This window comes from Palaemon carinicauda, chromosome 20, assembly GCF_036898095.1.
Source record: "Palaemon carinicauda isolate YSFRI2023 chromosome 20, ASM3689809v2, whole genome shotgun sequence".
Taxonomy (NCBI): Eukaryota; Metazoa; Arthropoda; class Malacostraca; order Decapoda; family Palaemonidae; genus Palaemon; species Palaemon carinicauda.
The window spans coordinates 14,085,155-14,152,654 of record NC_090744.1 but is presented as its reverse complement, the minus strand read 5'-3'; the positions used below and the strand labels follow the sequence as shown (position 1 = coordinate 14,152,654).

Here is a 67,500-nt window from a genome sequence, read left to right as displayed (position 1 = left end):
CCATTATTATTATTATTATTATTATTATTATTATTATTATTATTACTTGCTAAACTACAACCCTAGGTGGAAAACCATGATGCTATAAGCCCGAGGGCTCCAACGAGAAAAATAGCTCAGTGAGGAAAGGAAATAAGGAAACTAAAAGAGAAGTAATTATCAATTACAATGAAATATTTCAAGAATAGTGTCAACATTGAGATAAGTCTTTCATAGATAAAATAAAAAAAAAGGGAGAGAAAAAAGATAGAATAGTGTGCGCGAGTGTACCCTCAAGCAAAATAACTCTTCCCCCGAGAAAGTGAAAGACCATGGTACAGAGGCATACCACTATTCAAGGCCAGAGAACAATAGTTTGATTTGGTGTTTCCTTCTCCTAAAAGAGCTGCTTACCATAGCTAAAGAGCCTCTTCTACCCTTACCAAGAGGAAAGTATCCACCGAACAATTACATTGCAATAATTAATCCCTTGAGCGCAGAAAAATTGTTTAGTAATCTCATTGGTGTCAGGATTATGAGGCCAGATGAAAATATGTAAAGAATAGGCCAGGCTATTCGGTGTATATGTAAGCAGAAGGAAAATAACCGTAACCAGAGAGAAGGGTCCAATTTAGTATTGTGTGGCCAGTCAAAAGACCCAATAACTCTCTATTGTTACATCTGCCCTTCCTGTAGCCTTATATATTATTCCTTTCATTATATGAGCAATGTCGACTTCACTCTCTCTGATCATTGGTATCATTTCTTCTACTGGAGGAATATTTTCCAGTTCCTCATATTCATTCTCATTGTTTAATATTTGTGAAAAATAGTCTTTCTATCTTTTCTTGGCTTCCTCTTCCCCAATTAATTTTTTTTTTCATTATTAATAATTCCCACCTCTCCTACACCTTGCTTGTTCCCCTGATTTCATACCTCTCTCTTCTGGTTTATCCCTTTTCAATCGATACATTTTTCCTTATTTCCTTCTGTATCCGTCTATATTCTTCACTTGTCTGATAGTTGTTAACTTCTTCCCACCATATTCTGGCTATACACTTTTCTTCACAGTTTGAATCCACCACAAGTTTTTTTTCATGTTGCTGTTTACCACTTTATATTCCACACATCTGTGCTGCTGGTGATTAAATCCCATATACTCTTAGTTGGGTATATATACCCAAAATAAATTGCTAGAATATACTTTCTGGGTATAATCAATGAGATGAATAACATATTAATGATCTCCCAAAATGCAAGTGCAATATAGTTGTCAAATCCAACATGACGTCCACAACGGCAATCAATACATCATAATGCCATTAATTTCTTTATTACTTGCCATAGAATGATAGATATGATGTCTATACTAGATTTGGAAGGCTAAGGGATGCATGGAAACATTGAAATTGTCATTTAATCATCACACCATCATGGAGTCCCAGATCGCGTCCAAGATCACCTACAAAGCATTAAAATGCTTTTCACTTCTTTATTGTTCGCCCTAGAATGGTAAATTTGATGTCTATACCTTGAGTTTTGGTTGTCAAGGAATTTTGAGGATATGATGAAATAAGTGACTGTGTATGATATCAGATCCCCCCCCCAAAAAAATGTATATTAATTCTGCATCCCTTCCTCTCAGGTTTGAACCTGGGTACCACTGATGTCAACCATCAAAAATACCTAATCTGAATGAAAGAAATCGATGGCCAGGATGAAGAAGTTTGAATTTGTGAGAAGGGTGCCGATGTAATTAATGCAGCAAGTGTTAAGAGGTGATAGCATTGTTGTGATAGATGCTTGTGAAGTTCATACACATTATAAATTCATTTAACAAGAACAAAGAAGAACCATCGCTGATTAGAAGTGGATCATTTGATAACAAATCTGATTGGTTTTTCTGTGGAAGGCACCTCACATTTGGTACTTCAGATTTCAGTTGTGTGAAGACAGATATGCTTATTCAAACAATATTGCAATGTTGTAGTGCTTTTGCAGTGAAAGGTTAGATTAAGTTCCATGATTGTAATTTACACGCAGCAGACTGCTTTTATCATCACTTCTAAGATCTGGGTGGGATATTTCATAGAGGTTTAGGGAGGAGCCAAATGAAAGTTGAAGAAAATCGGGAAGACCAAAAGAAAAACACCAGGAGCAGTAATTTTTAAAAAATAAGTTCTTATATAGAAGCTAGTGACGATGAACAGTTGACAATATCTGCTCTTGGGGATGAAAAATAAAACAATTTATCTGTGGTAAAGATTCAAATCAATATGGAAAACAGTACCTTAAACGATGATTGAGGGAATATTGTTGAAATTCTATATACATAGCTGAAGGAGAGGGGAAAAAATAATCATATTATTCCATAATATTTCATATGTGATAAGAATATTGATATGGAATCTCAGAAGAGGGCAATTATTGAAACTGCTGCAAGACTTATCAAAAGTAACAAAGAAGACTAGTTTTCTCTGTTACTGACTAGATATGATTAAACTTGATGTTGCCTTTGGATATCTTCTGGATAATCTTTGCTTATTGCTGGATTTTCTATTTCTAGGGAAGGATAAAAGTCAAAAGATTGCAGGAGTTGGTCAGGCCATCATTCAGGCAGTATGCCCTTCTTGTAGACAATCTGCATGAGATTGGATTTTCCGCATCCTATGGAGAAGTTCTGAATTAAAAAAAAAAAAAAAATGCATCTGATGCTAGTGCTATAGATATTTTGGGTGAGAATATTCTATTCATTAGTGACAACGTAGACCACAGTATTCTTAATGGAAAAGGCTCCTTACATGCGACAAGGATAATTGCTGCCCTCGACTCCAGGTCTAAAAACAGAGCAAGCCAGATCATTCCAAGATGGAGTATCCCAGAACTGAAGTATGTTGATAAAACAAGGATTTATGTAGTTGAGCATTGCTTTGTCAACCATGTCTTCCATAATGTAGTGTTTAAAAAAACTCAGGAAACCACCATATGTGGTCAAACTGTAGATCTCTTGAGGAAACCCTCTTTAAGCATTAAACAGGAAACACCAAACTGATCCGGTATAATACTCATTATCCATCAGGTGTATGAAAACCCAGGTCAGTCTTTTATCAAATATCCTTCCATGATTGACTTGTACTCAGGTATCAAGAGTTTCATTTTGTCCTCACTGTAATTTATTCATATGCAAGCTGTAACATATGGCATTACACCAACAACAAGTAATAGTGATAGCATATGAAAAAGAAAAGTACTCTGAGAGTGCAGACCTCCTCCACAGCAGCTTATTTCTCGAAACCAGCTTGCCTTTCCCGGAATCAATTTAGATCGTAGACGTATTTGAAGTCTGTTTGACAACCTTGTACGAACTTGGGGTTATCATTAGTGTTAATTCGGTCGAACTTGACCTTTGACTTATGACTTTCAAAATTGAATCACTTCCACGTCTCAACATAACATTTGACCACTGAAAGTTTCACTACTCTATGAGTTAGATTGTGATAAGGAAGTGGTCTATAAACATAGAGACAAAAAAAAAATAAATAAAATAAAAAAAAAGGAGAAACAGGGGCGAAACCATAACCTCTTTCAAATTTTGTTTGCAGAGGTAATAAAGTTTGAGCAACTGCAGTACTGAAAAGTAAGAGAGATCATTCATGATGTACCTCAGACCAGACACATGAAAGAGATAATTATATTTTTGGGTTCCTTTCACATGTTTATTTATGAACTGGCTGGTACCCATAGGATCTCAAGTGAATGGTACAGGTATTCAAGGGTGAAAATCTAGTAGAACATATGATGACATGGAAATCAGTTCAAAGAGCTATCCATGGCCACCTTCTTATAGACACATATCTAAGACAAATGAATAATTTTGATTTAATTGGTGTCCATTCAAAATTCAGATCAATGGTGGCTCAGTGTGAGGATAAGTACGTGTCATTGCTGTTAAGTTAGACATCATTCAAAATTGTTGTCCCATCATATATAATGGAAAAAAATCAAGCTAGAATCGGATAAACGTAAAGCAAAACTTAGTGATTGGTCAAAAGACAAATAATCTATGGCCTAATTCTTAGATGTTTGCAGTTGCAAGAACATTGATCATGATAGATCTTATTTGGCCTTAGTTACAGCAGTTAAAAGTTGTTTCTGCTGTCCCTCAATATTTGCTGCAGCTGGCAGCCACAATTACCTCAGGTCTGTCATTTATATGTTCAGGAGATGAAAAAACTAGAAAACACTCACCCAGATGTGTTTAACAGATTCTCTAATGGCCTTTATGCAATCTGTTATAGTGTTTGGTACTGGGGAGACCTTAATTCTGATATTGTTATTGTATGAGACCATTAAATTCCTCAGGTGAACTGACATGGGAAAGTGGAATGACAGAAAAGCAGAGATTATTGTGGATAATATCAGCTCTCATTACTGGTGATTATAACAGGTAAATGCAGAAAGTTAACTGCCTTTACAACACTACCAGCATACCACATGAAAATTTTACCAAAGATAGGATAAGACTATTTTAGACAAAAAAGATGAAGACCAAACTAGCATCTTGCTCACCCTTCTCTGAAGACTTTATGGATTGTAATCAGTGGCATATTGGTGAATCAAAACAGAAATGTTCTTGAATCAATGCCCATTGGAAGGATAATCAGTGAAAATATGACTGGAAAGCCTGTTTTCACATACTCGTTTGAGCAGAAAGATAAAGTCACAACTCATGGCGATGTTGCAGCCATCAAGGTTTCTCCAGATCATATTGAGATCATGAACTCTTATTTCAGAGGTATTTGGTAGTGACAAGAACAGGTGATCTATCAATGGAGGAGTTTTAGGATATGAGCTTAGACCATTCACTCTGGCTCTTTTTGGGACATGAAATGTGTTTCAAAAGCCAGATAAACCACAGTTATCTCACATCCTCTATGACCCTTTAAAAATACAGGTGAAGTTCCGATTGAATCAATTCCTCAAAATGAGCATTATGTTCTTCGTGGAGGGCCTTTATTGCATTCAGTACCATGGAAGAAGGGAAACCGTTATGGTGTAATAGCTAAATTGTATGCTAATTTCACTGTTCAACATTATGGGATGGCCAGAGTAGTTTTTAATGGATAATTGATATGGTTGAAGTCCATCCATCAAAGACAGCAGTCACTAAATGCATTTGCGGCATAAAGTTCACCCTATGGTCAGCTTCACTTCTTTGACAAAGTTTGTTAGCAAGAGGGAGGACTTTTTATCAAAGGATGGCAACAGGTCATTAACTTATCTGATGATGCTTAGGTAGACATTGTTAAGGCAGCAGTTGAAACATCTAGTTACCATGCTTCTACTTTGATAGGGAAGGACACAGGCATCGTAATTCTTCTTCCTTATTATCCGTAGCCTGAGGGGAATAACTTTTATTTCTGATCGGATAAGTCGACTGCTACAAAAGTGTATCACATCATCCTTAGGTCAGCCCTTGAAAGTAAACTCTGCTCCTAGTTGTTTTTCATTAACGCATTTTCTGGGTGTGATAGTACAACTTGCGACTGGCAGTTGGGAAAAAAGGCTGCCTTCAAAAGTTTGTGAAAGGCAATTCTGTAATGCAATCTTGTGCTGATCAGTTCCTCTCCCCAAATAGAGTAAAAGAACTGATTAGAGACACTGAAATCAAGGTAATCGTTGTTCTGTTCACCAGGTAGGATGTTGAGTCTGTGGCATTTTTATACCTTAGTACCTTGTTCAAGAGCATTGTATCGTGCATAGCTAACAGGAATTTCCTTGTTTCATATTCAATTATATTTTCATATATCAGGGACCATTTTTCACGCCATCCTTGCTTTTATGAAGTGTTAATAAAATTAAAATTTGTCTGTTTCCATCGCATTTCTTGACCCTCTAAACCTAGGCATAGACATCTTATATACTATTCTATTTAGCTGGCTGTCACATCGGAGCTATAATTAATTCAAAGAAAAAGGAATTCAACACTTTTATGTTTATGTATCAGCAAAATAAATCGGTCATTACTTTATTTGCATCTCCTGGATGCTATCTGTTTATCTCTCAATTTTCAATCAAAAGTTTTTGGAATTAAGAGGACGAAGGTAAATACAACTTCCTCAATTCCTGTAAGTGAAATTCTTCTCAAATTCCCATTATTTTTCAAATCTTTCATTGAAAGTTTCATATTCAATTGCAGTATCCAATCACTTGGCAATCCGTTATGTCTCGTCATAGCTTCGTTAATGCTTAAGTTGTTATTGATGGGTTTACCTTTAACATATTAGCTGTTATGCGATTATCTGTAATTGTTTTCTCGTTCGTGGAGCTCTTAATAAAGTTTTAGATTTCAAACAAATTCAGCACACCCATATCTGCAACTGTCTCTTTTTTTTCTTTCTTTTTCTTTTTTGTTGTGATGCAAAATATTTAGGGCCCATCTTGAAAACACTTCGCTCATAAGTATTTCACAATGCTCTTCCATCATCTTAGAAGTAATGAGGTTACAATCATCATCCCATAATGACAAAGTTTCTTGTCTCTCTTCAATAGGATTGAAAGGCCTTACTTGTTCCAGCGCTCTTCCCTAAAGAAATTGCTTTGAATATTATTCCCTATGTCTCCTCTATACGGTCTCTTGTCAAGAACTAGACAGCGTTTGGTCTCAGTCTTTGAACTTTGATAAACTATCTAAATTGACAAGTAATCTATGGCTTAATTGTCAGATTTTTCAGTTGCAAGAACATTGATCATGATAAATCTAACTACGGTAGTATCCTACATTTGATGCGCAAATACAATTATGAATTTTCTTAGGGATAACAGGCAATTCGACCAACGAAAACTGAATAGGTAGATTCCCCCAATCCATATGTTCTAATAACCCAATTCCTTCCCGTCACCATTGCGCCTAGGGTTCTGTGAAAAAAAAAAAAATTCAAATGCTCAATTTCAATTGTGCGTATTTATTCTTATTCTTCCAGCATTCACTGCTTCCAGTCCATCAAAACTCCTTAAATTTTTTTTCTTATTTAATGGAAAAACAACTTTATCTTTTCTTTTGTAAGAGTTTCTCAGCATACTGCTGATGTATTTTTGTTTGCAGTGATGATAATACAATCCCTTTCTCCATATTTTTTTCGCACAATAAGACCAAAATTGAGAAACACTGAAAAAAGGAACAAGCATAAAGTTAATGAAAAGAAAACTTGGAGCACTGTGCCAGCAGATATTTGTTTAAAAGGATAGAAATGGAAATATTAGCAACAAACGAGATTGATTGATAAAAATTTCAGAGGATTGCTATACAATTCTATACAATAATGATAGAAGAAATAACTTTGCCAACGGAAATAATTAAACACCCGAGACTTTACAAAACGTAACTGTAGGAGATTTAAGGAAACTCTCTGAAAGACATTAAGAGAGTCAAAGCAGATGGAAAAAAATGGGCTAACAATTGATGTCCTTTATAGATGGAGATTTCCTTGTAGTACAACTCACTGAACTTACGCAAAATGTTTGGAAGATTGTTATATACCTAAATATTTCACAAAAACGAAAACTCAAAAGACCTAAAAAACTACCTCCCAACAAGTATATTGTCCGTAACATATAAACTATTTACAAAGATTATATTAGTCTAATAGCAAGACAGCAGGATTTTAATCAACCAATAGAGGAAACAGACTTTAGAAGTGGGTATTCAAAAGTAACCATAATGAAAAAATCAACAAAGAATAACAAACCAATATGTATGACATTTATAGACTATGAGGAAGCTTTTGATTTTATCAAAACTTCAGCAGTAATGAAAGCCCTTAAAAAGCAAGGAATATATGAATCTTATGTTAGAACATTTGAAGATATCTATACAGTGAACCCTCGATACTTCGCGGTTCGACCATCACGGATTCACCACTTCGCAGATTTTTTTCATAACCCATATATATATACATATCGCGGATTTTCCGGAAATTTCGAAAATACCGCGATATCTGAAGACCCCAAATACGATATTTCGTTACCTGTAATTCCATTAATACTGTAATTAGTAATATCTGCTCTTACTGATTGTTCATTGCATTACATATGACATGTAATTAAGCACAGAAAGAAATACAACACGAAAAGAGAATGTGATCATACGATAATTCGAAAAATTAAATCAAACATGAAATGCAAATCAGATGCAGTCATACCATATTAGAATAGTGTAAGGCTGCTGATGGCTACTAGTGTACTACAAATGTAATGGATGTGCTTCTTTTCCATGAATCTTTTGTATGTATACGTACGTAGTACTGCATCCAATAATATTCTTTGTTGCAAAAAATCACATTTCGAATAAGCGTACGAGAGAGAGAGAGAGAGAGAGAGAGAGAGAGAGAGAGAGAGAGAGAGAGAGAGAGAGAGACACACATCCTACAACAAAAGCGTAAAATAGTTTACGTTTATCTGTATTATTATTATTGTTATTATTATTATTATTGTTGTTGTTGTTAATGAAATTATTATTGTTATTATTATTATCATTATTATTATTACTATTATTATTATTATTATTATTATTATTATTATTATCATTATTATTATTATTATTACTGTACAGTATACGCGGGGTATCTTGTACTTTGAATTGGTAACCTACGTATTATATAAGACGGGTTGTGATTGGTTCAAGCGCTGATAGATGACGAATCAGAACTCAAGTTTTGTTATCTAGCCTGTGATTGGTGTTTTGCCCACATCTCCAACTTCCAGCCTCTGTTCGCGGCCACTTTCTCTTACGCCGTATCGCTGAGTAGACGTTGTTAAGTTTGTGAACTTTAATCTGTGCTGTGCGGGACTGTTTTAAGTTGAACTTTTTGTTGAACTTTCTGTTAAATCCTACTGTACAATGGCTCCCAAGCGTTCTGCTTCTACTAAGGCTGGTAGTGAGCCTAAACGCCACTGAAGGATGATGACGCTTCTCGATATGTTAAAAGATGGTAGAAGTTTTGCGTCCGCAGCTCGCCATTTTGGAATCAATGAATCCACCGTTCGCTATATCAAGAAGGACAAGGCGAACATTAGAAAGACGGCTGCAATCACCTTTAGCAGATCAGCGAAGGGAGTCGTTACCACTCGTAATAAAACGATCGTACGCATGGAAGGTGCTTTAGCTGTGTGGATTGCCGACTGCCAGAAGAAGAACATAGTCTTGGATACGAACACCATCCGAACAAAGGCTTTGAGCTTGTATGAGAATTTTGCGGCAAAAGAACCTCAAGACGACGATGGCAACCATGCTGAAGAAGATGATGATGCAGTTGAACCTCAACCAGGCACATCCACTGATTCCCAGCGTCAGAAACAACGTTTTTCCGTCAGCAAAGGATGGTTCGTGAAGTTTCAGAAACGCTTCCCCCTGAAAAGCGTTTCCCTGCATGGCGAGGCTGCTTCGGCTGACACTGCCGCTGCTGAAACTTATGTGAACCAGACGTTCAAGAATATTATCGCCGAAGGTGGATACAAGCCGGAACAAGTCTTTAATATGGATGAGACCGGCTTGTTTTGGAAGAGAATGCCGTCGCGAACTTTCCTGTTCAAAGAAGAAGCCAAAGCCTCTGGCTTTAAAGCATTCAAGGATCACGTTACCCTCGTGATGTGTGGCAATGCTGCTGGATTTTTGCTAAGGCCGGGGCTTATTTATAAGTCGAAAAATCCTCGCGCTTTGAAAAATAAAAACAAGAATCTCTTTCCCGTGTACTGGATGCATAATCCAAAAGCATGGATTACGAAGATGCTGACCTCCAACTGGTTCCACCAGTGTTTCATCCCGCAAGTCAGTGAATATCTCTTAGAGAAGGGCATGCCATTCAAGATCCTTCTCCTTATGGATAACGCTGGTGGACACGCAACTGACCTGTCGCGTGAGGGTGTTCAGGTTGAGTTCCTGCCACCCAACACCACGTCATTAATTCAACCGATGGACCAGGGGGTTATCAGGGCGTTCAAGGCCCTCTACACGAAGAATACCTTGGCGGACCTCGTTGCGTGTGTGGATGCTGCCCAAAATGATGAGGATGAAGATTTTAACTTGAAGGCGTACTGGCGGCAGTACACCATAGCCACGTGCCTGAAGAATATTCAGAAGGCACTGCAAGAGATGAAACCTGCAACCGTGAATGCATGCTGGAAGAAGTTGTGGCCCCAGATTGTTTACGACGACGAGGGATTTACTCCGTCGGAAATCCAACACTCTGCAAAACGCAAATCTGTGCAGTTGGCTGCCATAATTGGAGGTGACGGGTTTGGCGACATGACGACTGAAGACGTCGACGAGTTATTGGACTGCCATTCCCAGCCGCTAACTGACGCAGACCTAGAAGACCTGACGAAATCGGCAAGCGAAGAAGAGAGTGAAACCCAGGAAGAGACCCAAGAAAATGTCGAAGAAACGGGCTTAACATTAGAACGGCTTGCCAAGTTCTGCAACCATATGAAGGAGGCGAAAGAAATGTTGCAAGAGTGGGACGAGGATATGGTTCGGTCTATGCAATTCTCCAACAAGGTCGATGACATCATGACTCCCTACAGGATGCTCTTAGAGCGAAAAAAGAAGCAGCGGCAGCAACTTCCGATCACAATGTTCTTCCAGCCTCGCAAAAAAGAGGCAGTTCCTCCTGCTAGTACGCCTTCGGAAGAAATTGAAGAAGTTGAAGAGGTGTCCCAGGAAAAGACACCTCCGTCTGAAGAGACGTAAAATACTATTATTGGCTGCACAGTAGAAGACATCATCAGCTTCATCATCATCATTTCTACTGTGCAGCAAATTCATCACCATCATCATTCAAGTTTTTCTTGAACTTCTTTCGTGGTGAGTACAGTAACAATCTTGATTTTTTACTTTAATATTCTAACATTTTAATATTTGTGCCCGTTTTATAGTTTAGTACTGTATGCATTAAGTTAAAGGGAAGGTTTTAAAAGTCCGAAGAGTATACATGTTGTAACCTGTCATATTTTTTTTTGTTTAAAATTTACATTTACGTACGTAAAACAATCTCTCTCTCTCTCTCTCTCTCTCTCTCTCTCTCTCTCTCTCTCTCTCTCTCTCTCTCTCTCTCTCTCTCTCTCTCTCTCTCTCGTAAATTGTTTTCCTGCTTTGCTACGTACAGTATGTACTGTATGATTTTATATAGATACGGTAAATAATATTTGTAATAAAATATTTTGTAAATGCTTTATCTGTAAATATCATTATTTATCACTTTCATCATGCGCGTTGAATGCCTTCTTTGTTCTGAGCGTGGTTGTTTACTGAGCGTACTTTATGATGACGTCGTTTCAGGCGGCGTCATAAAGAAAAACATTTCATTTGGAAGTCCTAAGAAAAATTAAGTAAAACATTGGTAATAACAAAATCAACATACTGTATAATCAATATAATCGATGCAAAAACTAACCTATACATATATGTGTACACTAAATGAGTTTGTTTCTTCATTATGATCAGAGATAAACGTAAACAAAACATCGGTTGCCATTTTTTATCGTGCTTTTTAGCGTGTTTAGGAAACGCATGATATAAAATCGCCTTTAATATTTGTGCCTGTTTTAGTTTAGGGTACTGTAGTACATGCATTAAGTGTTCTGTACATTAAAGGGTAGTTTGTTAACAGTACTACGTACAAGGGAAGGTTTTAAAAGTCTGAATATACATGTTAAATAAATAGGTATATATGGTGTCACTACTTCGCAGATTTTCACCTATCGCGGCCGGGTATGGAACCTATCTACCGCGATAAACGAGGGTTCACTGTACAGCTAGTATAGATAGTAAGAAAATCTTGATTGAGTAAATTTTCAAGAATCCAGATTGATAAAATGTAGGAATTAAAACTAATGGGAACACCTTAGCAACTTGAAATTGTCAGATGACATAGTTCTATTGATTGAATCATGGGAGGACTGGCAAAAGATTATAGAAAAATTTATAAGAGAAAGTAGAAATGCATGACTGAAAGTAGATATGAGTAAAATTTAAGATAATCTTCAATGAAGATGCCGAATCAGCAAATAAGGGTTTTGAGCAAACCTCTAGAGATTATTAATGAATATACACAATAGACAGTATTCCTCCAGTATATGAAACCGAACTTAAAGGAAGGATAAGCATAGGATGGAAAGCTTTTGGAAAACAAAATATTATGAAATGTAAAATGACACTTTCTTTAAAAAGAATGGTATTCATTCAGACGGTTGTACCAGTATCATCTTATGCATCAGAATCTCGGAGCCTTACTAATGCCTTAGAACCATGAAGTAGTTGCAACCCAAAGAGCCGTGGAAAGAATAATGATACTACCTCTAGAGAGTTATTGGGTCCTTTGACAATTGTTAACTCATTCACTGAAGAGTCTGGGCTATTCTTTAAAGATTCTCCTTGTTCTTAATACGCATAACAATATTAAGATAATATACTAAATCTTCTACACTCAAGGAGTTAACTATTGCAATGTAATTGTTCAGTGGGTACTTTACTCTTGTTAAGGGTAAAAAAGACTCTTTAGGTATGGCCAGCAACTCTTCTGGGAGAAGGACACTCCCAAATCCAACCCATTGTTCTCTATTCTTTGACAGAGCCATAGCCTCTGTACCACGGTATTCCACTGTTTAAGGTTAGAGTTCTCTTGCATGAGTGTACACAAGCTGTTTCCTTGTTTCCTTTCCTCACTGGGCTATATTCCTTGTTGGAGTCATTGGGTTTATACGATATATATTGAGAATGACAGATACTAGGTGGTCAATATAGCTAACAGAATTAGTCCCCTAAAAATACCAATGAATCAGGAGAAGGAAAATAGGACGACGGATTGGCACAGACTGGCATAAAAACACCATCAACAGATGGGAACGGAAGGACATGTCTGAGGGCATTGTCCTGCTATAGGCTATGTACAGCTGATAATGATGATGATGATTATATACATATATACAAATATATATATAGGACATCCTGCACGTTCCTCCGTTGGGAAGACTTCCCCCTTGAAGACTCCAACACCACCCTCCTCTGTGACGTCAGTAGTGGTAGACCGCCTTTCTACTGCACAACTGCTGAAAACAAAGTTCATTTGGCACAGCATTTCTAAGGATGCTAAGGATTGGGTCCGCACCTGTACTTCTTGCCAAACTTCCAAAGTACATCAACACACGGATTCAGGAGTGGGCCCCTTTCCTCAACCTCAGCGTCGTTTTGCACACATTCACGTCGACTTTGTAGGCCCCCTACCCATATCACAAGGACATAGTTACCTGTTTTACCGTTATCGACAGCTCCACTCGTTGGCCTAAAGCCATTCCCATGGAAACTGCAATGTCCGCCTCATGTACATCTGCCTTACTCTCAGGATGGATTGCAAGATTTGGTATCCCTGAGCATATTACTTCTGAGAGGGGTACCACTTTCACCTCTCAATTGTGGACATCCTTAGCGAATCTCTTAGGCATCACCCTACATTAGACAACGGCCTACAACCCCGCTGCCAATAGAATGGTTGAACGTTTTCATCGCACCGACAAAGCAGCTTTGATATCCCGCTGCAAGGATTGCAACTGGTTTACTCAGCTTCCCTGGGTCCTCCTGGGACTAAGGACCACTCCTAAAGACGCCCTCGACGTCTCGGCAGTGGAATGGTGTATGATGACCTGTTGGTTGTCCCTGCCAAATTTTTTCCTTCTACAACCTCCTCCGACAATCTCCAGTGCATATGTCACGTCGTGGGAAATTTACTCCTTGCCGCGAGACTTACAAGCTCCAGCGAAGCATCACATACCAACAGACTTGCACTCTGCAATGCACGTCTTCCTGCGCAACGACACTAGCAAGCCACCGCTAACGCCCCCTTACACAGCCCTCTCCTTGTGATCCAACGCAGTCCGAAAGCATTCCTACTAAATATTCGTGGCAAAGAAGACTGGGTCTCCATTGATCGTCTAAAACCTGCTTAACTCCTGCCAGATGACCCGCCTGCAGTTCGCCTCTCTAAATCAGGGCGCCCTATTTAACCTGTACAATAGGTCATTTTTAGGGGGTGGAGCCATGTACCAACCGTGTGTCACACGATCGTACATAGTTCCTTTTGTGTATATATTATGCTTGTATCTTCGCTCTTCCCTCGCACTAAAAAGAACCTGAATAAACATGTCTGTTTTTCTCACCGATAACGGTGTCGATTTTGAACAGGAAATTTCTTGTTGCCTTGAGCTTTTGTATATAAAGGAGAGTGTTCTAGAATAAACTCACTCAGTTGCTTTCATCCACTCTTTGAGTCACAACCTTCTCTCGGCCCGTCACACCCCTTTACGACTCCCTCAAGGGTAAATCAAAATAACTGAAGTGGGATCAATACAGGAGGAGGCCTTCATCAGTGCAAATAAAGTCTGATGAACTGCTACTGCTCTAGCCTTTTCTGTACCAACTGCACCCTTCCTGCTCTCCACTGATGCCAGTGACGTCGCTGTAGGGGCGGTACTTGAAAAAAAATTTAATTGATCGTCATGCCCAATTTGAATCTAGCTACTCTAGCTTTAACTGCAAACTATAGGTGGTGTATGTGTCTATTCGTTACTTACCCCACTTCTTAGAGGGCATGTCTTTTGTCACACCTTCAAGTGAAAGTCTAGAGCTTGGTCTCTCCGTGAATGTCGACATATCTATGCAATTCTGAATACAATTGTTCCATTCAACACATCCTTGGTGAACTGAATTGTGTTGCCAACGATTTTTTCGGAAACATGCTTACCGCCATTTGCCTTGGAATGAATTACTATGCCGTAGCACAAGCCTGAACACCAAACCTACAGGACATCCTGCATGTCTGTCTGTTGGGAGTATGTCATCCTCGATGACTGCTACACCTCCCTTTTCTGTGATGTCATTGATTTTAGGCATGAGCCTATTTGACTTGCATATGAGGATTATTAAATAAAATATATTGTTATTCAACCAAATCATAAAGGATAAAATTAATAATTTACTTTAATAATGATCTAGTTATCCGGCTCTCGAAGAATGCAGCGGAATCGTCCTTTTCTAGTCCGATTCTTGTGGTTCTCGCCTTCCTTGAAACGTTTGATCCCCCTGAATACTGTTGTCAGACTTATATTTGATTTACGGCTAATTTCAATGGAGAGGATATTATTTCTATACATTTCTGTTATGACTCTCCATATGGCTACTGAAGTTTCCTGTCTTTCAGCTCTAGAATTTATTTAATGTTGCACATGATGCTCCATCATCCCAACATTAGCTAAGCGAGAAGTAGGCTAAACACTGAATGCTACCATATGTCAACCGACGAGTTTCAGTATTGCTTCACAGCTTCTCGGTTATGCCAACATTTCAGAGTTAGGGAAGCAAATTTTCTTGTGTTGTTATTTCTCAGGAAAATTGCGTGTGACTGGCAGTCCTGATTTATCGTTCACCTTTCAGAATACTTTGTTTTTATATTATGGCATAATTTAGAAAATGGTGAGGTGTATACCCGTGCAGATATTTTTTTCCTTGTCATTTTATAGTATGCATATTCATGATATATGTACTGATTTGGTCATAATTCAAAATGTTTGTAAAAATTCGAAATAATGATTTTCACTTGTGAACGATAATTAAAGTACACAGTATCGTCACATATGAACGTACTCCGAAAACTTTCCTCCTCTCTGCTCATGCTAGAAGGATTGGATTACTAATGACCGCCTAAGACCCAAGTATCTCGTGCAAGACTCCCGCTAACAGTACAACTCTCTGGCGCAGGTCGTCCTCTTTCACATGCCTGTCTGCTTCAGGGGATGGGAAACCATGTAATGCAACTGCAGCAAACAAAGCAGATAGGAATAAAGAAGTATGCACTATCTAAATTTTCTTTTACACTGCAGTCATTATCGGATTCCACGTCAAAGAGTCGTTAAATGTAACCAGATAATTAAAACTCTATTATCATTCTGGTATTCGATTATCTATTTTCATGCCAATGTCATCCAAATCGTCAAAAACCGTTGAATATAAACATGCAATTGTCACTCTTATGTGACACCTTGTGGGGCTATCAATAGCTATTGCCTTCAAATACCGTTAGTTGCTTGGCAACAGTCGACTCTCGTCACAGCATTTCAAAATCCTTCGTCGAAATGAGTTAGATGTAAAATGCTTTGTCAAAACTAGATTTCATTATTCTAATCGGGTAAAAAAAATTGCTTCATTAAAAGAACTGAAAATAGTTAGTGATTTCGAATCTTCTTTATAAATACGATTGATATATAACTAGGATTACATCCTTGCTTTTACTTCTTTATCCTAATTTAGAAATGAAAAGGATTAGCATTTCATTTCAGGTGCAAAGTGTTATTTTTAATTTGAAATAATTAGTGGTTTTCAGGCTTATCTCTAATATCTAGAGAATAAAATAATATATATATATATATATATATATATATATATATATATATATATATATATATATATATATATATATATATATATATATATATATATATATATATATATATATATATATATATATATATATATATATATATGTTTATTTGTTTGCGTTTGTTTCTCTCTATGTTTACTCTTTAGTCTTAGTTTCACTGTACGTTGGTTGGTGTAGCCAAAGGCAGCATAAAACTGCAGTAAAGTCACTTTAATAATAAACAACGATGAGAATTGGATTTCTACCGAACGATCTTGATAAGTTACTAGGGGTAAGATGGCTGTCGTCTACGCGGTTCATGGGACATCTATCGTGAGATATCTATGGGCAAAGCACGTGTGATAGCTTTCATACTCCCACTGAATGCATTAATGCCTAGTAGAACAAATGTTTTCATGGCCACAAGAGCCTAAATTCATAGCATTGAAGTCATGCAATAACCTCGATGTCTGTTCGTGTGTGGTGGCAAGCTCTCACTCTAATGGTCATTTGATTACCTGAACCCACAATCTACAGATACTGTACATTCTAGAAGAGTTTGACGTGGTAAGAGTTAAGTTTCAATATGGTAAGATTAAGAAATAAAAATTACAAGATTTCCTTTTAACGATAAAAACTCTCACAACTATATTTCAGGAAAAAATCTATTGAAACAAAGTGATGAAATATTTTGATCATAAAAAGTAACTAAAGAATTGAAGATCACGTAACTTGAGGCAAAGATAATGATATGCTGTAGTATGCAAGGTAATTTAGTGCAGTTATGAATAACTTTTAGATAGACATTGAGCAACATCAGTTTGGAAAAAAAGGTAAACAAGAATGAAGGAAATGAAAAAGAAAAACGAAAAGAAAAGAGACAAAAGACAATGTTTTGAGATCCACAACTGATATACAGTATATTGTATGTTAATGAGACACAAATATTTGTCTTAAAACGCAAACACACACACACATAAATATATATATATATATATATATATATATATATATATATATATATATATATATATATATATATATATATATATATATATATATATATAGGTAGGTAGTAAGTTGGCCAGGGCACCAGCCGCCCGTTGAGATACTACCGCCAGAGAGTTATGGGGTCCTTTGACTGGCCAGACAGTACTCCATTGGATCCTTCTCTCTGGTTACGGTTCTTTCCCTTTGCCTACACATACACCGAATAGCTTGGCCTATTCTTTACAGATTCTCCTCTGTCCTCATACACCTGACAACACTGCCAACAATTCTTCTTCACCCAAGGGGTTCACCACTGCACTGCAATTGTTCAGTGGTTACTTTCCTCTTTGTAATGGTAGAAGAGACACTTTAGCTATGGTAAGCAGCTCTTCTAGGAGAATGAAACTCCAAAATCAAACCATTGTTCTCTAGTCTTCGATAGTGCCATAGCCTCTGTACCATGGTCTTCCACTGTCTTGGGTTAGAGTTCTCTTGCTTGAGGGTACACTCGGGCACACTATTCTATCTAATTTCTCTTCCTTTGGTTTTGTTAAAGTTTTTATAGTTTATAATATTTGTTTTGGTGTTGTTGCTGTTCTTAATATTTTATTTTTCCTTGTTTCCTTTCCTCACTGGGCTATTTTCCCTGTTGGAGACACTGGGCTTATAGCAACTTGCTTTTCCAACTAGGGTTGTAGCTTAGCATATATATATATATATATATATATATATATATATATATATATATATATATATATATATATATATATATATATATATATATATATATATATATATATATATATATATATATATATATATATATATATATATATATATATATATAATTTGTATAACACGAATATTGAAGCTTTAGAGAACGTTGTTTATTATCATGATTGATAAGTAAATCATCAGCTGGAAAATTACATCAGTAAAATTACAATAATGTCAATAGCCTTTTTTTGAAATTAAAATAGGCTTAAAAGACAAAATGAAAAATAAGGAGGTTTGAGAAAAAGTAAAAAAATCTTGGGATCAAAATTAAATTATTATTTTATTACTATTACGAAGAATCTGCGACCCTTTGAATGGGGAACTCCACAATTACCAACTGAAGACAACAAGATGTCATACATTTCTTTTAAAAGCGATAAATCAAAAGTTTGGAACCCCGGCCAGTCTGAAGAAAAGACATCGTTGTACAATCAAATGATCCTGGTTAAACTGGCTTCTCTTTCAGGCTTGGATGGTGAAATCAAACTTCATTTGAAGGAGAACACCGTGGTCCTAAATTTGACCTTCAAACCAACTGATCTCACCCACAAACTTATTGCATTTTAAGTAATTGTATAAATATTTCCCGGATTAAGGTTTAAAAGTACTCCACGCCTGTGACTCCGAGAGAGAATAAACTAGAGATTGAAGTAATATTTTTGTGTGAACATTTTTCTACGTTTTCTTTCTTTCATGAATATCCGAGTATAATGTTAGATCACTTTACATATATACATCTTTTTTAATATAATTGAAGCAAGTAAATTGCTTATGTACGGATTTTTTTTTCGTGAATTTTAGTATTTTTGTCACATTTTCATCCTGATAATGATAGTATCGACCCAAAACCCTCGCATGTAAAAAAAAAAAAAAGATTAAGCTCTCTAACAATAAATGGGTCGCTCACTGCTTCTTATTTACCTAAGTTACCCGGGTTCATTTTATATATTTTCTCTAATTCCCAGTGCTGATTATAATTTTTTTTTCTTTTTTTATTTGTATAGCTGCTAATCAGTTATTCTGTGGCTCTCTTGTTATCAATAACATTAATAGTGACGTAAGGAGATACCAACTCATATTTAGATGCACATCGAAGTCCCCGTAGTGCCAAATCTGGTAAATAGGAATGGTGTAGCATCTGTCTGAAACAGAGTTTTAATGATGAACTGTAAGTACTAAGATGAATAAAATTTTGAACGTTCAATACAAGGCATATGACAGTTTGCTTTAATGATACTGATAATATCATAAATTTGATTCTGTTGGAAAGACTGGAAATAGTACTATGCTATAAAATAAAGCTAAATTAAAATAGATTCAGTTAATGGATAAACAGTATTTCTAAAAGACTCACAAGGAATTCTGGTAACAAGAAACAAGCAACTGATTGAAAAGAAACATATATAAAGAGGTCGGGCTAAACAGACACTGACATGAATCCAGATTTACTTCACCGTACATTAGATGCTAAATCACAAGTAATGTAAAATTGCAATAAAAATTTGGGCTTCGTTATAAACTGTCCTCTATCTGTTAACAGTATCTTTTTGTATTGACTATGAATATCTTAGACAAGTAGAATACTACGTTTGAAGATTAATGATGTCATTGACTTTATACAACGTAAACATTATATATATATATATATATATATATATATATATATATATATATGTATGTATATATATATATATATATATATATATATATATATATATATATATATATATATATATGTATATATATGCATATATATATATATATATATATATATATATATATATATATATATATGTGTGTGTGTGTGTGTGTGTATGTATATATATATATATATATATATATATATATATATATATGTGTGTGTGTGTGTGTGTGTGTGTTTGTGTATGTATATATATAAATATATATATATATATATATATATATATATATATATATATATATATATAAATATATATATATATATATATATATATATATATATATATATATATGTGTGTATATATATGTATATATATGTGTGTATATATATATGTATATACATATATATATATATATATATATATATATATATATATATATATATATATATATATATATATATATATATATAACCAATGATTCATATCTTTAAATTATCAAACATATTCAGTGAATAGAATGCCCATATTGACATAATTATTATTGACTAGCGTGAGCATTCGTAGTATGGATTTGACCGTAATCTTGCAATATTCTTTACAAATGCTTCTGGAATATGTGTAAATAAGACTTTTGGAACACTCAACATTCCCCAGGATGTCCTATTTAGTTCTATACGTGACTTAACGTTACTTTAGTGTTATTTTCTATACAAACATACTCTTTACTGTATAATAAAAAATTAATAAAAACATAATCGTGAAATAATAAGCTTGATAGAATTGTATCGGTTAGGAATATTCTCTCGGTGCAGGATTAATAAGAATGTCTTAAGATCTTAAAATAATCACGGTGATATGAGTAGTATATTCATTATTAATATAATTAAAATTAATGTTATGTAATTGCTCATTTCACGTATATATTTACTACGTAACTGGATTGTGATTCCTAATGTGGTGAACTTTTAATACAGAGCGAGAAAAATCTAATACGATGTAAGAAATCTAGAAAGATCTAGAATGAACAGAATCATGCATACGTGGAAGTTGGGAAGGAAGTGACATCATTCAATAAGAGTCTCGATTCAGAAATTATGCTATACCCTATCCCAGTAAATAAGGATTTTTTATGAAAGTGTTTCTATCAAGTGAATAAGAGAAATTTTAGGAACATCCAATAAAATCATGTAAAAAAAAAGATATTTTATTACAAAGATCCTTGCGAGTATTTTGGCAGCCATAAAAATCACACCCAAGGTGGGGTCTAATATACAGGTGAGTTCCGGTTACGTGGAACACACTTCTTTGTCTTTGGGATCCTGCGACATCCAACATCTTCGGAAAACAAATGAAAGTTAAATTCCTCGGCTACTGATCCCTTTTTCCTTCAACATCTCTGATCTTTATAATAAAAACGTTATTGTGTTGAACTTTTCTTAGGGAACTGGTAAAGTGGTAATATAATTGTCTAAACCTTTTATTATTTTGTATTACATGATTTTTAGAACGCAGCCTAATATAATTGTCTAAGCCTAGTGCTATATTGTTTTTGAATTGCTTATGAAACTAGTTTTAGTATAGCTGTCTGAGCCTAGCACCATTTTGTGTTTGAATTACTTATGGAACGCATGTTAATATAACTGTTTAAGCCTAGTGCCGTTTTGTGTTTGAATAGCTTAAGGAACTAAAGTGTTAATATAATTGTCTAAGCCTAGTGTCGTTTTAGGTTTGAATTGCTTAAGGAACACGTGTTAATATAACTGTCTAAGCCTAGTGTCGTTTTGTGTTTGAATTGTTTAAGGAACTCATGTGTTGATATAACTGTCTAACCCTAGTGTCGTTTTGTGTTTAAATTGCTTAATGAACTCATGTGTTGATATAACTGTCTAAGCCTAGTGTCGCTTTGTGTTTGCATTGCTTAAGGAACTCATGTGTTGATATAACTGTCAAAGCCTAGTGTCATTTTGTGTTTGAATTGCTTAAGGAACTCAAGTTGTAGCTGCCGTTTTCTTCAAAGCCACATGGATGAGAAGTAGAAAAGACACAGATACTGTTACTCACGTCACACTTTATTAAGAATTTGATATAAAGTTCAAGTTGATATCGCAAGACACTTTAAATCAACTTAAAGCTTTAAATCACTTAACACTAAGCACTACAACTTAAGTTGACCATAACTGTAAAAGCTTATAGTCGGTCAGTACTTCAAGACCAGAGAACCAATGATGAGTACTTTGCTAGTAGTGCAGGGCGACGAGGTTCAAGAAAATCTGTGTTACTCTAAGCTACATCCAATACAAGCGAAACGAAATTCCAAAGAAATGTGTTCTTTACACTTTGAAGACTTACTTCTTCTACTCTGCCAGTAATAAAAAAAACCTTGATCCTCTTTCTAGAACATATAATTGTTACAGTGTAATTCCAACACTGATAACTACCAGGATAAACAATCTTTTCAAGAACTACTCAACAATTAACAAACAAATTTTAGCAGTAACAATCCGAAACAGACTGAACAATGTTTACATGTAAAATGGACAAAATATCTACAATACAATTTAACCCTAATCACCAAGTTGAAAAACAGCTTATTAAATGATTATATACACAAATGGTTTCTATAAAATGCTGCATTTACATTCTCGGCCCTATAAACAAATTATTTGTTTATCAAAATCAATCATATCTATAAATGTAGGTGATATAAATAACATCTATAATAAATGTAATATACTCTCAAATCCTTTGATCCTAATAAAAATAACTATTATAATCATTGTTCCTCTACTGCAAGGAGAAGACCAAGCTTTTGAATGGGTCGATGGAACTCTGATGTTTGTGTCTTTAAAACTACACTTCGTATAAAACCGGTTCTGTCCTTTCCAGTGCAGATAACACGACCCATCATCCAGTTACTCAACTGATTATCATCTTTTACAAGGACAATATCACCAACTTGAAGGTGCCACTTTTCCTTGTTCCACTTCTGTTTCTCTTGTAATGTTGATAAATATTCTCTTCGCCATCTAGTCCAGAATAAGTTAGACAAGAATTGAACATATCGCCACCTCTGTTTCAGATACATATCTCCTTTCTGAAAAACACCAGTTGGAGGCATCACAACACTTGATTTCTGTGTGAGAAGCTGTGCTGGACTGAGTGGTTGTAAGTCATATGGGCTGTCACTGACTGTGGTCAAAGGACGGTCATTCACTATAGCCTCAACTTCTGTGAGAAGAGTGCGGTAACTCTCATCATCCAGTCGTCCAGCATGTTCCTTGAAGAGAGGAGTCAAGACCTTTCTCACAGTTCTAATCTGACGTTCCCACACACCTCCCATATGACTAGCTGTAGGGGGATTGAAGGTCCAGCTGATGCTTTCTTTTGAGAGGAAAGCTCTGACCTGATCATTATTCATCTCTTGCAGTGACTTCCTCAACTCCTTCTCAGCTCCATGAAACTTTGTCCCATTGTCACACCAAATCTTCTTCACATTTCCTCTTCTAGCAACAAACCTTCTTAAAGCATTTATGAAGGACGATGTGTCTAAGGAATTGGCTGTCTCTATATGAATTGCTCTTGTAGACAAGCAAATAAATAATACACCATACCTCTTCCTGATTCGCCTTCCTTCTTTGACTTCCTGTGGCCCAAAGAAGTCAACACCTGTGTGTGTGAATGGAGCAGCTGGAATTACTCTTCCCAATGGTAAATCAGCCATCTTCTGGTTTAGAACAGGGTTTCTCATTTTTCTGCAAATGACACATCTTTGTAGAACCTGGCGGACACTTGCATTGGTACGGATAATTCAGTAAAGTTCTCTAAGTTTTGCCATCACATGGTTTCGTCCAGCATAAGCTAATTTTTCATGTGTGTAACGAATAATCAAAGTGGTAATATGACTCTTTCTAGGTAATATCATTGGATGTTTCTCGCCAGCTGAAATTTCTGCTTTGGAGAGCCGTCCATTAACGCGAAGATGCCTGTCTTTAGGATCAATGAAGGGATCTAGTTTATAAATGCTACTGCTATTACAAAGTCCTCGGCCCCTTGATCCTTCGGTCTTTTGTAAGAGTGTCACTTCCTTACAAAAAGTTTTCTTCTAGATATATCTGATGACTGCTTTTCCAGCAGAGCAGCATCTAATTCTTCTGCTGTAATTGAACCATTAAGTCTAGCTTGGCTCTTAGATTTCAGTATGGAAAAAAGACGGTGATACACAGCAACAGCCGTCCTCAACCGATGCCATGAAGAATAATACTTAAGAAACTTATCAACGGCATTTCCCTCCTCATCTTCTGGATGCACTGCAAAACTTGTAGATCCTTCCAATTCAACTACACCTTCGGGCATATCATTTTTCCACAGCTCCTCTGGTCCTCTAAGAAAATATGGGCCATCAAACCAAATGTTACTGTTCAGCATTTGCTGACTTGTGAAACCTCTTGATGCAATATCAGCAGGATTCTCTTTACTCTGAATATATCTCCACTGTGTATTTTCAGAGAAATCCTTAATTACTTTCACCCTATTTGCAACAAATATAGGAAATCTCTTTCTATCATTAAAAATATAGTGAAGAACTGTTGTAGAATCTGTGTGATAGAATGTCTGGTCCACTGTAATCTGAAGCTCTTTCAAAATGTGTTGTGCAAGATTTATGGACACCACTGCAGCAATCAATTCCAGTCGGGGTATGGTTGTTGCCTGTACAGGACACACTCTAGACTTTCCCATCAGCAGAGCAGTAGAAATCCTCCCACTGTTATCGGAAAGTCTTATGTATGCTGCAGCACCATAGCCTTCATTACTAGCACCTGAAAACATGTGCAGCTGTGTGGAAGTCACTGTACCAAATTCCTTTGGTTTGACACATCTTGGAATCTTTAAGTTACCCAGGATTGGTAAATCATCAAGCCAACTTCTCCAGGGCTTCAGGTATTATTCGGGAATAACATCATCCCATCCCAAGCTGCTATCCTGACAAACTTCGCAAAGAATTCTCTTACCTGGCAAAAGAAAAGGAGCCACAAAACCAAGAGGATCATAGAGGGAACATACTGTTGACAAAATACCTCTCCTTGTAAGTGGTTTTGGGTCCAAGCTTGCGGAGAAAGTAAAGTAATAATTTTCAATATTCCACTGAAGACCAAGAGCTCTCTCTACATGAAGTTCATCATAGTCAAGATCACATGTTTGAAGATCTTTTGAACGGTCCTCTTGTGGGATTGATTTCAACACCAGCTTGCTGTTACTCATAAACTTTGTCAGCCAAAAACCTCTTTCCTACAATGCTGCTGTAATGTCTTTCACAAGTCTTAATGCCTGCTCTTCTCATGGTACAGACTTTAAATAGTCATCCACATAAAAATTAGTCTTAATGGTGTGTTCTACATCTGGACCATACTTATCTCTTGCATGGTCAGCTGCTGCCCTCAAAGCATAATTGGCGATGCTAGGTGATCATACTGCTCCAAAGATGTGAACACCCATCCGATACTCTGCAAGTTCGCTTTCAAGTTCACCACCAGGCCACCATAAGAATCTTAGGTATTTATGTTGATCATTTGGTACCTGAACTTGGTAAAATATAGATTCTATGTCACCCATCAAGGCCACCCTTTCTAGACGAAATCTGAGGAGCACTCCAATCAGGGAATTAGTCATATCAGGACCTTGCATCAACTTGTCATTAAGGGAACAACCCTGGTATTTAGCACTACAGTCAAAGACTACTCTAATCTTATTTGGCTTTTTTGGATGATAGACACCACGATGAGGTAGATACCATGCAGGTTGTTCATCATACGACTGATCCTCTGGAACCTTATAAGCATATCCTTCAGACACCAATTTCTCAACAAATTCCACATAATCTTCATGGTAATTTGGATTTAGTTTCATTTTTCTTCTTTGCCATTGTGCTCGTTTCACTGCCTGTTCTCTATTGTTTACCAAGTTAACTTTATTGGTTCTAAATGGTAGGGGAAGCTGGTAGTGTCATTTGGAAAACTGAATGTTTTCTGCCACTTCTTTGAGACACTGTTGATCTTCTTGTGACAGACCCTTCTCATCAGGAACTATACCAACATCTTTCTCACTAAAGGCTCTTTCAAACATATGGACCACAGCTGCAGGATGAAAACATTCCTTTACTCTTTCAACTTCCTGAAGAAAGACATGGTGACATGAAATACTGTTCTTCTCTGAAGAGTATTTAAAATGTAGAGGGCCACTAATAGTCCATCCATGGTGGTGAAGAACTGCATTTGAATCTTGACCCTTGGCTGGAAGCACCTCTAATGGTTGCAGTGCTTTAGGGCAATTACTGCAAATCAACAAACCAGTCTCCAGATCTGCTCTATAATCAGGAATTATATCAGCAATATTCCTCAGACCGGCTACCTTTTTGAGCAATTTTAGTTTTGGTATCTGTTGATGACTCACTGGGATATCTTGACGAGTAAAGGTTTTTGGCAGATCAGTAGTGTTGTTTCCTTCCTTATCTGTAACACACAAATTATTAACCGCCAAAGTATTCACAATGTTTACGCCATGCATGGTTTGAAGCTTTAATTATGTCTCTGTTCCAGATGCACCTATCTGTTCTCGTAAACTCTCTGTGATGAAACATCCAGTGCTGCCATTATCAAAAAAGGCATGTGTCCAAAACTACTTTGTTTCCTTTCTGATATACTTTTACTGGGAGAATAGCCTGTACTATTGTATTTACTTCACTAACATGATTTGTAGTACATGTGCTAACAATAATTTCAGTTGCACCTTTGCTAGATGAGCTATCATTCTCTTTATGTAGTTTGAATCCATCGATATGCAGTGATGTGGGATGCCTCTTAGAGCATGTCTTACATTGCTTCCTTTTCATACATCCTTTAGAGGTATGGTTGAGACCAAAGCATCCAAAACAAAACCTTCTCTCCTTAAGGAAATCTATTTTTTCTTCAGAGGTCTTCTTAGCAAAATTCCAGCAATCGTCAAGATCATGGTTTTTCTTGCACATTGGACATGATTTCTCTTTCTCAGACACTATTGATGTCTTTCTATTTTCTGGATTCAGTTCTGCTTGGGTAGCAAAGCTTGAACTTTTGCTCTTTTGTTGACAAGATCTGTATTTGAAGCTACCAGAGTTGTTTTCAGGCTTTGAATAATTATTTTGAAGAGCAAACTTGCTGAATGCTGGGTCGTTTGCTGCCTTTGCCTTTTTATAAACAAATTCAACCAAATCTGCAAAATCAACTCCTCCCTTTTCTTCCCTCAAATGTCCAGCCAGGATACACCACTTGTTCTGAAGAAATGTCAGAAGTTTTTTAACAACTCCTTGAAGGTTTGGAAGATGATTTAGTACTTCCATGTGTGACAAGTTGGTCATGGCATGTCTGCACTTAATAAGGAATGAAGCAAATGTATACAAGCTATGAGGATCTTCGTGTTTCAGTGCAGACCAAGAAATAAGTTTCTTAATATATGCCATCGACATCTTGTAGGGATCGCCATACTCTTGACTGAGCAAATTCCTAGCTGTAGTATATCCTTCTGAAGAACTCATATACAAGCATCCACCTATCAAGTCTTTGGCTTCCCCTACAAGTTGCTGATCCAAGTAGTACAGTTTGTCAGCATCACCCGAAGCATTTGGGGCAATTCTGGCATCAAATGCCATCATGAAACTGGCAAACTCAATAGGATCACCTTTAAATTTGGGTACTTCTTTGCTTGGAAGCAACATTGCTGCAGTCATGTGCTGCTGTGTCTTCAGGAGCATCTCTTGTTGGGACTGTAGTTGCATATCAAGATTTGGCTCTGAGAACCGACACTGGCTAGAACTACGGGGAACGTTCGCTTTCATCTGAGGAGTATCTGCTATTATATCCGAAGGTTGTGGTTGGAACGGGTCTACATTTGGATTCAACTGGGAAGGAGTATCTTTCGGCACGATATCCGAGATATTGTCAGCTTCAGCATAAACTCTTTCTCTTGCTTGAGACATTGCAATTTTTTTTTCTTATTCCAATTGCTCTTTCTTTTTTCTAAGTATAAATGCTTGCTCTTCCATTACTTTTGCTTTTTCTTTCATAGCATGTTGAGCCATCAATTCGGCCAGTCTAGCTTTCTCTTTGAGGCGAGCAGATCTTACACTAGTTCTGCTGGACTTGGTCCTGCTAGTGGATGAGGAACAAAGACTTTTTCTATCAAGGTCTGTCGTCAATTGTAATTCACTTTTTTTGACCCAGTTATTCATTTCTGTAATGAAACGATCAATGGATACTGTATTTTCTGAATGCCTCTTATTTACTGTGTTTCGTTCACTGGAATCTGTTAAATGCTTCTCATATTGCTGAAAACATTCATCATATTTATCACGTAATTTACACAAAATAATCATTTCAGACTTCACCAGATGGAGATTATCACAACTATCCATTAGTCTAAAGATCTCATTTCTCCTTTTGGTCACAGCAGACAGAGCAGCAGTTTGGGCATTTTTCAAAGTTTTCATTTGCTCTTGTATCACTTTGAGACAATCTTCACTGACTATAGACACAGCAACTTCGCTAGATTCCTGCATTTCCAATCACAAGATTTTCTTAAACTAATGTAGCTGCCGTTTTCTTCAAAGCCACAGGGATGAGATGTAGAAAAGACACAGATACTGTTACTCACGTCACACTTTATTAAAAATTTGATATAAAGTTCAAGTTGATATCACAAGACACTTTAAACCAACTTAAGCTTTAAATCACTTAACACTAAGCGCTACAACTTAAGTAGATCATAACTGTGAAAGCTTATAGTTGGTCAGTACTCCAAGACCAGAGAACCAATGATGAGTACTTTGCTAGTAGTGCAGGGCGACGAGGTTCAAGAAAATCTGTGTTACTCTAAGCTACATCCAATACAAGCGAAACGAATTTCCCAAGAAATGTACTTTACACTTTGAAGACTTCTTCTACTCTGTCAGTCATCAAAAAACCTTGATCCTATTTCTAGAACATATAATTGTTACAGTGTAATTCCAACCAGGATAAACAATCTTTTCAAGAACTACTCAACAATTAACAAACAAATTTTAGCAGTAACAATCCGAAACAGACTGAACAATGTTTACATGTAAAACGGACAAAATATCTACAATACAATTTAACCCTAATCACCAAGTTGAAAAACAGAGCTTATTGAATGATTATATACACAAATGGTTTCTAAAAAAAATGCTGCATTTACACAAGTGTTGATATAACTGTCTTCGCCTAGTGTCGTTTTGTGTTTGAATTGCTTAAGGAACTCATGTGTTGATATAAGTCTAAGCCTAGTGTCATTTTGTATTTGAATTTCTTAAGGAACTCATGTGTTGATATAAGTGTCTAAGCTTAGTGTCATTTTGTGTTTGAATTGTTTAAGGAAATCATGTGTTGATATAGCTGTCTAAGCTTAATGTCGTTTTGTGTTTGAATTGCTCAAGGAACTCATGTGTTGATATTACTGTCAAAGCCTAGTGTCATTTTGTGTTTGAATTGCTTCAGGAACTCATGTGTTGATTTAACTGTCAAAGCCTAGTGTCGTTTTGTGTTTGAATTGCTTAAGGAACTCATGTGTTGATATAACTGTCTAAGCCTAGTGTCGTTTTGTGTTTGAATTGCTTAAGGAACTCATGTGTTGATATAAGTGTCTAAGCTTAGTGTCGTTTTGTGTTTGGATTGTTTAAGGAACTCATGTGTTGATATAACTGTCTAAGCTTAGTGTCGTTTTGTGTTTGAATTGCTTAAGGAACTCATGTGTTGATATAACTGTCAAAGCCTAGTGTCATTTTGTGTTTGAATTGCTTAAAGAACTCATGTGTTGATATAACTGTCAAAGCCTAGTGTCGTTTTGTGTTTGAATTGCTTAAGGAACTCATTTGTTCATATAACTGTCTAAGCCTAGTGTCATTTTGTGTTTGAATTGCTTAAGGAACAATATGTTTTGATATGATGTCTAAGTCGAGTGTCGTTTTGTGTTTGAATTGCTTGAGGAACTCATGTGTTAATATAACTGTCTAAGGCTAGTGTCGTTTTGTGTTTGAATTGCTAAAGGAACTCATGTGTTGATATAACTCTCTAAGCCTAGTGCTCTTTTGTGTTTGAATTGCTTAAGGAACTCATGTGTTGATACAACTGTTTAAGCCTAGTGTCGTGTTGTGTTTGAATTTCTTAAGGAACTCATGTGTTAATATAGCTGTCTAAGCCTAGTGCCGTTTTGTATATGAATTGCTAAAGGAATTCAAATGCCTAAGCCTTGTGCTATTCCGGGTTTAAATTGCTTTAAAGAAACAAAGTGTATAATAGTTGTTTTGTCACCCTTTCTAATTACCAAGCCTAAATTTTATTCTATTTACTGGTAACGAAATTAAGTCCTAAACTTTTTGATTGAAATCAACTGCATAATTTTGACAGGTGTTCAGCCTGTAGCAGGACACGGACATCTTTTGTATTTCTTGTAGAAATTTATTTTTTTTTCTTTTTTTTTTTTAGATTTCTCGGGAATCAGCGAGGGTGATTGTGGGTACATATGAAAATTATGTGATTATGTAATCAGTTTATTACTCTTTTATATCCACTAAGTGATGAATATGCAAGAATTGTATATTCTATTTTTTTTCTTATCATATTATTTTTTATAAGCTATCCGAAAATCTCAATCTTTTGACTTATTTGTAACTGTTACACATCGCGTCTGATCACTAGTACTCTTAAAAATATCCAAAGCCCACCATATACCCTCAGTTTTAACTAGCGGGCCGACTGGGGGAACCAGACAAAGTTTTTTTTTTTTCCAGGACAGTTTGAGCTGAATGTCGAAAATCTAGCCGTCCGTTCTCTTAAACTAACAGCCAGGTTGCACGTCTGGCGGTCAGGGCAACACCCTCCCTAAGATACATACATATATATATATATATATATATGTATATATATATATATATATATATTTATATATATATATATATATATATGTATATATATATAAATATTTATATATATATATGTATATATATATATATATATATATTTTCTTGTTAGTACTACATCATTATGTTCTAGAATTTAGTGAAATGTACCACATGTATGTCACACGATCGTATATAGTAACAACTTTCTCTTTTTTGTATATATTATCATTTGTATCTTCACTCTCCCCTTGCACTGGCAGCAACTTGCATCAACCTGTCTGCCTATTTCTCATTGTTAACATTTAACAGAACCGGTTGCCAGTTGGACAAGAAATCGCAGGTTGTATTTTGTGACCTTCTTGCTGGGACCTAGTGTGTACAGTATATATACTGGGTTTGTCTATAACAAAGTACTCAGTTGCTTTCATCTCACCTTTGAGTCACAACCTACTCTTGGCCCGTCACATTGGTGACCCCGGAAGTCGACTTGCTCCTCCCGCCTCCCCCCCCCCCTTCACTGTTACTATGGCGGACTTCACAGAAGTTGGGGTCGCCCCATTCAAACTTTCATCGTTCGCCAGCATAGAGGCATTTGCTTGGCTTCAGCGCGCAGAAGCCCAGTTCCGCATCAAGGGTGTGACTCGCTCAGACAGCAAAGCAAATTATGTTCTCGCAACGATACCCGTGGACACCTTCCCGGAAATCTCCGACGGGCTTTGTGAACAAGGAGACACCCCAATAGCTTATGACGCCCTCAAAACATGCCTTCTGCAGCAGTACTCGCCATCGCCAGCCACCCGTATAGCCAAGTTTTTCAGCTCTCTCACCCATAGGGCTTCCTTCACCCTCAGGGAAATGATCAGTATCGCTCGCCTGCAACCTGCCATGGACAGCTCTCCTTGTGAGATGAACCTACTTCGTGCCCTTTGCGTATGTTGTTTAGCCGAACCTGTACACGCTGCCATACCCGATGTCGATAGTTTACCCATAAAGGACTTGATGACCAAAGCCAACGCCCTTATAAACAGCCACTTCACGACCTTGAAGACCTCCATCAACACCTCCACTCCTGACGAAGAAGACACCTAAAACGTCAACCAAAGCTGACGTGAATGCTGTAGGACACTCACGCCTACCCCATGACGTGCCAGAGCGGTGACAAAGCCACTGCTTGACACCTCTTCAACCCGCCCCTTCCAACCTCGCTCTCCACTTAAGCACACCCACGGATGCCTACGCCCACCTCCTCACGTCGTACCCGGATGTTTTCCGTCCAGAACTTCGCCAAACGCCCATGGCTCCTGCCAAACACGGTATTTATCAACATATCAAGACAATGAGACCCCCAGTCTTCGCCAAATTCAGATGTCTGGCACCGGATTGATTGGCCGCCGCCAAACAGACGTTCGCCAAAATGGAAGAAATGAGCCTTTGCCAAAAGGCCTCCAGCCCATGGACGTCACCCTTACACATGGTCCTGAAGAAAGACGGCTCCCTCCGTCTGTGTGGGGATTACAGGTGCCTGAATATGCAAACAGAACTGGATCACTACCCTCTCCCAAACATCGCCGACGTGACCTTCTACCTGCAGAAAGCAAATGTTTTCCTCATGCTCGACCTCCTGAAGGGGTATTATCAGGTGCCTATGAACCCAGAAGACATCCCAAAAACCGAGATCACCACTCCCTTTGGTACATACACCTTCAATTACTCCCGTTTGGCCTTCGTAATGCTGGGGCCACTTTTCCACATCTCATGACGGCATCTTAGGGGACCTTCTCTTCTGTGTATGTTACGTGGATGATATACTTGTGTTCTCTTCCTCAAAAGAGGAACACCTCCGTCACCTGCGCGTTGTGCTCGACCGCCTGCAACAAAATGGCCTTGTAGTCCGGTACGACAAGTGTACCCTTAGCGCCAGGGAAGTGTCATTCTTAGGGCACCGTATCACTCCTGAAGGAGTCCATCCCCTCCCTGAGAAGGTAGCAGCCGTTCAGAATGTCCCCACGCCCTCGACCATCATAGCACTGCAGAAATTTTTGGGTATGATCGACTATTATCACCGTTTTCTGCCAGCCATTGCCGCCACTCTTGCTCCCCTCTACGCCTCCCTCAAGGGCAAGCCATAAGACCTGAAGTGGGGTCCCATTCAAGAAGCGGCCTTTTGCAACGCAAAGAATGCCCTATCAAACACTGCTACTCTCACTTTTCCCATCCCAAATGCCCCTCTACTTCTCTCCACCGATGCCAGCGACGTCGCTATTGGTGCAGTGCTCGAACAGGTGGTCAACGGCTTGCTCCGCCAATTGGCCTTCTTCAGCAGAAAACTGCCCAAGGCAAAATTGAGTTACTCTACCTTCGATCGCGAATTGCTGTCGGTTTACTTGGCTGTCCGTCCCTTTCGCCATTTCTGAGAAGGTATGCCCTTCGTCATTCGCACCGACCACATGCCTCTGGTGCACGCCTTCACTTGGCAGTCTGACGCCTGGTCCGCCCATCAACGCCCTGGGAAAATTAATCCTTTTGCCAATGCTCTGTTAAGAAACACGTTGGCCGCCGTTCAACTGGGATTGGATTACAATGCCTTGGCTGAAGCTCAACAACAGAATCCAGAGTATCAAGCATGTAGGACATCCTGCACATCCCTTCATTGGGAAGATATCCCCCTTGACGACTGCAACACCACTCTCATCTGTGACGTCAGTAATGGTACACCGCGACCGTGGATTCCTGCTCCCATGTGCCGACAGGTGTTTGATTTCATTTACGGCCTTTCACATCCCTGCTGAAGATGAAGTTCATTTGGCACGGCATTACTAAGAATGCTAAGGATTGGGTCCTTGTCTGTACTTATTGCCAAATTTCCAAAGTACATCAACACACAGATTCAGGAGTGGGCACCTTTCCTTAACCTCAGAGTCATTTCGCCCACATTTGCGTTGACGTTGTAGGCCCCCTACCCATATCACAAGGACATCATTACCTATTTACCGTCATCGACCGTTCCACTCGATATCTAGAAGCCATTCCCATGGAAACTGCAACGTCAGCCTCATGTACATCTGCCTTACTCTCAAGATAGGTTGCAAGATTTGGTATCCCTGAGCATATTACTTCTGACAGGGGTACCACTTTCACCTCTCAATTGTGGACATCATTAGCGAATCTCTTGTTCATCACCCTACATGAGACAACTGCAGCCAATGGAATGGTTGAACGTTTTCCTCGCACCGTCAAAGCCGATTTGTTGACCCACTGCAAGGACTTCAACTGGTTTACTTAACTTCCCTGGGTCCTCCTGGGACTAAGGACCCCTCCTAAATGGTGTATGGCGACCCATTGGTTGTCCCTGCCGAATTATTTCCTTCTGCAACCTCCTCCGCTGATCTCCAGTGCATTCGTCACGTCGTTGGAAAATTTACTCTAATCCACCAGACTTACAAGCCCCAGCGAAACATCACTTACCAACAGACTTGCACTCTGCAATGCACGTCTTCCTACACAACGACACTAGCAAGCCACCGCTAACGCTCCCTTATTATTCATACTTTATTGACTTAATATTACAAAAAAACTTACAAAGATAAAGATACATCATAAATTGTATACAGTAATCTTTCAGAAGACATATTTACTTTAGCAAAAATATTATGTCCACAAAAACATATAAACAAACAAACAAATTCCGATTAATAACATGGTAATATCACTCCAAATCTAATTATTATCATTAGTTCTTGTAGAAATCCAGAATCTCACATACATAATTGCAAAGATCTATTGGGCTTCCTTCATTAAACAAGTTTACAATGTCCGAGTAACCAAGGTTAGGATATTTTGCACGAAATGTAATAGTACATGTTCCTCACCCTGTACCTTATTTTCCGTACATACACAAATACGTAACTCACACGGGATCTAACTCCACCTTCCTAATTCCATTTTCAAACTATGTGACATCAGTCTTATCCTTGTTAAAGCTTGTCTCGTGTAATCAGGAATATACATTTCTCCTTTATACACTCTGTGATATAATAGCCCCCTGTTAAGCTTTTATATATATGTAAGACACTTCGTTGCATCTGAAGGTTTGTCTCATATTAATGACCGAATATTTTCTAATGACTGTCAGCTATTCTCCTCCCTTACACAACTCACTTAAAACCTGTAGCCTGGTGTACTGTTACTTCTACACATATTAAATACAAAATGAAATGGTTCCTCCTAATGTTCATTCTCTAATTTAGATGTTAAGAATTTTTTCCTTTTCACAATTTCATATTCTTAAAAATAACATTAACATTAAAAACTTTCATTAATCTAGAAATTGTCAAGAAATTATTGTGGAAGGGTAATTTCTTGACAATTCCTAGATTAATGAAAGTTTTAATGTTAATGTTATTTTTAAGAATAGTACTTTAAAGGATATGTTAATTAGAAATTCCCATGTACAAAGCAATGGATGTGTTTACGAAATCCCATGTAATCAATGCAATAAAAGATAAGTAGGACAAAGTGGTAAAGACCTTGAAACGAGACTAAAACAACACAGATATAATGTTCGAACAGGAAACTAAACCAGTAGTTTGTTTCAGCATATAAATAACCATAATCACACTATTAATTGGAAAGGGGCGAAAGAAATTTTATATTGTAAGGACATAACAGAACGCAATATCATAGAATCAGGTATCATAAAGAAAAACCGTGTAAAATTGATCAACAATAGCCCAGGAATGTATAAACTTGATGAACTACTTATAAACAATGTATTTAAACAATTGTCATTTTTAAACTAGCTGTAATTTTTAAATTCACTGATTTTTAAACTAGCTATAATTTTGAACTAGTTGTGTGCTAATTTTTTTTATTTTATTGTATTATTTCTTGTTTACTGGTGTCGCAAAGGTGACTTTGATCCTGTTCTTAACTTTGTATCAATTGGACCTGAAGAGGTATGAAAATACGAAAGCGCTAGTCCAAGAATTTCGTTTTTCTGATCCTTCCTCCAGCATAGCGATAAATTTATACATCGCATGCCTTAGCTATAGACCGTCTATATATATATATATATATATATATATATATAAGTATATTGACTTTTACACTTACTTCTCATCTTGATGCTACTTCATCATATGGCAGATATGAGTGACTGAAGTTCGCTTGCTACAGAACTATTGTTTACACAATTTACTTTGGTGTTTTTATTATTGCAAGTCAGCAACTCGTATAAGCAACGAAGCCCAGTCTCCAGATGTCGGGAGAAAGAGATGTTGCCACTGTGCTGGCTGTATGTCGCCAGAGGTTAAATGGATGGCAAAACTGAAAAGTGTGTTGGCACTCTCGATGTCCAGCTGACTGTCAGTTCAGACGACCTGACAGTTAAAACTATGCGTGTATGGTCGGCTTTAAGGCCTCAAAGAACTTCAAGTTATAGCATTAGATAATTATTTTTCATGATTGATTTTTCTGAACTTGTAAAATAACAAACCTAACAGTATCATTAGTCAAATTATGCTAGTTGCAATTATAACGGTTTTTTTTTTCTTTAAAATTAGGTAATGCTATATAAAGTCACGCTCACATCATGATGCTTAAAGTAAAAAATGCTTCTTTTAGACTCGACAAAGCAAGGTAGCTATGTCTTTCGACAGGGCCAGAAATAGAGTTTTCCACTTACAATTTTTGAATAACTAGAGATGGTGCATTTATGTACTTTAAAAGACGAATGCAGTAGGTGGTATGGTTTCTTGGACATTCCAAGTTCTAATCATGGAATTATCTCCCTAATATGTCAGTCATAAGTTGCGTCTGGAAAGATTAATGAGAGACAAAAAATCCTGTTAGGAGGTTCATAATCATCGCTAGATGAAGCAACTATATTGAAAACAAATGTTTAACAGTTCTAAGAGTTTGATTTTTAGTGTAATGCTAATAGCAAAATCACAGCCTTGAAATAATTAATAGCCAAGAATTTATTTCTCTTTATTTCCTTATTGAATTATTGATAATTTTGTAATTGCTATAGCTGGTCGAGAGAATAAATCACAAAACTGCAAAACTGTAAGAATTAATCAAATGGTGAAGGAGACCTGCAGAGGGAAGCATGTCTACCCAAAATAGTCTGCATAGTTTGATGCATGGTGAAAAAACAGTACAATATCTGGATATAAATGTGATAGCTTGTTTTCTGCACTAGGGTACATAACGGTTCTTATAGATATGCAGAAATTGTCGTTGGGAACATAACCATACCTGACCACTATTACATTGACTCAAAAACTGCAATTCTAGGGAGCCAGGGTCATTATGTATAAATTCTAACAGAGGGAGGGCTATGCTATAAAAATACCTACTACATACAGACAAATCGGAGCAGACAGAAGTTCTCGTGCAAAGCTTTTAAGTTATGTGATGTCCCCCAGCTTTTCGAACACACCTACAAAACACTGTTGACTTAGAAACTACATGATCTCAAGGATTTCTTTCTCTACGTGGTCCCCATCGAGAGTGCCTAGTGCTTCAAAGGCACCATTAACAGCCAAAAGAGGAGCAGCCTTGGAGAAACCCCCTGAAGAAGCAAAGATTGATTGATTCTTGGTTGCCTGGGATCCTGACATCGAAAGTCATTGATCCTAGGAGCCAAGAGTAGAACTGGTAATGATGAGCAGTCATTATGTTTCACATACTTCGCAACTTTGAAATCGGAGAACAGTCTATACTCTCTCTCTCTCTCTCTCTCTCTCTCTCTCTCTCTCTCTCTCTCTCTCTCTCTCTCTCTCTCTCTCTCTCTCTCTCTCTCTCTCTCTCTCCATTTTATACATACCAACTATTGTTATTCTAACGTTTTCATTATTAGGACATTGCAGTATATCCTTAGCATTGTTAAATCTTTTTTCCATTAATTTTTATTATGATAGTCTTATTGTTCTTCCCATTATTTTGTGGTTCTTTACTATCATCGTACATTTTGTCGTTTGTTGTTATCACATCATCTGTTAGTAGGTGATATAATGTAAATGGTCAGAGACAGGAAAACATAATCAATGCTTTTATAGATATTTTCATAATTTCTTTTTTTATTATTATTTAAATTGATTGTGAATTCTACTATAATGGCATCTTCTTAACATTTTGTCAATTGTCAGGATATAATGCAAAAAGGCAAAACATTCCCTGAATTATCCACTGACAAAGAATGCTCACCAGTAGGGTATCAAACCTATTTACCCACAATGCCATTTATGCTCTCTTGACCATATTCATGCACTTCCTGAATATCAATGCCCATCTTCTTTAGTGTTTCTTTCAAGTCATCATCCAACATTTTATAGGCTTGCATCTGGTCTTATCTGCTAGTTTTTTTTTGTATTTATACTTTTTTTTTCAATAACCTTTTATGTTCTATTCATATCCACATGATCTAACCACCCCTTCATATTCATTCGATTGACTTATTCGAACAAATATACCTCTTTTAAACATCTCCATATATCTTACCATATCCACTGATCTCACACTATATGCACCAGTTGTTCTTAACCTTTCATCACCATGCTTCCTCTAAGATTTGGCCCTTCACTCAATGCACTCCTCACATCAATGAATAAGTATTCGCCCCCCCCCCAAAAAAAAATGGGAATTAGCTAGATATTTAGCACAGCTTCATAACTTTGTTGCTGCTCGGTTATATCCCGAGTTATGTGTCCATTTCCAAAATTTCCTACAGCATCTACCTCAGCATCAGTCAGTGTTGTATGGTTATCCTCTTCATCAGGAGTGGAGTTGTTGAAGAAGTTCCTAATGGTGGGGAAGTGGCTGTCCATAAGGGCGTCGACTTTAGTAATACGGTCCTTCTTGGGCAAGGTGTCGACATCAGGAAAGGTAGTCACAGAGATTATGGTGGGTGCTGTACCCATAGAGCAAAAGTTTGGTTCACTTCCTGAGAACCATCTTCAGCAAGCTGGAGGCATGCAATACTCATATTTTTTTGGGCTCAAGCCATGGCGTCCTGATGGAAGTTCCTATAAGTAGCTTCCTAAGGGATATATGTACTACAGTGATATTCCCAGAGAATTTTACCTTTAGGTCTCCAGAATTCTAACTCTTGGCGCGATTATCCGTAAATTTTCTCTCAAGGATATCGCATAATATCAGAGGACGTATTCTTGACACGCCACTTAGCAATTTGCACCCCTAATAGCGTTCACGCTTCGAGGGGGAAAGTGGCAGAATAGAAGGGGAGCCTTATCAAGGTTACCCTAGTTCTCATACTTCTATTGAGTATCACAACAGCAACATTCCTAATTTTGTAGCGAATTCGCACGGTGGTGTTCCCGGTTGATCTGACATTTTCGATCAATTTTCAAGGATTATTATTATGCAATCTCCAGCTTCTTTCGCCTCTGGAAAGTTGAGTATTGAATCTTTACAATAAGTATATTTTAGCTCCTGTCTCACAGTAAAATAAGAGTAATTTATTGTGATTAGGAGCTAGGCCTGTTACTGGAGGCACCATGGGCGCTGTCGTTCGTTGGACATGTGTTATTTAGTTAGTAGAACGACATTCCCAGTTTTAACAGCATTAATAATTTAATTATGAAAGCTATTTAGGCATTTTATACTTGTAAAGATATTTATATGCATAATTTTCCTTTTTCTGTGTCGATCGTATATGTCAGAGTTTCGGTGATTTAGGTAACCGAGATCTCAGCTTGCCTAGGTAACCTAACCTAGGCAACATATACTTTCAACACTTCCCCGGTTACCCTCGTGTATTGGTTATCAATTCATTGGAGATTGATATCTCCTAGAATTATAATAACCGATCCTCGTCTCTAATAGAGATTTAAGGGTAATCTCTCTTCCCTCTGAGTGTAGCCATAGGCTACAACCCTAATGGGTCGGCCTTGAATCTTTAATTCAGGCATGACTAGCCTAGGGTTTTCTGTCTTGTCACTTAACAGTAGATGGCAAGTTTTGGGACTTGATCAGAACCTCAGAGTATTTAGTTTTGTGCTGGCTGTTGGCTGGCAGGGTGAATAGTCATTCCCCTGCCGACTAGGCTGCCGGCATAGAAGGCTAGCCCTCCCCAGGCTACACCTGAAGTGGTGGTATGATGCCGCCACCTTCTCCCTGTGGCCTAGTAGACTACTCCTATGCTTGCAGACCCTAGGCGGAAGAGTAGTATACTTTTGAGGCCTAGGATGGCGCGGCACTGGAATTCTGTTTCTCCCTTGTTGGGAGGAGGCGGTACTGGTGCTGTCCCCTTAGCTGTATTGGCACACCTTAGGCTAGAGAATAGAAGATTCTCCTGCTGCCTAGGATGGTGCCGATACTGAAACAGAATTTCTTCAAGGTGTTTAGGTCCGGCAACATTGCCGGCTCCTACCACAACTAATATAGAACCCTTTTCCTTCCCCTGTTCTTTTATGAGCTGGCGTCATGCAACCTTACTGTTGCCGGTGGGTTGCCAGGGCTGGCCAGACTCCCTCTCTACAGTCGTTGTTAGCCTGACTGCGGCCATGCCAGCTGCAGGCAGCCTTGACAACTGCCGGCAGCCATGTTGGATGCCGGCAACCATGTGTCTTATAAACTGTCGGCGGCTATGACGGCTGCCGGCGGTGATGCATGCTGCTGGTAGCCATGTCATTTGTCGGCATGGCAGCCATGATGGCTGTGAGTGTGAAGTCTCTTCTGTCACCAAGGTTCTTCAGTTCTCCCTTGGACTGCTAGCCACAAGTTCTACTGTCGGAGTACCACCGGCTAGCCCGGCACAGTATATGTTTATACAGGAAGTCAGTATATCTGCAGTATAGGATATACTGCAGATAGAAAAACTACTGTATATATTATACTAGTAGTTATTTCCAATATATCTTGGGTATCCCTACCCGGGTATTCGCTGAGCCCAATCCTGTATTGAAAGAATATAATTTTTTCAATATTCTGATTAGAAATCAGTTTTCAGATTACCCTACAATATTAAATATTTTATGGGCTGGGGTGTTACACTCCTAACCCTTAAAGGATAGAACCCTTATCCTTGAGTCTCCCTGAACAGGAAACTCTATGATTTAATGTTGTAAAGGAGGCAACAGCAAATAGGTTGGGTGGGATAAACAAATATGTCTTTTAATTTTTTCCTCGTCCAGTTACTGTCATGCCAGCTGGACCCTGACATCAGATGATTGCCACAAAGGCTCCACACTGGCTGAACTACATTATATATAATTATACAGTTGCCAGTAATTTGCAACATAGTATATACAGCAAATAGGAAACTATAGTATGATTATACATTAGTTATTTCTAACATATCTTGGGTACCCTTGTGCGCTTCTGCTGGTACCGCTCCTATATTGAAAGAATAGTATTTCTCAATATTCTGATTGAGAAATCAGTCATCCTTACCCCACAGTGTTAAGAATGAAAAGGGACAGTGATTTATATACTTCTCTACCCCTAGGGGATAGAACCCTTCTAGTTGTAGATCCCTTGATAGAGGAATCTCCTTATAATTAATACTGAGGGGAGGTAACAGCATTTGCTCTCAGGGGATACAAAAGTATGTGTCTCCCACTATCCGTTTATAGCGTACTATCCTAAGCTATTTTGTTAAAAGCTGACTTTTATATATTGCTTATCAGTGAGATAATCAATTGTATACTCATTCGGTTTTCTTTTCTTTACAGTAAGAACACCAGATGACATGTGTTGCAGTTTTCTGCAAGATCAAGAGTAAGTGTTTTTACGGTCATAATACGTGCAGGTTTCATGCCCCCTGCAATATTATTTCCGAATCCCTACATTATTGGAACCTGCAGGTTTGCAATGTTGTGGCGGGATGTTGCAATAACAACCCCCACACCCTTGAATCACACTAAACAGACAAATGTCTCCTCTGCAAAAACTTTCCCCTTACTTTGTCATAAACTGGACTCTTAGACTGAAGGGAAACAAAAACAAAACATATCCTTGAAACTATATTTCTTAAACTAATTAAATCATAAACTATCCATAATCAAAATAAACACTTAAAACTAATCAAAACTTAACACTTTATATATAATAACCATACACCATTCATATAAACCCAAAAAAACTATCAAAACTTAACATTAACTGCACACCACCAACACCAAAAATAAATATGTGTATTTATAATATTACGACACCAACACTCGTTTACAGAAAGCTGAACTGTCTTTACGGCACAGTGCACACTAACACAGCTCTGTGATCAACAGTCCGCCGGGTGGTAATTTGCCATAACTGCCTCGGTGATTGGGGTGGTCGTTGTAATCATATTCATCATCATCATCATCATCATAAACATCATCATAAGCAGCAATCTTAATTCACAGGCCTAGGTCATCAACAGTTCAGCAGTCCAAATGAGCAGTCCAAACAAAATCAATTTCAGGCCAAGTCATCAACAACATATCCACTTTCCAAAAAAACTTAGTCTCTCCAAAGGAGGAATCACGGCCTGCCAAAATAAAAAAAAAAGAAAGACACTTATGAACACTCCTAGCTAACTAAACTATCGCACTATAATCAAAGATAAATAATAAATTGTTCCTATCATTCACAATCACAACAAGCAAAGATAATTAAAACTGTACTTACTTTTTAAATAAATAAACACTTCCACGCTGGTCGAAAAAGTATATAGAATATAATCCAGCATTCTCAACAGCCTCTAGCTGCAGTCAAAATCAAAATAAGCATTCACCCAAGACATTCACCACTGTCGTATCCTAACTAAAACATAAACAAACAATCTCATTTATACCAACAGTCTTTCTCACAACAAACAATCGATACACTAACTACTTCTCTCTCTCTCTCTCTCTCTCTCTCTCTCTCTCTCTCTCTCTCTCTCTCTCTCTCTCTCTCTCGATTTGGCAAACAAAAAATAAATTAAAATAAAGCAAAAATTAATCCTCCACATTCCTCCCCCCTTACTTTGCCAAATCCTTCTCACACAACACTTACATTATTTTTTTCATTACATAGTCGTAGTCGGGAAGGGGACCTCTACTCAGAGTAACTGGGCCTCCATATACTCTCTCATTCACTTCTTCCTTATCACAATCATTCGCTACATTAACACTATTCCTATCTAAATCCCTATCATCTAATATATCATGTACAAACATATATACCTCGTTCTCATCTGGCCCTAAAATTACACTCAGTTTTGTAAACAGTTCATCCATTTCATCAAAAACATTCTCAACTTTAGCAGAAGATTCATTCATGCTACTTATCATTTTCTTATCTCTCATTCTTGCGTTATTCATTCTTTCTTTTACATCATCTAACAAAAAGCCACACACACTATAACCATCATTCATACACAGCCACGTTTCATCTGTATTAACACATTTATCTTCCATACACACTTCTACATTCTAGCATAATGACCATCCTTACCACAATTTCCGCAAATCATATTTGTACGATTACTCTGACATCCACTCGCTATGTGCCCAGTCATACCACACCGATAACATTTAACCCCTTTCTCTTTCTTACACTCAATAATACGATGCCCTGTCTCTCCACACGCGAAACATGCTCCTACCACTCATCTACACTCATTCTTTTTATGCCCTACTTTCCCACACCTATAACACTTCTCTTCACAGACACAACTACCTGACCTATCTCGCTGCACACTAGCACTCCTATCCCTCCAAACCTGATTCCCTTGCCTAAACCCTTCATTTGACCTTACAGGTATTCCCACATTACTCGCCCTAACACTCCTATCTACTACACTATCAGCTACCCTCATCGGTCCTCTCATAACAGCATCTCTAAAACTAACAAATTCTGGCACACTTTCCTCCATTCCACTTCTTACAATCACAGATTTACTTTCTTCCATACATCTATCTAACTCGTAATCCTCAACTATCTCTAAGATATCATCCAATGTCAATCTTTCTTTCGTCCACCTCATCTTCTCCTTATGTTTCAAATTAATAAATTCACTCACATTCTCAGGTATGGTCGCCAAAAACTTCCTCATTAACTCCTTATTCTCATTAATGCCTTCATCCCCATACTTCTTCCTAGCTAACGTTTCCAACCTACATACATACATTAATATAGCTTCTCCTGCATTCATCATTGCCTCATCAAAATCATTGTTACGCTTATACCGAACACTCCCTTTTATACGATTTACCTGCTCAATTATTCTCTTTTTCACACTTTCATAATCAACGTCACCTACACTCATTATCACACCATACATCATCAACAAATACCCAGTCAAATATTCTCCTAATTCCCTAGCCCAAACTCTCTTTCTATCACCATACTTATCCTGACAATACCTCTCATACTCCTTGAAAAACTCATATACATCCCTACTACTATGCTCATTGAACCTTTCACACCGAGGTACCTCTCTCATAAATACAGTCTTACACACATCACGTTCATTCTCACTGTTATCATCACTGCTACCTTCCCTCTTGTTTCCCACTTCCTCGCTAGAATATAAAGAATCTAATTCCACTGTCATACTCCTATCCTTGATCATACTCTTCCTAGCCCTTTTCTTACTCACCACTTTCACCCATTCACGATCATTCTTGCTATCATCCTGTCACTTTTTCTTCTCTTTCTTCACATCACTTTTACCTTTCTTCTCATTCTTCCTATCACATTGCTGTTCATCCTTACTATGCTTAATTCCCTTATCTTCAATCTCACTATCACTATTACTATTACTATCACTATCACTTCCTTTCCCATTATCACCTACCTTAACCTTCTCTTCCACCAGCAACCCTTTACCCGTAGCAGAGGCCACTCCTGCGACTGCTCCTTCACCCATGAAAGTTTTCATCATTCCCATTACTTGCCCCATCATAGCTTCCATTCGTTTCTCCATTCGTTCTTCATTCTCTCGCATCCTCATCTCAACACCCTCTTCCACTCTTTCTACAGTTCCCTCAATTTCCCTCAATTTCCTTTGCATCTCCTCATTCTCACAGTTCAACCTCTCATTCTTTACTAGCAACCTCTCTTTCTCAACTATCAACTTCTGCTCCCGTTCTTTATAATGCCGCAATTCCTCCTCCAAAGCCTTCAATTTGCCTTCCATTGCCATCAACTTGTTCTTCAACCTTAAATCTAATTCCTAATCCTATCAGTCCTTCGTCTAAGAGTCCAGCTTCCTATCCCAGCTCGGCAGTCCCTGTTCGGGCGCCAAAATAATGTGGCGAGATATTGCAATAACAACCCCCACACCCTTGAATTACACTAAACAGACAAATATCTCCTCTGCACAAACTTTCCCCTTAATTTATCATAAACTGGACTCTTAGACTGAAAGGAAACAAAAACAAAACGTATCCTTAAAACTATATTTCTTAAACTAAAATAAATCATAAACTATTCACAATCAAAATAAACACTTAAAACTAATCAAAACTTTACACCATATATATAATAACCAAAACACCATTCACATAAACCCCAAAAAACTATTAAAACTCAACATTAACCGCACACCACCAACACCAAAAATAAATATGTGTATATATAATATTAAGACACCAATACTCGTTCACAGAAAGCCGAACTGTCTTTACGGCACAGTGTACACTAACACAGCTCTGTGATCAACAGTCTGCAGAGTGGTAATTTGCCATAACTGCCTCAGTGATTGGGATGGTCGTTATAATCCTATTCATCATCATCATCATCATCATCATCAGCAATCTTAATTCACAGGCCTAGGTCATCAACAGTGCAGCAGTCCAAATGAGCAGTCCAAACAAATCAATTACAGGCCAAGTCATCAACAACATATCCACTTTCCAAAAAAATTTAGTCTCTCCAAAGGAGGAATCACGGCCTGCCAAAAAAAAAAAAAAAAACACTTATCAACACTCCTAGCTAACTAAACTATCGCACTACAATCAAAGATAAATAATAAATAGTTCCTATCATTCACAATCACAACAAGCAAAGATAAACAAAACTGTACTTACTTTTTAAATAAATAAACACTTCCACGCTTGTCGAAAAATCATAAAAAATATAATCCAGTATTCTCAACAGCCTCTAGCTGCAGTCAAAATCAAAATAAGCATTCACCCAAGACATTCACCACTGTCGTAACCTAACTAAAACATAAACAAACAATCTCATTTATACCAACAGTCTTTCTCACAACAAACAATCGATACACTAACTACCTCTCTCTCTCTCTCTCTCTCTCTCTCTCTCTCTCTCTCTCTCTTCTCTCTCTCTCTCTCTCTCTCTCTCTCTCTCTCTCTCTCTCTCTCTCGATTTGGCAAACAAAAAAAACAAAAATAAAACAAAAATTAATCCTCCACAATGTAAGTCGGACTTTAATGTCCAAGGGTTTCGAGAATACCAAGTCGATAGAGTCTAGGGTTGCAACTCGTTATGAATTACGCAACTAGGTGAGAGGTTTCCAGAAAATCTCTCCGGGACCTTACTAACCTAATGATAGGATGCGTAAGCTACTATTTCCGAAAGCAAGTAAGTAAATAGTGGTGCCCCAGGCACGATTTACATCTGACGACGGCCAGATAGCCTTTAGGAAGGAGGGAAGGAAACGCCCAAGGGAAGAAGGGGAGAATGTCGTGTCAGAATTGTTTCTGTCTATGCCGGCTCTAGAGCCATCGACATAGACATCTTCACCTTCTACCCCTCTATTAGATGGAATGTACCGATTATGGACCCAATTGAAAAATCTAATAAAAATCTTCCGCAAACAAGACGAAAAGCAGGAAGTAAAATGCAAGATAGAGCCTCATATAGCTCCACTTGTCGCTCCCCAAGGGTCATACAAACGACCTATAGATCAAGACCTCCCGACATGCTACAAAACCAATCCCTGGAGGTTTGCGGAGCTGATTCCAATTTTAAACGGCAAACTCTACATCTCAGAGAAGATGGGTGCTGTTCCTTTGCACAAAATCCAGTTTTGGCCAAACTTTGACGCTTTCCTAATTGTTTCATTTGACTGAAGTATGAACCAATGTCAAGAAAAGGAACGGAATCGAAGGAGGTCATGATTCTCTACCATAATAAGGCACAGGCTATCCTGTCAAGTAGCCTGAAAAAGGCTTGTTACTTGGTGTCAAAGGTATTCACACTAGGTAACAGTCACCCTTCCTTTCTTGCTCCTGCTTCAATTTCATTCCCCTTTATGGGGAAGGCATTTAAATCGTGTTGCCAAGGCAGTGGAGGCAGGCAGACCATGTCCTGCACTTGAGGAGTGCAAGCCTCTGTCACTAGCCTTTCCCATTCAGGAGAAGGACTGGAAGGAAGTCGACTTAACCTTTTCAGTAGGATGACTAGATGCAGGTGTCCCCAGTCGACAGTTTAACGAAAATCTCCCTAAATTATCCAAGTTTCTCTTACATAATGAGCAAGAGACTAAGGACAGACTTGCAGCCTCCCTATCCTTACAAAACTACATAGAGTTGTGTTCAACCCATCAAGGTACCCCAGACATGCTCTTGGTCTTAGCCAAAATACATATGGCTACCTTAGTAAAAGACCTTTATGCCCTCATGAAGTCTAGGAGAGCATGTAGGGAGTTTGTGTTCGCTGCTGCAACAGTAAAAAATGAAAGAAGGAAGCTAATATCTTCCAACATCTGTGGTAAAGACCTCTTCCCAGACGAGGTAGTTAGAATAGTGATTAAGAACGCCTCCAAAAGTGGGGCATCCTTTCAAAGAGAAAGTCTTCCACGGTTGTGGGTCCCCAACCTAAAAGGAAGACGGAAAAGTCTGGAAATATATATCAGGCTGTTCAACAATATCCCACAGTTGCAGTGACCGCGATGCCACAGGCAGGTCGTCGAAAATATAAACATACTGATCATTCGAAGCATAGAGATGCTTCTAGTAGGAGGGAGGTTCCTTTAGGATCGCTGGACCTTCGATCCTTGGGTCCAAGGCCTAATCAAGATGGGACTAAGACGGGAGGTAGAAAAGTCTCCACCATCATTTCCTCAACTCCTCCTACAATCCAAAACCCTCCTGGAGGAGTATACCTGAGAGCTCTAGAGCATACAGGTGGTAAGGAAACTATAGTCCATCGAATTGCAGGGAAGGCTGTTTGGTGTTCACGAGAAGGACTCAAGAAGATTCAGAGTCATTCTAAATTTGTCGCCACTCAACAAGTTAAAAAAAAAACATCAAGTTCAGAATGTTCATCCTTCTGAACATAAGGACCCTGTTTCAAAAAGGGGTGTTCGTAGTCTTGTCCGACCTGAAAGTTGTCTGTTGGCAACTTCCAGTCAATCACCCCCTCCCCTCCTATCTAGGATTCAAGTTACAGAGGGTAACGTATATCCTAGGAAAGATACTTGTCGGACTAGAACCAGTCCTAAATATCTTCACAGGATTGGCAAACACAGTCACGCAAAAACCAAGCCTAGAAAAGGTTCAGGCAACAATGTACCTTAACAAGAGGCTGAGGTGGGCAGCAACCGAAGTGACTGGTCTATGAACATCCAAAGAAATGATCAAGTTCCCGGAACATCGCGGATGCAAGATAAGCTCCAAGAAGTCTTGATTCTCTCCAGCTCAAAGGTTTCAATGGCTATAAAATCATTGAAGCCTGTGGTCACACCAACTCTCCTTTCCCTTGGGAACGTAAAAGAAGATTGTAAGGTCAGTCAAGAAACTCTGGTAATCAGTCAGATTTCCAAAATGCTAACAAGGAGGAGCTCTGAGCTCTCTCCAGTTTGCAATAGAGACAGACCCAGTGCTAAGAGCACTGCTGAAAGATGCGTTAAGAGTCTAGAGAAGATACGCATCAAACGCTCGAAGAGATCTAAAAAGACTGGTATCGGTCCTTCCTTTATCGCTTCCTTAACAAAGGTCAAAGACCGAAAGTCCCAAGACCAGGTTGGTCCTGTCATGAGTGGGTAAACTCTCTCCACACAGATCAGACTTCCTACGGCTGATCTGGGACACCGAAGCGGTAATGAGACTTTGCAATCGACAATGCTAGAGAACGTCTCATACAGTCCAGGTGAAGTTATCCATCTCTTCCTTAAAGTGATAACCTGTCAGCAGTTCATGTACAATCGATCCGCAATATGACAGTGGATTCTTTACTTGGGCTCAAGCCTATAGAGTTAGAATGGTCCACGGACGCAGACCTATTCTCTCCCAGATGGGAACAAGTCCCCGAACTGCAGATCGACCTCTTCATCACGAGCGTCTTCAAAAAACTACCTCGAAATGTAGCCCCATACGAGGATCCTCTAGTGGAGATAACAGACATCATGTCTCTGTTATGGAAGGGATGGACTCAGGATTTCCTGTTAATCACATCCAATCACCTGCTGAAGGTCCTCAACATGCTGAGATCCTTCCAGGGAGGAGTAGCTCTGTTGGCTCCCAAGTAACCCAATAGCAATCTGTCCTCTTTAGTGAAGGAACTGAGGCTGAGGCTGGCCCTAGCTCTGAACCCAGGACTATTTCAGAAGGTTCAGAAGTTGATTGCCTTTGGTTTATTACAGAGAACCCGAACCCTTCATTTCATGAATTTCTTGCCCTAGCGGTTAGGAAAAGATTTGGGATCTCAGAAGACAATATAGAATTCCTAGAAGAATACAAGTCGAAGTCAACTAGAAGACAATATGAGTCTTCTTGGAAAAAGTGGGTTGCTTTTGTAAAAGCAAAAGGACCGAAAGAAATTTCAATGAACTTCTGTCTGTCCTTCTTTGTCCACCTTCATAATCAAGGTCTGGTAGCCAACACGATAACTACGTGCAAGTCAGCCTTGACTAGATCTCTTCTATATGTCTTTCAAGTGGATCTGGTGAATGAAATCTTTAATAAGATCCCGAAGGCATGTGCAAGGCTTAGGCCTGCAGCACCACAAAAGCCTATCTCTTGGTCTCTGGACAAGGCATTACATTATGCTTCATCTGTGAAAAAATGAAGATTGTTCCCTTAGGTATCTAACCCAAATTTTTTTTTCTGTTCGCTATAGCCTCCGGGGCTACAGTTAGTGAAATAGTGGCTCTATCTAGAGATGTTGGTCACATTCAGTTCACAGAAGCGGGAGAAATGAATCTCTTCCCTGATCCTATTTTTCTTGCTAAGAATGATCTACCCACTAAGAGGTGGGGTCCCTGGAGAATCTGCCCTCTGAAGGAAGATGTCTCTCTATGTCCTGTAGGGTTTCTAAAGGTCTATCTTCGTAGAACTTCAGACTTCAGGGGAGGACAGCTCTTCAAAGGAGAAACCTCTTGATCAAACTTATCCCTAAAACAACTGAGGGCGAAGCTTACCTACTTTTATTCGTGGCAGTACTCCCGCAGGTCATGATCCGAGAAAAATTACCTCATCACTGAATTTCTTTCAGTATATGGACTTTGAGCGTCTTCGTTCATACACCGGATGGAAATCATCCAGAGTGTTCTACAAACACTATGCGAAACAGGTCCATGAACTAAAGCACTATGTAGTAACGGCAGGTAGCGTATTAAAACTTGCCCCCTAATTACTGTCATAAACAGTTAATTAATTGGGACCTAGAACATCCTCGCTTGTATACTGGATGGGGTTCATCCAGAGTGTTCTACAAACACTATGCTAAACAGGTCCATGAACTGAAGCATTATGTGGTGGTGGCGGGTAGTGTATTTAAACCTGCCGTCTAATTCTGCGATGAACAAGCTAATTGACTGGGACTGTCAATTAAAGGGAGAAGGGGTCATCACTTTTATTGTGATCTCCTTTAAATGAGTGTTACCATGGTGACATTAACTCTGTTCAAAATCCCGGGTGTGGAATTATACAGAGAGCACTAGTGATGTGTGTACATAGTACACAGTGTCGATAGAAGCTAACCGGTACAGAAATTACGAAGAGAAATTTTATTATAAAATTTTTTTTCAATCTGGGAGTTGCAAACATCATTTCTTTCCTTTCAAGAAAGATATATAATTTCTGTATATGTTACAGGTATAATTCCGTTATCATGCTACATTCGTTTTACTTGCTAATTCACTTAGTCATTTATTAGAAATAAATGCCTATTAAAATGTAATTGCGTCCTAATTCGCCCGACAATTGCATGTTTAAAATGCCAGAGTTCTTTGACTTACTGAAGTAGGTATTCTTCATATAATTGTATGCTTACAAACAATGGATATAAGAGACACTGATATTGATTCGGCAATATATACAAACTATGAGACTGTTTGTATATTCAGTGTATACATATTTTTGTTCATACAATATATGTTAACCTTGAGGCCCCTTTTCTACTGTCTAGAATGACTCTTCCCTGTAGGGGGCAGGAAGCACTAACATTGTTTATGATTAATACTGATGACGGATAAAGGTAACGTCATTTGTGTCAATTGGTCCAAATGACCATAGAAATGTTGTCCCAAAGTTAAGGCACTGATGAAAATCCACAGATACATTAATGCTCTGGTACGCTTCCATCAGGACAACATGGCTTAAGCCCCAAAAATGGATTTTGAGCGAAGCTAAAAATCTATTTTTGGGTGAGATGGCCATGTCGTGCTGATGGACCCACCCTTCTTTTCTAATAGAAAAGATCTTCACAGTATCCCTCCCGAAGTACTGTATCTGTAGCACCATGCTCAATGCTACAAGGAATGTTTGCCATCTTGGATATGGTACTGTTGTGATACTCAATAGTAGTATGAGAACTAGGGTAACCCTGATACGGCTCCCCTTCTATTCTGCCACTTTCCCCCTCGAAGCGTAAACGCTATTAGGGGTGCAGATTGCTATATGGCGTGTCAAGAATACGTCCTCTGATATTATGCGATATCCTTGAGAGAAAATTTAAGGATATTCGCACCAGGAGTTAGAATTCTTAAGACCTAAAGGTAAAATTTTCTAGGAATATCACTGTAGTACATATAGTCCTTAGGAAGCTACTAATAGGAACTTCGCTCAAAATCAATTCTATCTTATGGCCATTGATGCCTTTAGATTCCCAACGGTTGTTGAGAGAGCAGAAAATCATGGATAGCTTACATGGGCAGCTGGCGACGGTGACTACTGTTCTGGGAGGTATGATTTGAAGGCACTGTGGTGGCATGTGAAAACAAACTCCACATCCTTAAATCTATCTTAGTCCCACAACGCAAAATTTCCCCCGTTATTATCAACAATTGGACTCCTGGACAGAACACAACATATTCCTTTCATCTACAGTATATTTCTTACAACTAAATCAACAATAAATTAAACCACTGTTCTCTAGTCTTGGGTAGTGCCATAGCCTCTGTACCATGGTCTTCCACTGCCTTGGGTTAAAGTTCTCTCGCTTGAGGGTACACTTGGGCACCCTATTCTATCTTATTATTATTATTTTTTTTCTTCCTCTTGTTTTTTGAAATTGTGTGTTGGAGAGGCTTAATAGAAGGGCCATGGATGCCTGGTGGCTTATCAAGAGGTTGTCTTTTCCTTTTCTGATTCTTTTTCTTCTCAAAACCATCCTTACTGTCCTCCCTTCAGTTGAAGTGGCTATCCTGGAGGGTATTTAGCCTTGCATGGTGTATCGGCTCCTCCATGTTGACCAGTTTTTCCGACTTTTTACTATAGTCTATGGGTTTCATCAATCACTTTATTTATAATTCTGTACATATTTTTTTTGTTATAATTCTTGTTAGTCTAGTTTTTTTATTTCTATTAGTTCTTATGATGTCTGGAGACATTGAGCGAAATCCGGGACCAGTACGTCCTAGATTTCATCAATGTCGTCTTCTGTATTGCAATATTAGTGGTCTTCATGCAAATATCCAAGACCTTACAGTTGCGTCCAGACAGTATGATATTCTTTTGTTCTCAGAAACTTTGGTTTCTAATATGAGGCACTCATCTGAGCTCCTTATAACTGGTTTTAAGAAGCCAATAATGTTGAAACGTGATGCCATCCCTAGGGCCAGGGGAATGGCTGTATATATTTGGACTGAGTACCCTGCTTCTCATAAGTCCTGCTATCAATGTGGATGTCATGAGATTCAGGTAATAAGACTTTGTGGCAGGCATAAAAACTTTTATTTGTGTTCCATCTTCCGGAATCAAGACATGGATGATTTTATCTTCGATTGTCTTCTTACCATTATGGCTAAGATACAAGAAGATGATAGAAAGGCTTCTTTTGCCTTTGTTGGTGATTTTAATGATCACCATAGGGAGTGGTAAGTTCTATCTCTCCTACCGATTGCCATGGTTTAAGACCTTTAGACTTTGCCTCTAAATCAAGCTGTGAGCAAATCATAAATGAAGCTATCCACAGGTCTGGTAATTGGTTGGACCTCGTATACACCGACTCCCCTGGTGTTATAACTAGTAAGGTTGGTTCTCCTGTCTGGACATCTGATCATGCCTTGATTTCATTAGTAGTGAAGACTGAGGAGCCTATCCCTGATATATCATACTCTTATAAAATTTATATGAAATCCCAGGCAGACTGGAATGGGATTTTGCATGATCTTTTGGGCTTTAATTGGTCACAATTATATAGTTGTGTAGATCCTGTTGTCCCTTTGAATGAGAATCTAGTCAACATAATAGATATGCGTATCCCTTCTCGTGTGCTAAGGTACCAAGTGAAGGACAAACCGTGGTTCAATGATGATTGTACACGTGCTTATTTGGAGAAGCAGGAGGCCTAGCATCTTTGGAAGGGTAACAGATCAGATTTGACCTGGAACAACTATACTTGGCTTCGAGCTTTTGCTCAAAGAGTTTATGCCTTAACTGAAAAGGAGTACAATTTAACCATAAAAGAAACCCTTTCTGGTACATCTCAGGAACATAAATGGTGGTCTACCCTTAAATCAGGACTCTTTGCTGTAGATGCAACAGTTCCTCCTTTACTTAAACCAGATGGCTCAGTCACTCACTGTCCAAAGGAAAAGGCAACCCTGTTGGTTGATGTTTTTGACAGTAAACAGAGTAATGAAAAACTTGAACTTCCTCATTCCTGTTTTCCTGAGGCTAAACTAACTAGTTTTAGTCCATGAGCCTGGGGTGTTGGTCGGTACCATTTTGTGGCAGGAAATCTCATAGTGATTAACTGAAAGACCAATGTCTATAGTCTTCAAAAATGTGTGATAGCATTCTATATCTCTTTGCCTTCCTTGTGTTATCAACCGTTTTTTATGTATGATATGTGATTTTTTTTCTGGCGTGACTTACAGGTGATTTTTGTCTCCTGCAAGCTAGTACTTTTAATATTATTAGGATTTATTATATACCAAAGGCTAAGAAAAGGACTTCAAAACAAGCTATCACATATTTTAATATCTTGTGCACAGTGTTAGTTAGGAGCATATTTATGTTGAAATTAATGATTCTTTTTTCAATGTAACTGGTAATTTTTCTGTATAGAAATAATAACATGTCTGGTATTTGTGAATCAACTTAACATTCATATTTTGTGTTTCAAGAGCTTTCTTTTGATACCAATATATGATCCATAGCTATTATATTAAGAAAGTTATTGAATGTTAAAATAACAACTATCACGCTCCTGAATCATTCATTTATTGTGTATAACAGTAATAAAAAATAATACATTCAGTTTCTCTTCTTTTAGACTACTTGTGCTGAGGGCAGATGCAGCTGATAGTTCCGGAGAGCAGTATGTCTACTTTGTCAAGATGGACTCTACGAAAGAAAAATGCATTATCCACATTATCCATAATGACCCAACAACACTGGTAACACCTAAGGACTATGACTCTTGGTTGGTGCTTCTTGATGCAGCCCGAGTGAGGAACCATAAACCAATTTTCCAAATTGCAGAAAGTCTACATGAGCAAGAGATGCCCAACATTTGTTACCACAGACAATGTAGAAGCCAATTTACACTAAAAAGACATCTGAATAACTTTAAAAGAAAATCAGCTGAAAAATAAGAAGACGATCCAGGCAGCAGTGGAGCAGCAAAGAGTCATAAGAGAACACCATCTAGATCCCGAGTATATCAGCCTGAGTATATATTTTGGGGAAAAGATAAGTGTTTGAAAGGAACATTCACTCGTGAACATCTTATCCTGGCTAGGCAGTTAAGGGTTTATGAGAGGCTTCGACAGTGTGTAAGGGAAAAAACAAGATGACAAGATATTATCAGCAACAAGTCGAGACATTGTTGCTGCAGAGGCTCATTACCACAACTCTTGCTACAGAAATTATACCCGAAAAACAAAAAAATCTCAAGAATCTAGAACGAGCAAGAATGAAAATGAATATGAAATAGCTTACAACAAGGTCGAATCTGAGGCTTATGATGACCTTTTTACATTATAAGAAATGAAATGTTGCCTAATAAGCTAATTATTCCTGTAGCCACACTTGCAACTAGAATGGAAAACTTCATGCATTCCAGAGGTTACAGAATGAATGAATCCACTAAGAAACACATCAAACGGAGACTGGACTCAGAAGTTGGAGACATTATTCACATTTTTAAGGATGAAGCAGGAAAATTGTTAGCAATTCCAGACAGCATTACAATGCAAGACATGGTCCTTGAAAAAAAAATCTTCGAAATGCATTGAAAACTCTGAGATCAAAATCTAGTGACATAAAGTGCATCATTCACCAGGCATCATCTTATGTTCAGACATCAATACAGGAAAGCTGTGTACCATCTCTGTGGCCCTACTATCCATCTGATCTTAAAAACGAGTCCATGAATTTGCCATGTCTGCTTCAGCAGTTATTAATTGGTAGTCTGACTGGAGAACCTGAAAAAGAAAACCCATCTCAAATAGTGAAACTTCTAATACAGTCTCTTGGTCAGGATCTAATATATGCCACAACACGAGGAAAGCAGAAACCTCCGAAACATTTGTTGCTTCCATATGCTGTCAAAACATTAACAGGCAATATTGAACTGATTCAGATGCTAAACAGACTTGGACATGGGATCTCTTACTCACAGCTTGAAGAAAATGACACATCACTTTGTCTGCAAAAATTATTTGCAACACAGAACCAAACGGTGGTCTTACCTACTCCTTTGCAGCCATATATTCTCACAAATTTAGCATGGGATAACATCGACAGACTCGAAGAAACTTTGACAGGTTAGGGAACTTCTCATCGTGTTAATGGCATTGCTGTGTAAAGCAAAATGATCTCCAGCACCCAAGATCTGAGAAAGATGAGTAAGCAATTTTGGCAATAGTTAGTGGAATTGAAAGCTGGGTAAACTCATTTTTCAATCAACAGGACATGATGAGCATCTCAACAGCAAAGACTGCCACTCCAGAAGTTGCTTCAGATTTACTTAATGCTCTAGATGTTGGAGAGAAGTGTTACATCATGTTTAAGCAAGAAAGACTAGATTTTGATCCCCCTGTTACACAATTCTTTGATACTGTCAAGCTCAATAAACTGAAAACCTTCAGCCACATGTGCAGGAAGAAAGAAGTGAAGACTCATACTGGAAGAGCAGTGATATTGAAGGCAGACCGGTCATTGTTTGGGAGAATCACTGTAATGGCCCAAAGTCGAAATCTTCAAATGGCAGATATATTGTCCTATCCTCTTGGACCAATTCCATGGGCATTAGCAACCCCTGAGGGTTTGCCAAGGAAGACAAACAAGGCAATCCTCGCTAAAGCATTGTACAAGGATGTCACACCAGAGGAGGAAATGCCCTTAAATTCGGCTTCTGTAATCGATGGCACGATGTTAGTACAAAAGGTGAAAGGGGATCAGAACACTTTTGGTGACATTGCTCAAACAGTCTTTGCTATGGTAATGGAAGAGTGAGGCTCTAGTCAGAGAATTGACATTGTGTTTGATCAATACCATGAACTATCCATCAAAAACTCATAAAGAAGTGTTAGAGGAGAACAGCATGGGTCAAGTCTTCAAAATATTACACCAAATCAGCTTGTCCATCAGTGGAGGTCCTTTCTGAATCAAAGTGTCAATAAAACTAACTTTATAACTTTTCTTGTGAATGAGTGGAAGCAGCAACATTACAGAAGCAGGCTTCAGCAAAATGTTATGTTTGTCACAGATGCTGACCAGTGCTTCAAAATAACACAACATGGAAGTGAGATGGTAACGGATCTATAGTGTACTCAAGAAGAAGCCGATGGCCGTCTTCTCTTACATGCTGCACATGCTGTAAAGCAAGGTCATCCAACATTTGTTATCAGCTCCGATGATACGGATGTGCTCATCTTGCTCGTGGCTTTCAAGAATATCATCTGTGGTCATCAGTATCTGAAATGCGGGATTAAGACACGAACAAAGATTCTATCAATTGACAAGGTTACTGCTACACTTGGTGCTGATATTGGAAAAAAAATAGTTGGAATGCATGCTTTCACAGGCTGCGATAGTGTGAGTGCATTTGCTGGCAAAGGAAAAACAAGCTCACTCAAATTAATGACCACAAATAAAGATGTACTAGATGCATTTATGGAACTTGGGAGTGAATGGGACCTTTCTCAAGAACAGATGGAAAGACTTGAAGCAGTTACTTGTCTCATCTATGTGGCCAAGACACCTTGTGTTCATGTAAATGCTCTGAGATACTATCTCTTCTGTGCAAGGAAAGGTGAGATAGAAAGCCACCATCTGCCTCCTAGCAGAGACTGCTTGAAACAACATGCACAACGTGCCAATTATCAGTCTGCTATATGGAGACGATATCTACAGCAAAATCCTCACATTCCAAACCCTGTAGGCTATGGTTGGAAGCTGGAAAAAGAAGATGGAGGAGACCAGCTAGTTATTAAATGGATGGATGGACAACCTGTTCCTGAGGCTGTGCTTGATCTTTTGTCATGTAGGTGTTCTAAAATGTGTGCCATATCAAGGTATGTATGTCTGGCTAATGGACTAAAATGCACCGACATGTGCAAATTACAAAAACAAAAAAAGCGGGTGTCAGGTGGTGAGGATGATGATAATAATGATGAAACAATGTTGGAAATGGAAGATTTTGAAGACTACTGAACTCAAAATACCCTATCTGGACAATAGTATTAAGTGTATTGGTGGCATAATGGTTTACATGGTTATAATGTAATACAGTATGTATATTTTGGATTTAGTGTTCATAGCTTTTTCAATACAAGTATTTCAATTGGTTTTATGTAATGCACATTTAAATAATTAATTTTAGATTCTAATCTCATTTCTACAGTTGCTATATTCACATCTTATGATATGAACTTGATCTCTAACCCTGTATTCCCATTTTCAACATATTAGTTTATGCTCATAAAATACAATATTTGATAGTAGTTGCTTTAAGATTCAATAACTTTCTTAATATAATAGCTATGGATCACATATTGGTATCAAAGGAAAGCTCTTGAAACACAAAATATGAATGATAAGTTGAATCACAAATACCACACATGATATTATTTCTATAAGGAAAAATTCCCAGTTACATTGAAAAAAATAAATCATTAATTTCAACATAAATATGCTCCTAACTAACACAGTGTACAAGATATGAAAATATGTGATAGCTTGTTTTGAAGCCCTTTTCTTGGACTTTATTTTGGTATATAATAAATCCTAATAATACTAATAGACTAGCTCGCAGGAGACAAAAATCACCTGTAAGTCACGCCGGAAAAAATCACATGTCATATATAAAAAACGGTTGATAACACAAGGAAGGCAAAGAGATATAGAATGCTATCATACATTTTTGAAGACTATAGACATTGGTCTTTCAGTTAATCACTATGAGATTTCCTGCCCCAAAATGGTACCAAGGGCCAAAATTTTTAGACCAGGCTCATGGACTATTTACCTTTTCGATCTCGTGAGATTAAAGCTCTGTTGATGGACCTTGATGCTTATGGAGGTGTAGACCCAAATGGCATTTTCCTTTGATTTTTATAAAGAAAGCAGATTTCTTAGCTCCAAAGTTATCTGTCATTTTGCGCAAGTTAGCAAGAAGAGGAGCTTTTAGCACTTGTTGGAGAATTGGTAATGTTACTCCTCTATGTAAATGTGTTTGTGGTAGCTCAAGTCCCAGTGATTACCGCCCAATTTCCATCCATAACTCCCATATTATCTAAGGTTTTTGAACGTCTTCTGGCAAAACGTCTTAATAGGTTTGCTGAAGGTAATCATCTATTCCCTAGTTTGCAGTTTGGTTTTCGTAAAGGCCTTGGAGAATGTGATGCCCTTCTTACAATATCCAATGCTGTACAGAAATCTCTTGGTTTTGGTCAGGAATTTTGTATGATTGGCCTTGATTTTAGTGTTGCCTTTGACCGTGTTAATCACGAGGCCCTTGTTTTCAAACTCAAACAGTTGGGAGTGTGTGTGTCGCCTTTTATTATTATTATTGATTTTTTAAGTAATAGATCTCAAAGAGTTGTTGTTGATGGGCACAATAGTGAGTATATTAATGTGATATCCACAGGGTAGTGTTCTTGGCCCATTACTTTTCATACTATATGCACATGACATGTGGTTAGGCCTAGAAAACAAGCTTGTTGCATATGCAGATGATGCTACTCTCTTTGTATCAATTCCATCCCCTGAATGTAGATCTGGGGTTGGTGAATCCCTTAATAGAGATTTAGCTAAAATTAGTGCATGGTGCAAATTATGGGGTATGAAGTTCAATCCTAATAAAACTCAAAGTATGATTGTAAGTAGGGCAAGGACGGTGGCTCCTCAACATCCGGATCTCAGCATTGATAATGTATCTTTAAATTTGTATGACTCTTAAAATTTTAGGTGTGATTCTCGACATCAAATTTACTTTTGAGAAACACATTAGGTCTGTGTCTTCTTCATTTGCACAAAAAAATTGGTTTATTGAGAAAGTCTTACAAGATTTTCGGTGATCAGTCTATTGTGAAGAAGTGTTTTAATTCTTTCAGTGCACCTTGTTTTGAGCATTGTTCTCCTGTCTGGTGTTCAGCTGCTGATTCTCATCTCAATTTGTTGGACAGAAACTTACGGTCTATTAAATTTCTTATTCCTGATCTAGATATTAATCTCTGGCACCGTCGTTCAATTAGTTCATTATGCATGTTGCATAAGATTTTTCATAACTCTGACCATCCTTTACATTCAGATCTCCCTGGACAATTCTATCCTGTTCGTAATAATAGGCAGGCAGTTAATTCTAATAGCCAGGCCTTCTTCATCATGAGGCTCAATACTACAAAGTATTCTAGAAGTTTTATTCCAGCTGTTACCAAGTTGTGGAATGATCTTCCTAATCGGGTAGTTGAATCAGTAGAACTTCAAAAGTTCAAAGTTGGAGCAAATGTTTTCATGTTGACCAGGCTGACATGAGTTTTTTTATAGTTTATATATAACATTTCTGTTTTTGACGTTGTTAATAGTTTATACAGGACATCTGTTTCGACGTTGCTACTGTTTTTAGAATGATTTATTGTTAATTTGTTCTCACCATTTATTTATTTCCTTATTTCCTTTCCTCACTGGGCTATTTTTCCCTATTGGAGCACTTGGGCTTATAGCCTCTTGCTTTTCTAACTAGGGTTATAGCTTGGCTAGTAATAATAATAATAATAATGATAATAATAATAATAATAATAATAATAATAATAATAATAAGAAATATACAACCATTATAAAATCACATATGCAATAAAAAAACACTATATATATATATATATATATATATATATATATATATATATATATATATATATATATATATATATATATATATATATATATGTATGTATGTATGTATATATATATATATATATATATATATATATATATATATATATATACATATATATATATATATATATATATATATATATATATATATATATATATATATATATATATATATATATATATGTATATATATATAACGGATTTTGAGCGAGGCGAAAAATCTATTTTTGGGTGAGATGGCCATGTCGTCCTGATGGAAGTTCCTATAGGGTAGCTTCCTAGGGTATATTACAACTACGGCAATATTCCCAGAGAATTTACCTTAAGGTACCAGAATTCTAACTCCTGGAGCGAGTATCTATCGTGAAAGGGATATCGCGACATATCAGAGGACGTATTCTAGACACGCCACATGGCAATCTACATCCTGGACAGAGATTTCGTCTCGTAGGAGGTGATTGGCGAGATACGAATTCGGGAAAGAAAAAGGGGAGCCGCTCCCAAGGCTTCCCTATCCTCCGATTCGTATGCGTGCCTGGCGCTAATCCTGGCGCCATCTGTATTCCTTGTAGCGTACACGAGGTGCTACAGATACTGTATGTAGGGAGGGGTCCTACAGCCCTTTCTTAGAAAGGCAAGGGCGGGTCCATCAGGACGACATGGCCATCTCACCCAAAAATAGATTTTTCGCTTCGCTCAAAATCCGTTTTTTGGGCTCAAGCCATGTCGTCCTGATGGAAGTGTACCAGAGCATTACTGTATCTGTGGATTCTCACGTGCCGTACTCCCCGGAGGTAATTTTTTCCCGGTCGACTAGACCTAGAGACCTAAGATGTTACCGTTATACATCTTTTCAACTAACTATAAACTATGTTAGAGCTTCCTTCCCCCTACAGGGAAGAGTCCTACTAGACTCTGGAAAAGTCTCGAAGAGTACATATACCTATGTATGAATACCAGGCAAGCTAATATAGTGGTCTCGCCCTATATTAATTAAAGCATAGTTTGTATAGAACCACTGCGTCAATATATATTGACCAGTAATCCGCACAATACTTGTATTGGACAAAGGTTTATATCCGCATAGGAAGAAACTAATAAAACCGCCCTCGTCCCTTTATGGGACGGAGTCCTCCCATTAGGGGACTTACATATACCAATGCAACATAGCTTGCATAACAGAACAATTCTATCAGAATTATCCCAGATAAGATACATAGAATTAAATGCTCAATTATACCAATAAATTGACACAGGTGAAAGAGACGCAAGGTTCTCAAGAACAAGTTTATTGACAGACAATAAACAGACAGGTTAACAACAATTATATATATATATATATATATATATATATATATATATATATATATATATATATATATATATATGTATATATATATATATATATATATATATATATATATATATATATATATATATAAAAGAGGATAACCCAAAACTTTAAGCATAAGTATGATAGTAAACAGAACTTGTTTATCTGAAAGAAAAACCATTAAACGCCACTTAATAAGATACCGAGGTATCAAGTCATAAAAGTCTGTATTACAAATCAATCACATTAGCGTTAGAAACGCTCAGCACACATGTCTGTACTTATGCTAGGTTCACCTTTGAAAGAAGGAACAGTCTATGTAGGCACTTGGTGCCCTCCTTTAGTTTGTAGTACAGTATGTATCTACACACTCACCCTGGACTTAATCGTCCCAATTAAGACCACTGTTCCTCGCAGAGTTAAACAGTAGGGTTAACTACACGACCCACTGCTACCACAGATCTCTTAAGTTCCTCTACTTGCTTTGCATAGTGGCGAAAGAACACCCTGGAAGACTTCCAGCCCGTGTATGAACGGAGATGTTCAAAATCTATACAATTAAAGAAATTTAGGGATGAGGCAACTTTCCTCGGATCGTGACCTGCGGGTGTACTGTCAGGATCCGCTCTGCGAATAAAATATGTGATTTTCGCTCTGAGTTGATTCAGAGATAAATTTGAGCCTGATGTTTCTCCCCTGAATAGTTGACCACCCTTGAAGTCTGAAGTTCTACGAAGATAGACCTTTAGGCATTCTACTGGACATAGAGATGCATCTTCTTTCAGAGGGCAGATTCTCCAGGGACCCCACCTGTTGGTGGGTAACTCATTCTTGGCGAGAAACGTAGGATCCGGAAACAGGTTCAGATCCCCCCCATCCAGGAACTGAACACGACCTGCCTCTCTCGAGAGGGCTACGATCTCACTAACCCTGGCCCCGGACGCGAGTGCAAATAGAAAAATAACTTTTTGCGTCAAATCCTTTAACGCACATTCTTCATTGCTCAACAGGGAGGCGAAATGAAGAACTTTGTCTAAAGACCATGAGATGGGCTTTGGAGGTGCTGAAGGTCTGAGCCTAGCGCAGGCTTTCGGAACTTTATTAAAGATCTCGTTACCTAGGTCGATCTGGAAGGCAAATAAAATGGGTCTCATCAAAGCAGATTTACACACTGAAATCGTGTTAGCTGCCAACCCTTGGCCATGGAGGTGGATGAAGAAAGATAAGCAGAAGTCTGTTGAGATCTCCTGCGGATTCTTTGCCTTTACAAAGGCCACCCATTTTCTCCAAGATGACTCATATTGCCTTCTAGTCGATTTGCACTTATATTCTTCTAGGAAGTCTATGCTGGCTTTCGAAATCCCGAAACGCTTTCTCACCGCAAGGGCGAGAAAATCATGAGCTGCAGGGTCCGGGTTTTCTGTAATGAAGCGCAGACAGTCGACTTCTGGACTCGCTGGGTCAGAACTGGATGTGGTAGCGGCACAAACTTCATCTGTAGTTCCAACGCCAAGGGGAACCACATACTGTTCGGCCACTTGTGGGCCACTATTGCCGCTACCCCCCTTGAAGGATCTCAGTTTGTTGAGGACCCTCAACAGAAGGTTGTGAGGAGGGAACAGATAAATCCTGGACCATCTGTTCCAGTCGAGGGACATCGCGTCCACTGCTTCCGCTAAGGGGTCCTCGTACGGGGACACATACAGGGGCAACTTCTTGTTGTCTTTCGTCGCAAAGAGGTCTATTTGCAGTTCTGGGACTTGATTCAGAATGAAGGAGAATGATCCTGCGTCTAAGGACCATTCCGACTCTATCGGTGTGAACCTGGATAGAGCGTCCGCTGTCACATTGCGGACTCCTTGAAGGTGAACTGCCGACAGGTACCACTTCTTCTTTTCCGCCAATCGGAAAATGGCTAACATCACTTGGTTGAGAGGTGGTGACCTCGACCCTTGTCGATTCAAGCATCTCACAACCCCCTCGCTGTCCATCACCAATCTTATGTGGATCGAGTGACGCGGGGAGACTTTCTTTAAGGTAAGGAGCACTGCCATAACTTCTAGAAAGTTTATATGAAAGGTCCTGAATAGCTTGGACCAAGTCCCCTGGACTTTTTTCCGATGAGAGTGACCTCCCCATCCCTCCTTTGAGGCGTCTGAGTGAATCGTCATCGACGGGGGAGGTGGCTGAAGAAGAATCGACTTCTTTAGATGTCTGGCTTGGGACCAAGGCCTGAGAAGAGTACGTAGCCGAGGCGGCACTGGTCTTCTCAGATCTCTTCGCGCGTTTGATGCATACCTTCTCCAAACTCCGGTTGCATCCTTTAGCTGTGCTCTTAGCACTGGGTCTGTCACTGAAGCAAACTGGAGAGAGCCTAGTACCCTCTCCTGTTCGCGTCTTGATATCCTTTTGGAATCTAGAAGTCTCTTGACAGAGCCCGCTATCTCCTTCCTTTTCTTCGTCGGGATGGAGAAACTGTGTGACAAAAGGTCCCAGTGGATTCCCAGCCACTGGAACCTTTGGGATGGAGAAAGTCGAGACTTTTTTCTGTTGATCTTGAAGCCTAGGTACTCTAGGAACTGGATCACCTGACTGGAAGCTTGCAAGCATTCGGTCTCGGATGCTGCCCACACCAGCCAGTCGTCCAGGTAGGCTACTACCTGAATTCCCTTTAGGCGTAATTGTTTGAGAGCTGCGCTCGCAAGCTTCGTGAAAATCCTTGGGGCTATGTTTAGCCCGAATGGCATGGCTCTGAAGGCGTATAGTCTCCGTTGTAGCCTGAACCCTAGGTAGGGGGAGAGTCGACGGCTGATTGGAATGTGCCAATAGGCGTCTGACAAGTCTATAGAGACTGAGTATGCCCTCTTGGGCAGTAAGGTCCTTATGTGTTGCAGTGTTAGCATCTTGAATTTGCAATTCACTATGAACTTGTTGAGTGGCGACAAGTCCAGAATGACTCTGAGCTTTTCCGAGTCTTTCTTGGGAACACAAAACAGCCTCCCTTGGAATTTGATGGACTTCACCTTTCGGATCACCTTTTTCTCCAACAGTTCTTGAACGTACTCCTCCAGAACGGGGGTGGAGTGTTGGAAAAACCGAAGGCACGGGGGTGGAGTGCTGTACCAGCTCCAGCCCAGTCCATTCTTGAGTAGGCTTTGGGCCCAGGGATCGAAGGTCCAGGGATCGAAGGTCCAGCGATCCCAAAATTTCATCAGTCTCCCTCCTACCGGTATCGTTTCACTTGGACTGCCGTCCTGAGGTCTTGCCTCCCTGACCACGACCACCTCTGAATCCCCTTCCCCTTGAGGGGCGCCTAGACGAGCCTCTGGCTGCTCCTCTAGGTTCTGCACGAAAGGAAGAAGACTGTCCTTCGAACATTGGGGTGAATGTGGATGACTGACCTGGCACAGCCTGGGGTACCCACTGAAAAGTAGTCGGGGTTTGTGCCACCATCTGGGGCACTGGAGGCAATGGCAATTGCAGTTGCTGTTGCTGTCTAAAAGGCTTGGCTGACCGAGACGGTAGCCTAGTCCTCATATTCTTCCTCTTTGGTTGAGGACCCTCATCCGGGGAAGATTTTCTTTTGATAGCCAGGCCCCACTTCTGGAGAAGGTTTCTATTCTCCACGGCGGCCTTATCAACAACCTCTTTGACCACATCGGTAGGGAAAATGTCTTTTCCCCAAATGTTGGAGGAGATTAACTTCCTTGGCTCGTGTCTCACCGAGGCCCCGATAACACGAACTCCCTGCAAGCTCTCCTTGCCCTGACGAAGCTATAAAGGTCCTTCGTCACTGTGGCTAGATGAGACTTAGCCACTACCATGAACATTTCATGGACCTTGGGGTCACTTGCCATCGTCTCAAGAGTAGTCTGATGAGACATTGAGGCAGCCAGTCTTTCTTTTGTCTCGAACTCTCTTCGTAAAAGAGAGTCGGACAGCTTGGGGAGGTCCTCGCCGAATTGCCGTCCGGCAATATCAGCCTCCAACTTTCCCACTGAGAATGTCAGATGGACATCCTTCCAGTCTTTGTGGTCCATAGGCAGGGCCAGCGACAAGGGTTTACACTCCTCCAGGGAGGGGCAAGGCTTGCCGGCCTCGACTGCCTTTAGGACAGCTGCAAACCCTTTCTGTAAAAAGGGGAAGGCTCTAGCAGGAGAGGACACAAAAGAAGGGAGCTTCTTGTTCAATGCAGCTACCTTCGAGTTAGAGAAGCCCCTCTCTTTCCTCGAGGATGAAAGTAGGGCTTGAGCCTTAGCGTGGTCCATAATTATGACCTCCTTCGGCTCTGTCTCCTCCCTTGAAGCTGGTTCTTTTCTCAGCCGGACATAGCAGTCCGGATATGATGCCTTGCTGGGCCAAAATTCCACCTCCTCTAGTGGAACTGAACCCAGCTTATCCGAGATGACGATCTTTCCAGTCGTCATTGGCATGTGCTCAGCATACCTCCAGGGGTTAGCATCTGAGCATACGGGAAGGTCTTTCACATTGAGCCCTTTCCGGGGTCCACGTGATTCTGCCAGGGACTGCATACGCAGTTCCATTGCAGCCGCCTTCTCCTGATTCTCCTTCTGCATTTGTTGGATCATTCCAACAATCGAAGAGAGGGCCTGTCCCAGTTCTACAGGGAGACCGGCCGATGTTGAGGGGATAGGATCCGGAATCTGAACCGGAATAGCCGACACCTCGTCGACCTCATCCTCTACGACATCCGGGGTTTGAACTTCATCCTGACCTTCTGCCAGGAGGTCTTGTTCCAAACGTTCGTCCAGGTCAGACATCCTGTCATCTAACTGGATGTCTTGCATCGCAACTGCGACTTCCACGTCCACCTGGACTTGATCTTGAGGGATCTCCTCTTGAGGCTGGGGAATCACTGCATCAGCTGATGCCTGGGGAAAAAGATACGCCCTCATCTTCTCACTTGGAAGATAAGGGCCAGAGGTGTTCTTCTTGAAGCCCCTTACCCAAGTACGAAGCTTTTCCCTTGCTATATCCCTTGATTCCGCCGTTCTAGGGGAATCAAAAGCCTCAGTAATCAGGTTAGTGCATACAGTACATACCCGAGGGTCCCAATACTGGAGATCATCCTTGAAGACAGCGCATGCTGCATGTCTCCTACAACACTCATGTCCGCAGAGGTTCTTGCTGCGGACATTGCAGAAAACATTTCCGCACTTCGGAGGGTCCTCCTGTAAAGAGAAGAAATTTCCATGAGTATCAAGTGAACTATGTATCACTGGATATGCATAGTATAGCATAACAATTCATAAAGGAAAGACACACACTTGTGTTTCCCTCACAACCCATTGTTGCAGCCTTCCAGATAATAAAATAAAAAATGGTTTATCTCTTCTAGAGTACCCAATGCAAGGTTTCCAGAGGAAACAGGTGGAGCTCACACCTAGGCAATGATTTTAAAATCCTGGATAATAGACAGGGAAGAACTCAGCTTCCTATCTGAGGGCAACAGCAAAGGGGCGTGCAAGAAAACACAATAGTGTTAGAAGACACAGTGCTGTACCAAAACCCTTACTATAGTTTTCCTCTTACTGTATATGCTATACAGAAGAATACTAGTACAGTATAGGGGGATGTGTGCCGGCCTGCCTTTGCCGGCCGGCACACACCACAACTAGCTTTAAAGTATACTACTTAACAGCTATAGGGCGGCAGCACT

The 67,500-nt window shown here is 38.8% G+C and overlaps 2 protein-coding genes across 2 annotated transcripts; both read right to left on the bottom strand.

Annotated features, from left to right (window-relative positions):
- Nucleotides 1–22,625: 22,625 nt before the first annotated feature.
- LOC137659656 (uncharacterized) lies at nucleotides 22,626–23,600 on the bottom strand. The gene has a single exon (XM_068394486.1). It carries the CDS (start codon nucleotides 23,598–23,600, stop codon nucleotides 22,626–22,628), a length of 975 nt encoding a protein of 324 aa, XP_068250587.1.
- A 329-nt stretch (nucleotides 23,601–23,929) lies between these two features.
- On the bottom strand, nucleotides 23,930–24,679 carry LOC137659655 (uncharacterized). The gene has a single exon (XM_068394485.1). The coding sequence runs from the start codon at nucleotides 24,677–24,679 to the stop codon at nucleotides 23,930–23,932; it is 750 nt and encodes a 249-aa protein (XP_068250586.1).
- Nucleotides 24,680–67,500: the final 42,821 nt, after the last annotated feature.

Coding starts and splice junctions, on each gene's coding strand:
- LOC137659656 (XM_068394486.1), bottom strand. CDS start 23,600: ATGAGAAACCCTGTTCTAAACCAGAAGATGGCTGATTTACCATTGGGA.
- LOC137659655 (XM_068394485.1), bottom strand. CDS start 24,679: ATGTTTTCAGGTGCTAGTAATGAAGGCTATGGTGCTGCAGCATACATA.